The sequence below is a fragment of the Lathyrus oleraceus genome, chromosome 2 (assembly GCF_024323335.1).
Source record: "Lathyrus oleraceus cultivar Zhongwan6 chromosome 2, CAAS_Psat_ZW6_1.0, whole genome shotgun sequence".
Lineage (NCBI taxonomy): Eukaryota > Viridiplantae > Streptophyta > Magnoliopsida > Fabales > Fabaceae > Lathyrus > Lathyrus oleraceus.
Genome location: NC_066580.1, coordinates 136,202,335 through 136,274,423, shown reverse-complemented (window position 1 = coordinate 136,274,423; position 72,089 = coordinate 136,202,335). Strand labels below are relative to the sequence as shown.

The 72,089-nt window shown below is 35.6% G+C and overlaps 3 protein-coding genes and 1 long non-coding RNA gene across 4 annotated transcripts; 3 read left to right on the top strand and 1 right to left on the bottom strand.

Moving 5' to 3' along the window:
• The first annotated feature begins 4,506 nt into the window (after positions 1 to 4,506).
• Positions 4,507 to 7,518, top strand: LOC127122268 (uncharacterized). Its single transcript, XM_051052631.1, has 10 exons — positions 4,507 to 4,794; positions 4,889 to 5,206; positions 5,290 to 5,406; positions 5,508 to 5,825; positions 5,919 to 6,176; positions 6,269 to 6,340; positions 6,421 to 6,716; positions 6,809 to 6,991; positions 7,080 to 7,190; positions 7,265 to 7,518. Exons 1-10 carry the CDS (start codon positions 4,507 to 4,509, stop codon positions 7,353 to 7,355), a joined length of 2,052 nt encoding a protein of 683 aa, XP_050908588.1. The 3' UTR covers positions 7,356 to 7,518.
• Positions 7,519 to 28,919: 21,401 nt separating this feature from the next.
• Positions 28,920 to 30,230, top strand: LOC127118493 (zinc finger protein CONSTANS-LIKE 6). The gene is made up of 3 exons (XM_051048704.1): positions 28,920 to 29,492; positions 29,721 to 29,870; positions 29,985 to 30,230. The coding sequence occupies exons 1-3, from the start codon at positions 29,031 to 29,033 to the stop codon at positions 30,006 to 30,008; spliced, it is 636 nt and encodes a 211-aa protein (XP_050904661.1). The 5' UTR covers positions 28,920 to 29,030; the 3' UTR covers positions 30,009 to 30,230.
• Positions 30,231 to 47,387: 17,157 nt separating this feature from the next.
• Positions 47,388 to 56,471, top strand: LOC127118492 (UDP-glycosyltransferase 87A1). Its single transcript, XM_051048703.1, has 2 exons — positions 47,388 to 48,185; positions 55,265 to 56,471. The coding sequence occupies exons 1-2, from the start codon at positions 47,693 to 47,695 to the stop codon at positions 56,146 to 56,148; spliced, it is 1,377 nt and encodes a 458-aa protein (XP_050904660.1). The 5' UTR covers positions 47,388 to 47,692; the 3' UTR covers positions 56,149 to 56,471.
• Positions 56,472 to 63,511: 7,040 nt separating this feature from the next.
• LOC127118491 (uncharacterized) lies at positions 63,512 to 65,679 on the bottom strand. The gene is made up of 2 exons (XR_007802234.1): positions 65,024 to 65,679; positions 63,512 to 63,988 (listed from the first exon to the last, which is right to left on the bottom strand). It is a non-coding gene; the product is annotated as an uncharacterized LOC127118491 (long non-coding RNA).
• Positions 65,680 to 72,089: the final 6,410 nt, after the last annotated feature.

The following is a 72,089-nucleotide window of genomic DNA, read 5'->3' as shown; positions in this document are numbered from 1 at the left end:
TAATATTACAAAATCCCTGACTTTCAGAAATCCCTCTTTCACTCTCTCTCGTTCGAAGCTCTCGCTGCCCTGGAAAAAATTCCACAGAGTACCTGGAAATCTCAACGATAAACACTGCAAATTTGAAAGAGACTGCATTCGAAAGAGAAGGATTCAATACCTGGAAATCTCATTGCGTTTTAAGGTTAGGTTTTCGTGTCTTTCTGTTTTGCCCTAGAAGTCAAAGAATAGGTGGTCGATTTTGGTTTGAATGGACTTGCATTGCTACATTATGGGTTATTTATTTGTCAGTATCGATTATTAGAGTTTGTGACTATGTTTGCTTAATATTCTGTAACTTACCGAAAGTTTCATCTTGTTCTGATATAAATGATATTCTGTAACTTGCATCGCCATTGACTTAGAAATAATGTTGGGAGTTCTAATAGAGTCAGTGCCTTTTCAACATTTGTTTAAATTTGCTGAGAAAGTAGGAAGGAATGAACTGATATGTTTGCACCATTGTATCCTCATATTCTAACTATTACTGAAATTTCAGAAAGTGATTTTGATGTTAAATGTTGGATACTCAAATGGAATAACTTTGTCTGCTACAGTGATATATGTGATATGGTTTCAAGAACTTAGAGCAATGTCTCATATTTTGGCAATCCTATTACATGTTGGTTTGAATGAACAGTTAAACTTCAAAATGTACATTCATATTTTGGCATAACTTTGTCTGCTACAGTCATATTTTGGCAATCCTATTTAATGTTGTAAAATGATGTTTTAATATTATGTGAATTTTTAAGATGGTCACTGTAGTGTAAAATGAACCCTGATGGACTATATGTGAATTGTTCATGTGCATCATATAAGTTTCTTGAATTGTTTTATACGTTATGACTTATCCTTGATGTTGTTTTATATGTACAGCGCTCATTCCCTGTGTTTCCGTGAGTTTGACCTTCTCGACGTTGCTGTTCGGTAAATCCGAGGTAAATTTCTTCCTCAAATTACTGGTACACTGTGATGAATTTGTCTGAAATTGCGTGAATATGTTGTGTTTTCTTGCTCCGTATTCATTCCGTGTATACTTTGGGTTTTGACAGAAACGCGTTATACCATTTTGTACCCTAATTACTTTGCGTTAAAACCATGGATAAGACATGGATGTATTCCAATCGATTGTCGAAAGAGTACGAGAATGGGGTATCGAAATTTGTTAAGTTTGCTATTGCGCACGCCAAAGACCCCAATCGAATGACATGTCCTTGCTTGAGTTGCTGTTATGGGAGTCAGGTTGACGTGGTTCAGTTGGCATCGCATTTACTACGGTATGGAATTGATAGAAGTTATACATGTTGGAATTTGCATGGTGAGAAAAGTAACGAGAATGTTGAATCGGGGTATAATACGACCTATGCTTCAAACGACGATTGCACAGATACATATGATTATGATCGAGTCGAAGAGATTGCAGAAGCGCTTGAAGAAGATCTTAAGGACTGTCCCAAAATGTTCGAGAGGTTGGTAAGCGATGCAGAGAAACCGTTGTATAATGGTTGTACAAAATTCACAAGATTGTCTGCGTTATTAAAGTTGTACAACTTAAAGGCGGGCAATGGATGGTCGGATAAAAGTTTCACAGAGTTATTAGCTCTTATGAAAGATATACTACCAGAGGATAATGTTCTTCCCAATCGAACGTATGAGGCCAAAAAGATGTTGTGCTCTATTGGCATGAGCTATGATAAGATACATGCCTGTTCAAACGATTGCGTTTTGTTTCGAAACGAGTATGCATCGTTAAATGAGTGTCCTAAATGTGGTGCCCCTCGATATAAGAAAAAGTTGTCTCCAGCAAAAGTCTTATGGTATTTTCCTATAATTCCGAGATTTAGACGCATGTATCGTAGTGAAACCGATTCAAGACACTTGACTTGGCATGCAGATGAAAGAATTATTGATGGAAAGTTTCGACATCCGGCAGATTCACCCCAGTGGATGAAAATTGATAATGATTATCCTGAATTTGGAAAAGAAGCAAGAAACCTTCGCTTGGCATTGTCTACTGATGGAATGAACCCACATGGTATTCAAAGTATCTCGCATAGCACATGGCCTGTGATTCTTATGATTTATAACCTACCTCCATGGCTATGTATGAAGCGTAAGTACATGATGTTATCTATGTTAATTTCTGGGCCTAAACAACCAGGGAATGACATAGACGTATACTTGACACCCTTAATCGAAGATTTAAAGTTTTTGTGGGAGAACGGTGTGGAGGTTTATGATGGGTATAGGAAAGAAAGTTTCAACTTGAGGGCGATGTTGTTTGGAACAATTAATGATTTTCCAGCATACGGAAATCTATCAGGGTACAGCATTAAAGGTGAAAAAGCGTGTCCTGTTTGTGAAGACGGAACCGATACGATGCGATTGGACCTTTGTCATAAGAATGTCTTTCTCGGTCATCGTAGATTCTTAAATTCTAATCATCACTACCGTGGGTGGAGAAAAGCATTCAATGGAAATACAGAAGAAGGTAGAGCTCCAACAATGTTGACAGGTGATCAAATTTTTGAAAAGGTGAAGGACGTAAGTACTAAGTTTGGCAAGCCTTTTGCACATACACTTGTCAAGAGTGGGTGGAAGAAAAGGTCAATTTTTTTTGAACTGCCATATTGGAAGTCTTTGTATGTAAGACATTTCCTCGATGTTATGCATATTGAAAAAAATGTATTTGACAGTGTTATTGGTACGTTACTCAATATACAAGGAAAGTCTAAGGATGGCCTTAATGTAAGGAAGGACATGGTAAACATGGGAATGAGAACTGAATTGGGACCCGTGAAGAAAGGAAAACGAACATATCTACCACCTGCTGTTTACACTCTATCTAGAAAGGAGAAAAAAATATTGTGTAAGTTCCTAAGTGAAGTTAAAGTTCCAGAAGGCTACTCATCAGATATTAGAAGACTTGTGTCTATGAAAGACCTCAAGTTAAAGAGTTTAAAGACGCATGATTGCCATGTTATAATGGAACATTTTCTACCGATAAGTATACGTTCTATTCTGCCAGAAAAAGTAAGAAGCGCAATAACTAAATTGTGTTTTTTCTTCAAGTCAATTTGCAGTAAGATGATCGATCCTGCGATCTTACCAACATTGCAAAAAGAAATAGTTGTTACTTTGTGTGATCTTGAAATGTATTTTCCTCCCTCGTTTTTTGACATAATGGTCCATCTAGTCGTTCATCTTGTGAAAGAGACACAATTGTGCGGACCAGCTTATATGAGATGGATGTACCCTGCTGAACGTTATATGAAAATATTAAAAGGGTATGTGAAAAACCGAAGTCGACCAGAGGGTTGTATTGCCGAACGATACATTGTTGAAGAAGCGGTTGAGTTTTGTACAGAATATTTGTCAAATGTTCAATCAATTGGACTCCCCAAATCTCATATTGTTGAAAAAAAAGAAGGTAAACAGCTAATTGGAAATAAAGTTGTGACAGTATCAAGGGTCGAACGAGATCAAGTGCATTTGTATGTTCTGCACAATGAGATTGAGGTTGAGCCGTATGTTGAAATGCACAAGGGTGTTCTTCGAGGTTTAAATCCGAATAGAAATGAGAATTGGATAGTACGAGAGCACAATCGAAGTTTCATACCATGGTTTAAGGAACATATTTATTCAAAGTATCGTTCAGATCCCGCTTCAATAACAGAAAGGTTGAGATGTTTAGCATATGGTCCAAGTTTGGTTGTGTTTTCTTATAGCGCATACGCAATTAATGGATACACATTTTATACCAAAGAACAAGATGATAAAAGTACTATGCAAAATAGTGGTGTCACCTTGGTAGCTGAAGCAATGCACATATCAAGTGTGAAGGACTTAAACCCGAAATTTGCAAATCTGTCATATTTTGGGGTTATCGAGCGCATTTTGGTGTTTGATTATGAGAAGTTTCAGATTCCTATATTTGGTTGCAAGTGGGTTGAAAATAATAATGGCATACGAGTGGATAAGTCAGGATTTTTGCAAGTTGATCTTAATAGGGTGGGTTACACAGATGAGCCTTTCATTCTAGCCTCTCAAGCTAAACAAGTATTCTATGTCACTGATCCGACAAGTACGAAATGGTCTATAGTGCTTTTATCTAACAAAGTAATTGATGAAAGAATTGGAGATCAAGGTGATATTGATGTTGAGATTGAATCTTTTACCATAAATGATCAAAATGAGAATGAATCATGTATTAGAAATGATCATAATGAGGGTATTTGGATCAATCCAACCGTCCGCGTTGTTAAAAGAAAATAGAACATATTCCTACCAAGAAAAGAAAGAGACGTTACTGAAAAAGGTAATAGTATAATTATAGCCTATGTCATTCAAGAAAATTTAATTATAGCCTATGTCATTTTATATTATTCAATATATATATGGATTATTGATTATGGATTTTTATATTTTTCATTTCATTTTTATTTTTTCTTTATTACAGGTTAAATGGCTAGTGATCAAGAAAACTCACAAGATGCAAATGCTCCTGATGATACTTCAGAAAAAGAAATTACACGAGGCATCACTATTATGAAGAGTATCATTCGTGATAGAGATAAAGCAGTAACATATAATGTAAATTGGAATGCTGATAACCAACTAATTGGGTCTAATGCTGCAAAGTTGGCAAGCTACATTGGTACACTTGTTCGTATGCACATTCCAATCACTGCTACAAGATGGAGTAATAAAGAGTTGGGTAGCGCTAAAGATAAGATTTGGACTGAGATACTGGTACAATATATGATTGTTTATATTTTCTTTATATTGACGATAATGTGTTTAAATTACTTATACTAACACACTCTATTCCAATATTTTTTCGTAGAGGTCTTTTAACATTGAAGATACAACTATCCGAAAAAAGTATATACTTCAATTGGCCAGAAAAAGACACAGAGGGTGGAGAACGTTTTTAACAAACAAGTATCTTAAGGACAAAGAAAAAATTTTTGTTGAATATGATCCGGAATATCCAGTGAAGTATGCGATCTTCATTACAGAAGAAGAATGGGTTGCTTTTGTAGCCCAAAGAAGAGACGAAAATTTCAAGAAAGTGAGTGCCACAAATCGCGAGAGAGCGTCAAATCCCACGTATGCATACAAAAAAGGGCGTTTGGGATATGCACGCTTAGAGGAAAAAATTGTAAGTATACAAAAATGCTACGATCTTATTAATTGTCTCAATGTGTTATAATTGATTATCTTATTATTTGTGTCAATGCGTAGTTAGACGAGACGAAAAGTGACGCAACATCACTTCCGCCACATGTTTTGTGGAAAGAAGCTCGTGTGGGAAAGGATGGAACTGTTAGGGATGACGTTCAACATATTTATGATAAATGTGTAAGTAGAACATTGTGTCTTTAATTAAATCAAAAGTTTAATAATATATAATTAATTTTTTTATCTCCACTAATAATTTCCGATATGTAAATGAATTTCAGGAGACCCTATCTCAATCGATAAGCACAGCTGAGGACCAGGAGAACAGGAGCGTACTTAGTAGAGCACTAAATGTTCCTGAGTATCCCGGTCGGGTGAGGGGTAAAGGGCATGGTTGTACTCCAACTTCCTTGTATAAGAATCCAAGGAGAAGAAATCCTAGCAATCAAGAAGTGATGGAGACGTTGCAGGCATTACAAGCGCAAGTTCTTCAATTGCAAAAGGATAATGAGAGATATAGGTGTATGGAAAAGTGCAGTTCACAGTTGAAAGAAACTAGTGAGAAAGCCAGTATCAATTGTCAAAATAAATTTCCCGAGGTAATTATATATGTTATTTTGAAATTAAAATAGCACATTTATGTTAATTGAAATATATACACATTAAAAGTAACATATTTATTATTGGTTTAGGGCATTTCATCTTGTCAGCTATACTTATCGTCACCGACTTATCGCCTAGTTGGCAAGGGAAAAGTGCACAACACTTCGGGAGATTTACTTCACCATAGACCGCTCCCGGATGGACACCTTAAAGTATCGGTTGATGTTGTATTAGATAAGGATGCGTTGCTACCGATACCTGACATTGTTTCAGAGACAACATTGCTGCGAGATGCAATAGGATCATTTGTTGCATGGCCCTTGGATCTCATTTTCATTGATGATGAGGTATGTTGAATTCAAAAACCACTATGAATCTTTTAGTATTCAAATGTCAATTCTGAACCGTTAAGTTAATTTTTTTTACATGGTAATTTTAGACGCCTACAAAACCCGCATCTAAGGATAAAGGGATTTTGCGGCACAACGAGTCTGTTGCATCACAAAAAGAGGTATATTGAAAGTGTTAATTATATGATCCGAATCAAAAAATGCATGATTTTATAATTTACCTATGTTATATGATTTATAGGTATTTGCTCAAGGGTCACAACAACTGAGCCAGAAAATTGGTAGTCGACAGAAAAACAAAAGGGATCTTCCAGTGACTTATTTGCCAAAAAAAGGTGCTTTTGTGCCTCGATACCAGATATCTCTTGAAACACTTGTTGACTCATCAGATATGGCAACAGCTGGTGCTATTCGCTTACTGGATATGGAGGAAGATATCTTTGGTTATTCATGCACTGAAACAATCGGAAAAGAAGATCTGGAACATATTTTTCGGCATCAAGAATTAGGCGTCGGTGTTATACACACATACATCCGGTAATCCGATCTATATATTATTTAATTACTTGAACAATTTATTTACACATTTCAATAAAAATAGTCTAATGTTTATTATGTTTTTATTGAAGGTTCTTGTATGACAATTTCATGCGCGGGAATGATCAATTGTCAAACAGATTCCGTTTCGTGTCTTCCTCCCTGGTCAACAAAGCATTAATTTGTAGGGAACCGGATTCATGTAGAGAGTACTTAGTCAAGAGATTCATGGCCAGCAGTACAAACAACTTGTATCTTTGGCCGTATAATTCAGGGTTAGATTTTAATTCTAAGTTTATTCTAATCTTTAATTGTTTCTTTTACGTAAAAAATTTCCATATAAACTTTTGTTTTAATTTATAGGTGTCACTGGTTGTTGCTTGCTATTGATCCTTTAAAAGAAGTGGTATATTTTCTGAATTCGATAGATGGTGAATGGACAAATTATCCGGATATGAAGCAATTAGTTGATACGTAAGTGAGACTGTTCTAAATATTCGTGTATATTTATGTGAGATTGTTCTAAATATATGTTTTTATTTTGTTAGATCAATAAAAGTGTTCCGATCTCAAAGACAAGCTCGAGTACCACGTACTAAATCCAGCAACATTACGTGGATAAAAGTGCAGGTACTTTAATTTTCACAATTTTGCTTATAATAGTGATGCTACTTGATAAGAAAAGATAACTATACATTCTTATTTTTTTTTCTATGTAGTGTCCTCTACAGCGCAACGGTATCGATTGCGGATACTTTGTAATGAGGTTTATGAGGGAAATCATTAATATGAATCAAATAGAGATTCCAATCACGGTATGGATTTATAACTTAGGATTTGTTTTAATATTTATCGAATATTTCATATTATTTATTACTTTTAACTAAATCATGCATATTATGTTTTGTTATGTAGTACTTTGATGAATACAAGTGTGCTCATTACACGAGACTGCAGTTGGAACAAATCAAGGAGGAATTGTGTCAATATTTTATTGAGAAAAGATTAATTAGTATATAATGGTTTCAAAATAACATGAATACTTTGATGAAGAATGGTTTCTGGTTGGCAAGTGTATAGTTCTTTATATTTTTAACAGATTAGTTATGACTCCAAATAGGCCGTATAACATATTAGTTTTGACTTGTGTATAGTTCTTTATAATTTTAGTGATATCTTTAATTTCATGGATAGATTAATGTGTTCATTCTTGTGTTGGTTTGCTTTAAAAAATTACAAATGCTTGAATTATGACTCCAAATGTGTTCAGTGCCTATCTATCCTTGTGTTGGTTTGCTTGAATTATGACTCCAAATGTGTTCATTCTTGTGTTGGTTTGCTTGTGTTGGTTTAAAAAATTACAAATGCTTGAATTATGACTCCAAATGCTTGAATTAGAGAGGCTTGATTTACAGGTTTATGGGATTATTCCCAAAAAATATTACAGGTTGAAATGGTAGGCTTAAACTGAAGGCAGCGTTTTGTTATTTTACTAGAGGAAAAGACAGCGCTTTTTAGTAAAAAGCGCTGCTAAAGGTTGTCAATAGAGAGCGCTTTTTACTAAAAAGCGCTGCTAAAGGTTGTCAATAGAGAGCGCTTTTTAGTAAAAAGCGCTGCTATAGGTTGTCAATAGAGAGCGCTTTTTACTAAAAAGCGCTGCTATAGGTTGTCAATAGAGAGCGCTTTTTAGTAAAAAGCGCTGCTATAGGTGGTATATAGACAACCTTTAAGAGCGCTTTTTACTCAAAAGCGCTGCTAAAGGTTGTCAATAGAGAGCGCTTTTTAGTAAAAAGCGCTCTTAAAGGTTGTCTATATACCACCTTTAGCAGCGCTTTTTACTAAAAAGCGCTCTCTATTGACAACCTTTAGCAGCGCTTTTTAGTAAACAAAAAGCGCTGCTAAAACCTATAGCAGCGCCACCTACGGCAGCGCTTTTAAGCGCTTTTAAAGGCCAAAAAAAGCGCTCTCATAGGTCTTTTTTGGCGTAGTGATTACGCAGAAAAAATCAATCATGCATCATATTGCAAGCACAAGCTAGTCTCGAGCCGTGGTTACCGTTTGAGAGGTGGTTTTACCAGAAGTAGAGGTGTTACTCCGAGGAGTTTGGCCTCATGATTTGATCAAGAGATATTCCCCAGTAGTGCGATACTGAAGGAGATTTGCTTTTCCGTCGGACAGAGATGGGGAGTGTTTTGCGACCAGCGCGACTCAAGCCGTGGTTACCGCTTGAAGGTTTGGTTTCACCAGATAGTGAAGACGATACTCCGAGGAGTTCAGCATTATGAGCAACAGTATTTCCCAGTCATCAGTAAGTGTCTGGTCGAGCTTTCTTTGGTGTCAAGTAAACATCATCATTCGATGTCCAGTAAACGTCGAGTTATTTCCCAGTCATTGTTTAATGTCTGGTCGGTCATTGTTTGGTGTCCTGTCAACATCATTGTTCGATGTCCTGTCAACATCATTGTTCGATGTCCTGTCAACATCCTTGTTCGATGTCCTGTCAACATCATTATTCGACGTCCAGTAAACGTCGAGTTATTTCCCAGTCATTGTTTAATGTCTGGTCGATCATTGTTTGATGTCCTGTCAACATCATTGTTTGATGTCCTGTCAACATCCTTGTTTGATGTCCTGTCAACATCATTGTTTGATGTCCTGTCAACATCCTTGTTTGATGTCCTGTCAACATCCTTGTTTGATGTCCTGTCAACATCCTTGTTTGATGTCCTGTCAACATCATTGTTTGATGTCCTGTCAACATCATTATTTGATGTCCTGTCAACATCATTGTTTGATGTCCTGTCAACATCATTGTTTGATGTCCTGCCAACATCCTTGTTTGATGTCCTGTCAACATCCTTGTTTGATGTCCTGTCAACATCATTGTTCGATGTCCTGTCAACATCATTGTTTGATGCCTGTAAACATCATTGTTTGATGCCTGTAAACATCATTGTTTGGTGTCTGTCAACATCATCGTTCGATGTCCAGTAAACGTCGAGTTTCTTCCCAATCATCAGTCAGTGCCTGGTTGGGGATGTTACTCTGAGGAGTCTAGCATCATGACGTCAGATCAGCAATGTTCCCCAGTAGTGCGATATTGGAGGAAATGTTTCCGTCGGACAGAGATGGAGATAATATCAGAAGACGTTACGCGATCAGCGCGATTCCGGGGTTCAATCAGAGAAGAGTATATGCTGAGGCATTTTCTGGGGTTCAAATAGAGATTGGAGTTGAAGATTATATCCAGGATGAGGTCCGCAGGATTATCTTCTGTTCATGTGTCACCTTAGACTCTGGCTGAGGCCAATGGAGGTCGTTATAGGTGTCTTCTGAGGAAGAGATACACATGCTACCTTCTTTTGTGAAGGTATACCCTCTGACATGTCGCCCTCAGAGTGGTGTTTTGTGTTATTTCCGACGTTGCCAGCGGAATTATCACGAGAGATTGGAGAACGGGGTCCAAATGGAGAAAAGAAGATGTTGAGGCATTTTCTGGAGATGGGGTTCAAACGGAGAAAAGGAGATGTTGCGGCATTTTCTGGAGAATGGGGTTCATATTGGCGATCGCGAGTTATCGTCAGGCGACTGGGGTTCAAATCGGAGAATGGGGTTCATTATTTTGGCAAACAGAAGACTGGGGTTCAAATGCAGAGATCTGATGATCATTTGCTCAAGAGAAAATTTCGGGGTTCAAGAAAATGAAAAAAAGCAAAGAAAGAGAAAATTTCGGGGTTCAAGAAACATAAAAAAAAAAAGAAATAATAATAATCCCGAGCGGATGCGGTGATCAGGCCGACTTTCTCCGTACCAGACGGATTTTTCCTTCAAGAGGTGCTTCTTCGTCGATTCTGACAGGCGTTGTTAATTATTTTCCCATCAGAGTGCAAATTGTTCGTCTGTTCTTGGTATTCAATCACTCTTCATCCTGATCATCTGAAAGCCGAGGCTATTCATATCGACAGGTTCATAGTGGATTGAATAGGGGCAGCTGTAACACCTCAAAATTTGCCCTCCTCTCTTGGGACTAGCATAACATATTACATATCATTTTTAGGTCATTAGGCATTACATATTGCATATCATGTGGTTACATTGTGCAAGCCATCCTCCCAAGTCTGGTTCAGAAGATGAGGAAGTCAAAGTGCAAGCTAGGGTTTTATTGATTGATCATTGGCCATCTGAGGATTGGGCTATGAATTAGGGTTTCATGATTCTCAAAGGATATTGGTCTTCATCTTGATTGAAGTGATACATCATCATCATCATGGTTTGTTATCATCAGCAGAATCAAGTGTTGGATCAGGATTCCTTGAGATTAGGGTTTTGACCACTGGTCAACCCTAATCAGTTGCATTGGGCCAGTCAGGGCATGATCAGGAGATGGGGTCTATGATGTGTGTGGAGATCATCCCATGGTTTTATTGAGATTATTGAGGTTAGGGTTTCACCCTTGAGCCATTTCATCACAAGATTGGAGCTCAGTTGGATCTATGCAGGGCCAAATTCATCTGGCAGTTGAAAAAGTCAACTGTGGTCAACTGTGCATGATTTTATGGATTTGGAGGTGGAAATGAGTTGGATACACTTCATTCATGTTTGAACAAGTGCTATTTGACATTGCAAAGCTTAAGAATGGAGAAAATCAAGTCAGAACAAAAACTGCCAAAATAGGAAGTGACTTGTAATGGAAGTTTCCAAAAATGGAAAGTTTTTGACCTCAAAATTACATGTCCAAGTAAGCTTCAAATGAAAATTTGTTCAACATGAAAGTTGTAGATCTTGTTCTCACCTTTCCAAAAAGTCCAAGAACTTGAAAATCCCATGTATGGTTGGCAAGATATGGTCCAGGGAATTTCAAAAATGACCCATAATCAGGAGGGCATAACTTCCACATGGAGTGTCCAAATTGAGTGATCTTTTTATGCACAAACTCCATTTGACATGTACTTTCATGGTGCATAATTGGATTTCTTCAAAAATGGTCAATGCAAAAAGTCAAATTTCAACTGTACAGTTAAAAGTCCAGGGGCAAAATTGTCCAACTTGAGAAATAATGAGAATTTTGGAATGGGGATTTTTGCAACACTTCACAAATGACATTTGAAAATTGTTGGAATTCTCATAACATGCCAAGGCCTTGTGGTTTGAGAATTGACTTTTGAAATGGACTTGAAAATGCATAACATAGCCATCACATGTGGAAAATGCAAAATACTCATCCAATCAACATGAAACAAGTGGCAACAGCTCACACATGTCATTTTGAGAGTGTGTGAGCTGTCAATGAGCTGTCATTGGCTGGCATATGAAAGTACTATTTTGCCCTTGGTTTGGAAAATGACACTTTGGCTAAACACTTTGCATTATGCTAATTAAGGTGATTAGAGCTTGATTAAGAGGAGATATATAATCCTAATTCTAACTAACTTGTAACAGATTTCACAATTCACCAAAATCACAAACAAATTCTCCAAATTCTCAAAAACCTCATAGAACTTCAATTGATCAAAACTCTCTCAATTCTTGATCAATTTGTGAAATTCTTCTTGCTGCAACTTCCACTCATCATCATCTGCAACTGTTTTTGGAAATCAAGATCAAAGGAGCACCACACGCGACTGTTCACATATGATGCATCAATGGTGAATTGAGGAATTCGTGCAATAGGAGCAGATTCAATCGAACCTGAGCACTTCACTCACCTCACACATCATCATTCTCAATCTGTTTTGGATCAGGAGGCTCAAACATCTTCAAATTCATCGCTGCCTTCGAAGTAAGGTGAATTTTCGAATCTCACCATTGCCTTAATGCTTATGTGCGTTTTGTTGTGTGTTTCATGTGGATTTCAATGATGCTTTTGGTTTGTGAAATGGATTAGTGTAGAGGAAGTAATGTTGATTAGAAGTTATGTTGCAAAACCCTAAGCTCTTCGATCTGTAGAATATATGAACAATTAGGTGAAATCATGATGATATTTGGACTCCACGTGTTTGGACCTTTCCAACGCCTATCTGATTGTGAGTTTTGGTGAAAGTTGGATGTTCTTCGTGTTCTTGGATTTCTGGGGAAGAGGATGCGATTTCTGGGCGCAGAGAGGCGTTTGATCCGTTCTTGCGTTTGAATTTTTGATTTCGCTGTTTACCGCGCCTTGCCTTTGGTAATTACGAAATTGCCATTCGTTACTTTAATTAATTAATATTAATTCCAAATAATTATTTAAAAATCACCAACACCTTAAAAATTCATAAAAAATATTTTAATGATCAGAAAAATATGAGGATTTTTTCTACAGCTTCCATTTTGTCTCTAGTTTTTTATGAGTATGATTTTGCAAATTGTGCTTGGTGAAAAATTGGTTTGACCTAGGGTTGTTTGACTTGTGGTATATTTGTGCACATTTTGCCATTTTTGATGTGAAATTCTCATGCCTTAAAAGAAATGTCTGAAATTTTTTGTGGTGATTGTAGACATGTTAATGGTGATTTACATATAAAGTTTGTGAGTTTTTGATACCTGTGGAGTGAGATATGAATTTTTGAACTTAGGTGTGACAATTTGTGTCACACCTAGATAGGTCAATTTCATGAAATTGTTTGACTGGCCTATGATTGTTGAAATGGAGTGAAATTTTGTATGTATGATCATTGATATGTTGAGATCCTATGTGAATTTTTCTGGATTTTTATGTGGCATTTTCAATTTGATTGGTATTTTTCATCTCTGTTGGTCAATTGTGCAAGCTCATGTGACACATGTTTGTGTTATCTTTGTGAAATGCTCAAATGGTTTTAGATGAACATGAAATTTGGTATGATGGTTGTAGACACATTGTAGGACATCCCTGTTTTGGTCCCATTCATTTCTTAATTGTTTCCATTGACTTGTGAATTTTTGAAGTGAATGCATGTGTTGATGTTATGGTTTGGCTTATATATTTGTGTCTGTTTTTCTTGATTTTCATTGACATAGTTTCTTTTGTCCAATTGAGCTGAAAATTGACATGCTGTACCTTGAATATGTCCTATTTAGGTGTAAATTATTTGAGGATTTTTGGAATTGTTTTGATATGGATTTGATTGAAGTCATTCTGTTGGGACTTTTGATGTTGTGTTTGACCTAGTTTGACTTGTTTTGGTCATGAAATGAATATGATGAATGGTATGAGTATGGGATCAATTGCATTTGCTTTTGTTTGGCATTAATTTGATTTTGGTTAAAGATTGCTTGCTGTTTAGATCTTTTTCTCACTTTTGGACCCTAGGCTTGGCCTAGCGGTCTTGTCTCTCACATTTGCTTGATTTTTCAGGATGAAAAGCACCATGATTAAGGAGATTGAACCAAGTGGATTAAATTGAGATTGTTGGATGTTTTGAACTAACATGAATTTGTTTTGTAGGTTGTGAAGCTTGAGCTTGAGCTTGTAGCTTGCATTTATGTGCATTAATCTGTATAGTCTGACTGATTAACATTTGCTGTTTATTATTGTCTGTCTGAGTACTGATGATGCTTGATTGATTTCAGGTACATTTAGTTGCTTACAGTTCTTTAAGAACTTGCTTGCTGTTGCTTGGTTTTTGAACCACTTGAGGTAGGACTTCTATTCTTCATGTAGTCTGGAGACCCGGTCTGTTATTTGGCCGGGCAAAATGTCTGAAGTCCTCCTTAAGAGGCGATGTTTGTGATTGTTTACATTTGTGCCAAGCAGGTGAAGTCCTCTATGAGGCAATTGGTGGAAGCCAAGGGATATGCAATCTATCCCCCACTATTCTGTGAGTCGTCCCTCTGCTCACACGGCTGTGTGTTGATGCATTGGGACACAAACCCAAGATCCTGTGCTGTTGCACAATCGAGTCAGAGTCTTTGAGCGTAGAAGGGTCCCTCCATTCTGGACCCACGCTCCTTTGTCAGAAGCTCTCCCTGGTCAGGGATAAGAGCTGTGAGGTCTCATCCTCACTTCACCTTTTCATCTGCTTCACCTTAGCCTCGTAATGGCAAGGTTAAGAGCGAATAATACCCATGTACAGATGACTTGCTTCGGCAGTCAAACCCATTGTTTGAGCCCACTTGACTGGTTATAGTGTGTGCTATGTGGATACTTGCTTGAAATGCTTGAATTGCTTGTATGCTTGTATGCTTGCTTCTTTCCTGGATAGGATTAGTTTGCAATTGTGCAAGTAGGTAGAAACCTGAACGTAGGGTAATGATGCATGACAACACTAGGCTCGAGTATAGCTCCCTGGTAGTGTGTCTTCCCTTGGTTTCTGGCTAGATTTTCTTTCCCTTGAGGGGGAACTACATCGCCCTGATCCTTGTTCCAGACGAGGTATGTAGGCAGGTGGTCGTGCGAGACCAGTCCGGGCAACCTTTTTCTTTTTTGTGTGTGTTTACTTGTTATCTGATTGTGTGTTTGGTTCGGATGCCGACGTAAGTCCAGTGATTGGCGGTCGGGCTCCACGTTTGCCGTTTTGTGCGTGTTTTGGTTCGGATGCTGACGTAATTCCATCGAGTGGTTGTTGGGCTCCATGTTTGCCATCTGTTTGTGTGTTTTGTGTTGTTTGGCGTGCGTAAGCCGAACTACAGTGGCTCTGATTCTCGTTCCAGACGAGATATGTAGGCATAGGATACGATGTCCTATCGAGCTCCCTTCTCTTAACCCCACCTGTGTTGTCTTAGCGTGTGTGTATGATGTTTGTCTGTTTATTTTAGCAACCTATTCTTTCTTTTAGAACGTGGATCCCGTCGAGTACGACGGACGTGAGGGGTGCTAATACCTTCCCCTTGCGTAACCGACTCCCTTACCCTTTCTCTTTGGTCGCGAGACCATGTCTTTCCAGGTTTCTCTGAGCGTTTCCTTTCCCTATCTTGGGATAAATAACGCACAGTGGCGGCTCTGTGTTGTTTTTTTTGTTTCAGCCCGCCGGTTGTTTTTCGCGGATGCGACAATAACGCCTAAGTATGTGTTTGGATCGTTGGTGAGATCTAGGCTCCTTGGCTTGTGCGATAGCACCATTGTTATCATAATAGAGACCAATGGGATCCACAATGCTAGGGACTATGCCAAGTTCACTAATGAACTTTTTGATCCAAACAACTCCCTTTTCTGCATTTGAGGCAGCAATATACTCGGCCTCGGTTGTAGAATCAGCAACCGTATCTTGCTTTGAAATTTTCAAACCCACAGTGCCACCATTTCAGCAAAACACATAACCATTGGAATCATTCATATTAAAGCGTCTCAGCACCTTGTCTATGTACTCTGACTTAGGCCAAGCATTTTATGATCTATCTCTATAGATTCTGATTCCTAATATATAGGCTGCTTCACCTAGGTCCTTCATAGATAAGCATTTCCCCACCCAAGACTTTGTTTGTTGCAGGGTAGGGATATCGTTTCCAATAAGTAATATGTCATCTATATATAATACCAGGAATACGATCATGCTCCCACTAACCTTCTTGTAGACACAAGGCTCATCTTCGTTCTTGATGAATCCATATTGTTTTACTGTTTCATCAAAACGAAGATTCCATGAGTAGGTCACAAGCTCATCTTGATCCATGAGTAATACATCACCTTGATCAGATATCCATATATCTCAGGTAGGTGACGTATCCTGCCTGACCTACGCTGGTCTTGTTCTACTTGAGCAGGTTGCTCTTACACAACCACTTGTGTTTCCTGCTCTAATTCCTCCATAGGTGTATCGATAATTTGTGATTCTTGAATTTCTTCAAGTTCTACTTTCCTCCCACTGATTCCTTTGGAAATAAAATCCCTCTCTAGGAAAACTCAGGTTCGAGCGACAAACATTTTTCCCTCAGAAGGATTGTAGAAATAATATCCTCTTGTTTCTTTAGGATACCCCACAAATAAGCATTTGTCAGATTTGGGCTCAAGCTTAGTTGAAACTTGTCATTTCACATAAACCTCGCAACCCCAAATCTTTATGTAAGACATATGTGGTTTCTTACCACTCCATATCTCATATGGTGTCTTCTCAACCCTTTTGGATGGAACACGGTTAAGTGTGTAAGCTGCTGTCAATAGTGCATGTCCCCAAATGGAGTTTGGAAGATCGGCGTGACTCATCATGGATCGGACCATGTCTAACAGGGTTCGATTTCTTCTCTCAGATACACCATTCCATTGTGGTGTTCCAGGAGGAGTAAGTTGGGATAGGATCCCACACTCTTTCAGATGGTCATCAAACTTTAGGCTTAAATACTCACCACCTCGATCTGATCGAAGAGTTTTAATATTCTTACCTAGTTGGTTTTGTACTTCATTCTTGAATTCCTTGAACTTTTCAAAGGACTTTGATTTGTGTTTCATTAAATACACACAACCGTATCTACTGAAATCATCGATAAATGAAGTACTGAAAACCTCCTCTGGCTGGAATGTTCAGTGGTCCACATACATCAGTATGTATGAGGGCCAAAAGATCATTAGCTCTTTCACCTTTTCCTGTGAATGGAGATTTTGTCATCTTCCAAGTACTTTGGGCAGTTTCTCTTCCAGTGTCTGGTCTTACCGCAATGGAAGCAGGTGCCTGCCTTTGTTATGCCTCCACTAGGCCTCAAAACAGTAACAGTGGGTCTGGGTTTGGCAACTTCCTTGCCCTTCCCTTTATCACCCTGCCTGGTGGGCCTTTTGTTCTGTCTCTTTCCATTTCCGATCATCAGAATGGACTTCCCTTTTGTCTTCAGATTCTGCTCGGCAGTTCTTAACATGGCGAGCAGTTCAGGAAGAGATTTGTCCATATCAATCATATTGAAATTTAGGACAAATTGACTGAAACTATCTGGCAACGATTGCAAGACCAAATCAGTCGCAAGTTCCTTTTCGAGGGGAAAACCCAATCTCTCAAGGTTTTCCACATACCCAATCATCTTGAGTACATGGGGACCTACGGGGGCTCCCTCAGCTAACTTGCTTTGGAAAAGGGCTTTTGAAACTTCAAACCTCTCATGCCTTGCTTGCTCTTGATAGAGCATCTTCATGTGTTCGATCATATCGAACGCTGTCATGTTCTCATGTTGCTTTTGCAACTCTGAGTTCATGACATCCAGCATGAGACAAGCAGTTTCATTGGCATCATCGACATGCTTCTTATAAGCATCTCTTTCTGCCTTAGGTGCAGAACTAGGAGGTTCCTCTTCAGGAACAGGTGTCTCCAAGACATACAGCTTTCTATTATGTTTGAGGACAATCCTCAGGTTTCGGTGTCAATCCAGAAAATTTGTCCCAGACAATTTTTCCTTATCAAGGATTGATCTCAAGATGTTGTTAGAGGTGTTTGCTGTCATGGTTATCTACATAAGGATTAAGAAAATATAAGTATCATTGACATATTTAATTAGGCCTTTAATCAAATATGCTCCCACTATTTTACTCAAAACAAATGACCCTCATCATTTGATTCGGAAAATCCCGTTGGAAGATTTTCTAGTGGGTCGAGATCCATATTTCACTTCGTTCTAAGTCCGCGTAGGCGGATTACACAAAACTAGGTTATTTAGGTAGGAACTCCTTCCAATTGTATCTCATACAACTCTCGAAAATTTCAATTGGGTGAATAACTCCTTATTCCAATCCATCATATGGATTATTCCCAACTCTTGCTTCTAAACATATATAAGAAAATTATAATCAAGTTTGACTCATCGTTTTAGCAGTTGGATATTACAATTATCCCATCGCACCTTAACTAATACAAAACATGCACCTCGCGTAGGCGAAACCTACATATCCGATACCAGTCTTGATGAGTGCTAAAACTTGGAAAGCAAACACATATAATCTTATTATAATTTGTTTAGTTAAGTTTGACCCATTGTTTTAACAGTTGGATATTACAATTATCCCATCGCACCTTACTAATATATAGATCATGCACCTCGCGTAGGCGAAACCTACATTATCCATTACTAGTCTTGATGAGTGTTAAAACTTGGAAAGCATAAACTTAATATTTAATTTTGAGGGAATTGCAATTGTACTGATCTCACCGGCTTGTTTATCATATAAATCGTCTCTCACATGCATCAACATACATTCACATACATTCACATGCATCAACATACATACACAATGAAACAGTTATGGCCCCTAGCGCAATTGTTCTCCCAAGCCAATGAGAGAACCTAAGCTAACCTAATAACGATCTAAGCTTCTCCAAGCAAGATCTTCAAGGTTGTCCTCCTTTAATATTGAATTCTTCTCTAAGCTTCTCCAAGCAAGATCTTCAAGATTGTCCTCTTTTGATATTGAAATCTTCTCTTTCTTCATAACATTGTCTTCTTCTCTTTATTCATAACATTACATTCCAGAAGAAACTCGTTTTACATACGAGGGTTTGAGATGAGAAAAGAAGTTACATTAAGAGATCAAAAGGAGAGGCACGACACACAGGTCGTATTTAAAAACCCAAAACAAAATAAAGGACAACTAAGGCCATAACTGATCACCACAAGGCAATAATAATAAACACATTGTTATTATTAAATTTTAATTCCTTTAATTAATTAAAACCAAATTAAATTTCGGCGACCGATCACACTACGCAGAGTAAGCGGGGGGTTCCGCTGCCCGGTCAGCGGACGGTGGTTCCGCTGACCGATCAGCGGACGGGGTCAAGGGGCAGCGCCCCTGTCCAAAATTTTAATGAACAATTCATTTGGAATGGACATTGTTTTGCATGAACACAACCCTTGCGTAGTCACAAAACAGGAACCCCGAGAATTCTGACCTTGTGAGTGTGACGACCGTCACAGGCATGTTACGCCCGTCACAGGGCCAAAACAGAAATGCCTAGTTTTCTGGACTTGTGAATGTGACGACCGTCACAAAGCACGTGACGACCGTCACGCCCTTGTTACGACCGTCATGGGTCTGTTACGAACGTCACGCGTCTTGTTTGTTACGCCTGTTGCGCTCGTCACACGAGCTTTACGCGGCCAAACTAATAGGGCTTTGAAACAGTCTACGGACCTCTTCCAAAAAGCCCTAAATTCACAACTCCTTGACGGCACAACCCTTGCGCCGTCACCAACCCTAATGCGCCAATTTCAGACCGTCAAACACACCTCGATTGTTGATTCAGTATGATTGATCAACAGGTCATTGCTTCACCATACTAATGTCGGATTCCGAAGCAAATGACCATTGATCGCTCAAAGGAAAACAATCATTTAGTGTTCGAATGAACGAAACAGAAACAGTATATCACATATACCGTATTTTGCATTAGGATTACTTATATCATATATAAGTTGATCGGTCTCAATTGCGTAACCTATGGACGATCGATGTATCGCTGCTTCACCATACTAATGTCGGATTCCGAAGCATAGTCAACATCAATCATCCAACTTGTACACTCATGATGCCAAATTTAATTACCCGTTTAATTAATTGATTCATTCTGTCTTTTAATCATATTAATACAGAAATTAAACACCTATCCGATTCATGGTTTCGTAAGTTGCTCTGATACCACTGAAGGAGAATTGCGACCCAAAGCGCAGCGGAAATTAAAATTTCTCCTTTAGAGATCCTTACGAATGGTCATGATCAGTGATAGAATATTTACCTCTTTTGACGGTTGAAACCTTTGGTGCAGATCTCTTGTGACAATCAAAACCTTTGATGCAGATCCACGAAGCGATCACGAACGTTGAACGATGACAACGTCTCTACTCAGTCCACACGAACGGATTCCTTCAATCTCAGTGCTAGCTGGTACGAATGAAGGCTTTGAGTGAGAGAGAGAGAGAGAGAGAGAGAGTGAAAACGAAAAGAATGCAACCGCAAATTTTTGCTTCTGCACAAGGGTTCTATTTATAGAACCACTTGTGTGGGCTTCAAGCTAAAAGCCCACTTAAGTGTATTTTGGCCCATATCTTATAATATGCCCAAAATCACTTAAGCCCATGGTACCTTACCTTATTTCGTATTCTACTCAAGTACACCATACCTTACGATGTTCTATAATTCACTTAAGGGCACCGTACCTTACGGTATTCCTTAATTACTCTATCTCTCATCAATCCGTCCTTTGTGTGTGACCCTGTAGGTTTTCGTGACGTTGACAATTATATTAAATCACGCATTTAACATAATAAACAGTGAGCGGTATCTAGCAACACATCACTGCTACCCAAGACACGAAAATGTCAAGTGATCTGACAAAACCTTCTGTGATAATAATTATGTGTATAATTACCCTTTTGCCCTTATGTCTATATTGAACACAAGGCATAGACCGTGACATCCTTGTCCAGTTCAATATTGGGCCCATAGACATTTATCCTGTTATGCAGGATGGGCAAATTCCATCTAGGTCACTCATGTCCCTCAGCATGCTTTGTGGAGTACCCATCAACTGCCTTTATGGTTATCCAGTTACGGATAACTTTCTATATAGTATTCTCATAGCGGGTCAATCCGGTATAAATATTACTCCTAATATTCATACATATGTTTAAGACTTGATAACTCTTTATCCATGATCCATGAGATGTGATCATCAGTCTACAAACATAATAGTCTTAATGCTTTAATGTTATCCCACTTCACACTAAAGCTCGACTACGGATACTTTAAGAATAGTGTCCTTATGTTTAATGTGACCTCATGATTAAGTCATACTTGATACATTAAACAGACTAACTATTCTAGGGACTTTATTAAACAAACGTAATAAAGAAAAAGCCTTTTATTATTCGATACAAGTACCAAAATGTATTGGCCTCTAGGGCTTACACCAACACAAATCACATAATCTTTTGCTTCAGACCATACCTTGATCATAATTCTTTCATCTCCCACCACTATTTCTATGAACTACGGAGCTCTGAATTCCTCATTGCACTATGAGGATGCGTAGGCATGAGGGCCTTAATCCTCACCTAGCATTTTATCTATTTCTCTTCTTTTTCCTTATTCTTTTGCGTGTAACCTTAGATATCACACCTGTTCGAGCGAGAACAATCAAAACGATTCCCATGGAGTACCATGGATGTAAGGGGTGCTAATACATGTCCCTTGCATAACTGACTTCCTTATCCAACATATCTCTTTCCCCCGGGTTTTATCGATGTTTTCCCTTTCCTTCGGGAATAAATAAAGTCTGATGGCGACTCTATTGTATGTTTGAGCGTGCGATATGTCCGGGTATATTTCCGCTAGCTTCAGTTAAGAATATATTCTTATAGTAATTCCTACACTAAATACTTATAATAAATATTGTTCACTGGTTTATTTTTTTATAAAAAAATAAAAATAAATAAGATTTATAAAAAAAATTTAAAATTACTTTTATAACAAAAATATAAAGTTTATTATTAATCAATTTTATTATTACATTAACCACACAAATATATAGGTTATTAACCACATATTTTACTTATAATTCATTAACGAAATTTACTAGTTCATTAATCAATAAATTAAATAAGATTAACCTAATGAAATGTAATAATCAATTTTTACACTTTATTAACTAATCATATTTGCTTTATTTCGTAATTTAATATTTAAAATTGATTAATAGAATGTAAAAATAGATTATTATATTTCATATTTTAATATTAAAATTTAGATATTTGATTGATTAATAAAATAATAAATTATTATAAATAAAATATTTAATTAATAACCTATTTTTATTAATTTAATAATAAAATTGATTAATCCTGTGAATTTTTTTTTAAATAACCAGATTTTTAAAAAAAAATTCAAAAATACCCATTTTTTCCAAAAAATTACCAAAATGGGCAATTTTTGCCCTAGTTCTCTACATGGGCGCCACCCTAGTTGGCGCCTACCCTTAAAGGGTAGGGCAAGTCGCCACTAGGAGTGGCGCCTACCCTTAAATCTTTTTTTTTTTTTTTTTTTTTAAAATATGTTTTTTTTTTTTTAATTTTTTTTAATTTATGAATTTATATTTTTTATAAATTATATTAATTTATATTAACACATATATATAAATAAAATTATTTACAAGATATATATATATATATATATATATATATATATATATATATATATATATATATATATATATATATATATATATATATATATATATATATATATATATATATTAATTTATATATATATTAATTTAATTTATAAGTAATTATTATTATTTAAATTTTTTTGGAAGAATTAGGGTTAATCATGTTAAGGTTAATTTATCAATTATAATTAGGGTTTATTGATCGGTTATAATTAGAGTTTGGTAGTTATGACCTAATTGAAACCCTAATTCCCCATAAGATTAATTAGGGTTAAGTAGACTGGTGTACAACCCAGATCTTTTCCTATAAATAAAGTGTTATTTCCTTGCATTTTCTTCACCACTATTTCCTATCACCTTCTCTATCAAGTTGAGTTCATGGCATCCCCAAGACCGTCGTCATGGCAGCGAACATCATCAAGGCGCCCGGATCCTGAACCAGTAATCTTAAAGAGGGATGGGCATGTTATTTTCTCGCCTTTGAAACCTCCAATGGAGATGAAATTTTGGAACATCCGTTCGTTGGACCAACTAAAAAGGTCCTTGATGTCTTGGTTAGAGGGAGATTACCAACCTGGTGAAGTCATCAGAAGGATTCAGAGGCTTAGAACAAGGTTCTCATTTGAAACTGGAGAAACGATACGTTGGTGGGTTGAAGTTGAAAGCGACATTGATTGCATCCAAATGATGCATGGATCAGACGACATAGTGTTAACTGTTGTAATTTCTTAGATTTTAATGGTTGTTTGTCATGTTGTTGTTGTATTTGTTATTGTTCTAGTACTTGTTCTTGTTTTAGTACTTGTTTTTGTTCCAGTATTTGTTTTTGTTTTAGTAATTGGTGTTGTAATGTTAGATGTTTGTGTTTGTTGTTCAAGTGTCATCTTCTATTTGGAATAAAAAGTAAACTTTAATTTAAAATGATTTTGGTACACAGATTTATGAATATGAAAACTAAGTAGTGGAACTAGATCCACGATATGGACATTTGTTCTTATTATGCCCTAGTTGTCTACATATGCTACACTTCCTCTGCATTTTCTCTGCGACGTCCATTTCAGTTCTAATGCGCCTGCTATTTGGGCGACCACTTTTATTCCGCCGCATCGATTCGTTGTGCCAAACAATTTCCCCGTCATACTCTGGCCAATACGCCTCCAATGCTACCACCGGAAAGGGATTGTCGTATACATTGAGCAATGTTGCAACTTTGTAGATTGGAGACACTAGCGATAATGCATCGAAGTGGCTGTGTGAACACGCTGCAATGACATGGGAACAAGGCATACGATAGGCCTGAAATTGACCACAGTCGCACCAACGGTCTGGTATTAGGACCCTATACTCTTGTCTGGGCAGCCCTTGGTTGTGGTCAATTGTTTCCTTGACACTAAAAGTGTGGCCATGGCGGTCGAATTCCGTAACCCGATGGCTGCTGGCTTTGGCAGATTCCTGCCTCATAAACTTCATGCAGGCATCACTATATACTTGACTCGTCTGCAACACTTCATTCCAGCGCCTGCCTCTTGTTACGAACAACGTTGCCATCCGAAAATAGGTCGCACTCACCAATGCGGTTACCGGGAGGTTACGTATGCCCTTAAAGACGCCGTTCATTGATTCCACAAGATTTGTTGTCATGTGGCCCCACCTCACCCCATCGTCGTATGATCTAGTCCACCTCGCTCTGTCAATATTATCGATCCACCTCCCTGCATCAGAATTTGCCAATACTATTTCCCGGCGGTAGTATTGGAATCCAGGTTGGTTTAATGCATACCCCGCGTTTATCAAATGTTGCTTCAAGAAGTTATCCTTGAACTCCCGCATAAAATTTTGAGCAATATGCCTGATGCAGTAGACATGCATAGACGGGGGGTCATGCCAACCATTTGCTGGATTATTGTATGCACTGTCTATTGAAGCGTGCCTGTCAGAAATCACACAGATGCCAGCTTGTGGAGTCACGTGCATTCGGAGATTCTTAAGGAAGAAACTCCAAGCAGCAGCCGTTTCTCCTTCTACCAATGCAAAGGCTATTGGGAAAATATTAGAATTGCCATCTTGTGCGACCGCCATCAGTAACGATCCTTTGTATTTCCCATACAGCCAAGTTCCATCGACTTGAACAAGTGGTTTGCAGAATGTGAACCCGATGATGCAGGGACGGAATGCCCAGAAAAGTCTATGGAAAATTCCATTACCTTCTAGACGAGTTCCGTCAGGGGATTGTGCCGGCAAGGTCTCCATTATAGAAACCGTCCCAGGTGAATACAATCGTAGTGCAGCCAGGTAGCGTGGTAGTTGTTTGTATGATTCCTCCCAGTTACCGTATACAAGTTCAATTGCCTTGGTTTTCGCTAACCAAGCCTTTCTGTATGACGGTGTATATTTGAAAACAGCCACACAATGGGAGATAATTGTTTTGACCTTCAGTGACGGGTCAACCTCAACTAGAGGTAATATGGAATGGCAGATCATATCATGGCTAAGTTTGCGATGATCCTGTGCCATGTTGGTGTTGACGCAAATGTGAGCTTGAGATATGGACCCTATCACCCACGCATTATGTTTCTTCTTGTACGATGCCATCAACCTATACCCACACTCCGGATTTTTGCATACAATAACGTATCTTTCCGGATTTGATTTGATAACATCATAGTCAACACAATTTTTCAAGTGCCAGTTCTTTATTGCTAACAGACACTCTTCCTTGGTCCGAAATTGGTCACCCTTCTTTAAGTCCTCATCAGACCTCATATATGGGTTGTAGAACATATCTGATGAGGGCTCATCCTCGCCCAAGTTAAGTGTTGTGAAGTGCGCAGGCGGTGAGTAGCGTTGCGCTATAGGTATTTGAGCTTGGTCTTCGTCTTCAGAATGACGGTTCACCAAGTCATCAACCACGTCTTCAGCATCATCAACCACATCGTCTTCAATGTGGTGCTCAACATCTTGTTCGTCATCAATCACAGGATCAATAACCTGTGATTGAATATTCTGAGTTGGTTGAGGTTGTTCCAACACAATGTACAACACTATGTATTCGTAACCAGAGTACTCATGGTTACGAAGCATGTATTGTGTCTCCATGTCATTTTGTATCAATGACTTATAAAACTTGACAGAGTTATTTTCTAAAAAAAAAGGTTGTTGATAAAAAATTTGGGACACGGGTTGTCTTAGTTTGGACTCAATCTTCCTTTTCAGATAAGAGAAGTCAGCTCCTCTATTTAGACAAAACCGAGTGCATTCGGTGTTTCTAAATAGGAAGCCAGACATATCACATTCATAAGTCTCACCATTGACGTGAGCTTTGATTTTGTATTGTGAAGAAGATGACATGTTTTGTGAAGGTTTTGTGAAGATTGCTGTGAAGATATTGTGAATGTTTTGTGAAGATTGTTGTGAATATATTGTGAATGTTTTGTGAGGATTGCTGTGAAGATATTGTGAATGTTTTGTGAGGATTGTTGTGAAGATATTGTGAAAATGTGTGTGAATATTTATACTGCAAGATTCCCACACATCTTTGCATGCATGTCTTTAACCAAGTCTTCCCCAAGAGCAACGCATGCAAAACTTGGACACGTGTAAAGCATGCAAGAATCTTGCAGGCTAGGTGCAGCTGCATGCATGTAATAATTTTGACACGTCTACTGCCTATCCATGAAATGTATTCTCCACCTAGTCTGAACTTAGTCTGCAAGATTCCCACGCATGCCAACACTACCACCTAGCCTGCACCTATTCTGCAAGATTCCCACCTAGTCTGCACCAATGCATGCCAACACTACCACCTAGCCTGCACCTATTCTGCAAGATTCCCACGCATGCCTTCCACGTGTCACATTTTTGCATCAACCCAACCCAACCCAACCCCGAAGATGCATCATATTTGGGATTGGAACATCAACCCAACCCAACCCAACCCAACCCCGAAGATGCATCATATTTGCCTTCCACCATATTTGGGATTGGAACATCAACCCAACCCCGAAGATGCAGCTGTTTGGACAGCAAAAACGGCCATAATGCGGTTCACCACTGTGGAGATGCACCAAAGTGACCGTGTCAAGCTGCAATTCGGAATGCATCAAGAAATCCCAGGCCCCCCAATGTCTATGGAACCTTGGCATCTAAAAAAAGTCAGCCACCAGTGGTATACCAACAACAACCACCACAACACATGTCCACCCCCCAACCAAATCAACAATACATACCACAAACTCAACCCCAATACCATGAAGACTACCAACAACAAACTCAACATTCCCACCACCATCAACAGTCCCAACACCTACCACAATATCAATCCCCCCACTTCCACCAATCCCAACACTTCCATCACGACAATGTCCCGAGCTCTTCCAGTCCTCCACCTAGCCCCGACACGGGTATACAAGAGGACTACCAACAGGACTACTACACACCACAACAAACATTGTACTTTGGCCAACCCGATTCAACCCTAAACTACCAAAGACCACAATTCGAGGGCGCACCCAGCAGTAGTCAGTTTGTCCCACCGAGACAAAGCTTTGAGGGCACAGAGGGGACCCGTCTTTCCTACAGCACTGAAGGGACTTCAACCCAACCACAACGGCAAACGGCAAGGGGACGCGTTAGGGCAAGGGGTGGTAATAGGGAAGCACCACCACCACGTGAACCGTCTAGGCGAGCAATTAGACCTCCCCCGTGCGGATCGTACAAGGGACCGCATCATATGTGATTAATCATATCTTTGTAATATTTGTCTTGTCAATTATTATAATAAAAATATTTTCTGTTTATTATCTTTATATCTTTATCTTTATCTTTAAAGATATTGTCTATCATATCTTTTTATATATATATATATATATATATATATATATATATATATATATATATATATATATATATATATATATATATATATATATATATATATATATATATATATATATATTAATTTACATGTGTATAAATATTTATTTACACGTATATAAATTAATTTTTTTTCCAAAAATTTACAAATAATATTAATTACTTATAAATTAAATTAATATATACATATATAAATTAATATATATATATATATATATATATATATATATATAAATTAATATATATATTACTTGAAATGGCATGCTGTCAATGAACATGATTTTGAAAAGGAAAGGATCGAACATGATTTGAAAATTGAATTTTTTTTTTTAATAACCAGATTTTTAAAAAAAATTTCAATGTCTAAAAATGAAACAGACTCTAATTATATTTTATTAAAATTATAAAAGAAAATTAGACTTTTTCTAGATTCTAAATAGAAATAAAACTTCTTGATATTTGTTACATTTATTTAATTATTAGTATTTATTTTTAAATTAATAAATGCATAATAATTGAATAGAATAAGAATTAATTAATGATTAATAGGATTTAATTAATAATTTATTAGATTATTTTTTTACTCTTATTCATGATGAATAAGAATTAATTCATAATTGATTAGATAATTTTGTTAATGCCATAATTTTGTATGAATTCAATGTGTTATAAACTACTATTATTATTTCCAATAAAATTATAGACAATATAACTCCTATCAATTATGGTGGCATGTTGTTGCATTTGATAATCTCTTACTAATTTTTTTAAATATATTTTTAGTTCTGATTTGATTAGTTTCAAAATTTTATATTTATTTTATTTTTAAGATAAAAACAAGATTTTAATCATATTATATAGATGTGAATAATCTTTATCACTCTATTATATAGTTCTAAATATTTTTTAACACTCTAAATAAGGGTAACATGGTACAAATGTTTGAAATTCTAAAAAAAAAAAAAAAAAAAAAAAGATTTAAGGGTAGGCGCCACTCCTAGTGGCGACTTGTCCTACCCTTTAAGGGTAGGCGCCAACTAGGGTGGCGCCTAGGTGTATATTAGGGGAAAAATTGTCCATTTTGGTAATTTTTTGGAAAAAATGAGTATTTTTGAAATTTTTTTAAAAAATCTGGATATTAAAAAAAAAAATTCTAATCCTGTTATAAAAATAATTTTAAAAATATGTTATACGGATGTTATATGGTGTAAGAATAGCGTTAAACATATGTACACACAAAACTTGTCCTTTTAAGAAAAATATTTTCTTTAATAATGTACATGTACCTACAAACATAGTTACATATATAACATCCATATATGATTGTAGTAGCATTATGCAAAATACAAAAAAAAAAAAAAAGTAGAGAAAAATTCAGAGACAGAGAGAGAAACAAATTTGAAAAGATAAGATGAGATACATTTCATCCCTTAGAAGTCCAAAGAAAGAAGAACATGAAGTACCAGAAGCTATCACTCCAATACTACCTCCAAACTTCAACAAACCTTACATCAATGAAGATTTCTATCTCTTCGATGAGCTCGAAGAGTACTTGAACATCGAAGAAGAAGAACAAAATTCATCACCACAAAACACATGTAACAGTAGTAATGAGCTTCATTGGGATTTCATGGAATGGAATGAGTTTCCATTTAATGAAAGGAAAGATGATAACATAAGCAAATGCAATTTTGAGTTGAAGAGAGAAATTTACAATGATGGATTTTGGGAAGTGGATGATGAAAATTGTGTTGCTTTGAAATTGAATTTGAATTTGAATTATCAAGATGTTTTGGATGCATGGTCTGACCGGGGCTCTCCTTGGGCTGATGATTGTTCTCTTTCATTGTCTTCCTCCAATAATTGCTCCTATGTAAGTTCTCATTATCCAATCTTCATTTTCATCCTTCTGAAAACTGGAGAGATTAATCTTTCATCTGCAGACATGCAGAAAACTGCAGAGATTAATCTCTCGTATTAGATATGACGATTTTATTTTCATAACTTTTAATATATTTTTATTTATGAATATACTACTTTGAATCTGATTAACATTAGATATGAATTATGATATAAACATTGTAAATTATATTTTATTTAGATGGGAGAAGTGCCAATATTGGAAGAAGAGAGAACAAGAAGAGAAGCAAGTGTTCTTAGGTACAAAGAGAAACGTCAGAACAGATTGTTCTCTAAGAAGATAAGATATCAAGTTCGGAAATTAAACGCTGATAAAAGACCAAGAATCAAGGTCACACTTTTTGAATAATAATAATAATAATATATTTTTTCTATTGAGCTTTTGCAACACTTTGGTTATTTTGTTTTGTAACGAAAACAACTTTTTGTGATATTTTGGATGTAGGGTCGCTTTGTGAAGAGACACTGAGGTCACCCAAGAAAAATATCTCAATCTCAAAATATCTTCTAAAATATCTAAGGCCACACTTCTCTACATGTATTTTTAATTGATTTTAATTCTAATATTGTTGTATTTATCCATTCATATTATGTTTCTCTTCCTAAAGAATTGGAAGAGAATGAATTATACTAACGACATTTATGGCTACTCCAAATTTATGAATTGATTTACTTCTGATTTTTGAATGAATATGTTCTTAATTTGTGTCACCAATTTTTGAGATATATCCACTTGTTGTTGAGATTTTTCTGTCAAAAAAGTGAGGTCTATAATTGCTGTGTAGTGAGAGTGAGGGATTTAGTCACAAAGTTCATTGAGTGGATGTAATATATCATGCCTTTTTATTTTGCTTCACTAACAAAGTGTGATTTTTGTATAGGGAGAAGGATACGAAAAATTATCAAAGTGGCTTGACGGGTCTAGATTTAATTCAAACATCACATAATCCAAAATTATTAAATACTACTTAAGTTTTTTTTTTATAAGTAACTTCATTGATTTATAGCACAATGATACTATTGCCCTTACAATAGAAAACATCACTTCTTAAACTCAAAAACATAACAATAATGATCTTCACCTTTAAATTCAACTTCTCTTAAGACATTCTATTTGTTGTAGAAATCATGATACACACACTTCCATACATATATGACTTAACAGTCATGTCCATAATGCAACATCCGCTACTAATATCATCCACTTCCCTTTGCATGTTAAATCCATGTTGAATCTTTCTACATCCTTTACCCCTAGCCCTCCACATTCTCTTGGTCTGCATGTCTTTTCCCAGTTGAGCTAGTGCACTTATTTCATTAATTATGACTGTTTCCATAATTGTTTTTGTTGTATCCTAGTCATTTCCTTCCAAACATGTGCATGAGCTTTATAGAAGGACAATGATAAATGGATAAGTTGTTAAGGACTGAACTCAAAAGTGTAACCCTCTCATCTCACCCATTGACAGGTGTCCCCCTTTACAAGTGGACAATCTTCTTTTCATATTATCAACCATTGGTCTCCTCATTGCTACTCTTCTTGAATTGGATACTACAGGCATTCTAAAAGGTTGAATGGAAACTTTCCTCTACAGGATGCTAAGAAAGTTGAAGTCGTCTGCATGAATTGTTCCTTCAAGTTTAGGTAGAGGAAGAGGCGATGGAAGAAAACCTGATAAAAGTCATATTCAATGTAACAATTGTCAAAAGTTTGACCATTATGCAAGTCAATGTCAAAGAGGCAAGAAAGATTAAGAAAGTGATACAAAGCTTGTACAAAAAGACGAAGTGATGCTAATGATAACAACAAAAGAAGAAGAAAGATTCAAAGATCAATGGTATCTCAACTCAGGTTGTTCGTCACACATGACTGGAAGAAAAGATTGGTTTATAAACATCAGTTCCTCGTTGAAGAACAAGGTAAAATTTGCAAGCAACAATATTGTATCTACTTAAGGTATTGTGATGTTCTGATCAAGAGAAAGGATGGTAAACAATCATTAATTTCCAATGTGTTGTACATACCTCGCATAAAGAGTAATGTGTTAAGTATAGGTCAGCTGATCGAAAGGAATTATAAAGTATTGATCGAAGATAGAATGATGAGAGTGATTTACTCGCATAACAGGTTAATCTTGAAGGCTCATATGTCTCATAATAGAACCTTCAGGATTGATGTGTTAGAACACAAGTGTCTGGCGACTGTAGCTAGCAGAGATGAGTGCTTATGGCTTAACAGACTTGGCTTGAATTTTAATGGTTTGGGCCAACCGAAAATCCATATTCTATAAGAAGTATGTGAAAAATGTGTTCAAGTAAAGCAACACAAGAATATCTTCAACAAAGATATAAGAAGCAAGTTAAAATACACTCTTAAGATAATCTACTCATACGTTTGTGGTCCTCTCTAGGTAGATTCACTTGGAGGTAATAAGTATTTTGTTACATTTATTGATGATTACATCAGAAAGTTGTGGACCTACTTAATCAAGAAGAAAAATGATGTGATTGATGTCTTCACCAAGTTCAAAACAATGGTAGAAAGACATATCAGTCACAAGATTAAGATTCTGAGGATAGATGGAGGTGGAGAGTATGTGTCGAAATATTTTGACATATTATGTACAAAAGAAGGAATTGTGCATGAGGTGATGCCACCATATACTCCTCAGCAAAATGGTACTGCTGAAAGAAAGAACATAACCATTACGAATATGGTGAGAAGTATGTTAAAAAGAAAAGATCTCCCAAATGAGCTATGGGGTGAGGTTGTGTGTCGACGATAACATACATATTAAATAGATGTTCGACGAAGAGGCTTGAATGTATCACACCATAAGAATGTTGATTTGATGTCAAACCTAGCTTAAGCCACTTGAAGGTGTTTAGATCCATAGCACATAGGCATCTGTCAGATCAGTTGATGAGGTTTGTTGTTATTTGGTAATGTATGAATGACTAAACACAAATTTGTATTGTTCTTTATACGTGTATGTATGGCTCAATAAAAATCTTGTAAAAAAATGAATCAACCCAAACCGCATTTATTTGGTTTGTTTTGGTTCGGTTTTATTTCTAAAAGTCAATTGAACCAAACCAAACCGCATGCATTTTTTTCTTGCAGTTTGAATGATTTTTAGCATCAAAACTGCACAAACCGCACCGCGAACACCCCTAGATTAAACGATAACTATGTCCCTAAAAAAAATTCCTCTAAAGAAGATATGGGTTGACTGATGACTCTAAAGAAGATAAATTGGTTGAACACATCTATGTCCCTCAAAATAAACCTCGTTGTGTAGTTTTTACTCCCAAATCTGAGTTCATCCAGAAACACTACTCCACTGGCCATGACAGAGGTCTCAAAATCAGATCCTATTTTCATAAAAGTGGTCATACAATTGATGTACGCTTCAAAAAGAATGACTTACCCCCACACCTCAAGAGGATCAATTTGGCAGACAACTCCAATACTTAAAAGGCTTTTACTAAAGATGGTCAACAATAAAATACTAATATAACCTCTACATACATGCCAACAATCACCTTCAGAGTTGATAAAACATATCTTCAAAATCCTTAACATGTTTCTCTTTATGACCTACACACATATACCACTCCAACTTCAGGTACTTCTCCGACAACCCTCGTGTCTAACTTCTTTAATCAAACTTGGATTTTGGATATTGGGGCCACAGACCATATGGTCCATTCCAATCATCTTTTAATCCGCATTGTCCAAATCAAATAAGTTTTAATATGGATTTTAATGATAACTTTTTCTTACTAGTGTTTTATACATACTCAGTTTTCACACAAACCTTATTTTTATCCCCAAGTTAACTGATTCTCTCAATTTACATGTTTATGTCAGTTTGTCTTCTTGTCTTTTACATAGGAAGCATACCTTAAATATGTTTAGTACAATAAATTTGAATAATGTCCTTTTACATCCTCATTTCCCCCCATCACACATAAAACTCACATTGCGGACAATAATCAATCTTCTACCCCTTGTACTTATATTCCCAATCACAAAATTAATAATTATACTTTGTGAGATGGTTTATTAGGCTACCCTCTAATGAAACTCTTGCCCATATAAATAAACATCTGAATTTGCACCTTACTACTAAATATAATGTTGCTTATAATACTTGTTTGTATGCTAAACAAAACCGTTTTCTTTTAATCATAGTATTATATCTTCCATAGATTGCTTTGATATTGTTCACATGGACATTTAGGGTCATGTTGCCACCCCATCCATGTTCATCCATAGATATTTTTCTCACCATTGTTGATGATCACAACAAATTCTGATTGATCTATCTCATGAAGCTCGAATTTGAGACATCGTTTTTAATTATCATTTATTTAATTTTTTAAAACCCAATTTAATAAAACCATCAATTTGTAGCAACTTCTAATATCAAATCTTCGTCCAAGAGAGAAACAACTAGAAACGCTTACTTGGGATGACAAACATCTCTTGTTATTCCTTACCAAGAACATCAGAGTTAATGTTCCTCTTGCCATTTGTAACTTCTTAAAGGAAATTATAATCATCTCTAGAGAGGAAATGACTTTCCTCATACCATATGGAAGAGTTCTTTCTGAACTTTTCTCTAAGTTAGAGATAGTTAATAGTGATACTATTGAAGTTGAGTGGAATCAGAACTTTGAATATGCGGAATAGTTATTTGTTGTCTTGTTTTTAATTAATGAAATATTTCCTTTCATATTATTGCATATTCTTTTTAATTGATAATTTTTTTAGAATTACTAATTAACAAGAAAAAAAATTAACTAAGAAAAAAGAGAATATTGGAAGGCATCAAGTGAGAAATCATTGAAAAAAAATCTTAAAGGCAGTTACAGGGATTCAAAGTGTGTTCCATTATAGCTATATTTCCTCAATTTTCAAAAACACCTAGGTAATAGGTTTATTTTTTTATGGAGAAAATATGACGCTCACTTATAGCTATATTACCTTGATTTTTTATAAAACCGAGGGAAATATTGTTTTTTAAATAAAAAAATTCAAACTTGTCGCTCCCATGACCTATACGCTCGGTTTTTGGCATGTTCGAGGTGAAAGTTTCGTCATAAAAAGTGTTATTTGTCATAGTCTTAGGTTGAAGACTAGGTTTTATGTTAGCAGCTTCAGGTATTTAAATTTAGGTTATGTAATGTGGGGCTTGTCTCAGGTGGGGAGAATTTGTGAGTGAAACTATTTTCGTGAACCTATGTACAATTGCAAAGTTGAATTGATCCGAAAGATTATATGTCTTAAGTGCGCCACAAACATCGTGAGCATAAGTTCTTAATTTATTGTACTAATAAAGACATTGAGTCAATCACAATACGAGATTATAGACAATAAAATCATAATGATTTGATATTTTAGTCATTTATCTTTGGCACTTATATTTTACATGTATGTTGTGTTATTACAGAACATAAATGACAATATGAATAACTAAACTAATATATGGATGTACTATGACTCGACGAGCTAACCAACATACAAACTATGCAAGTTAATATAGAGGATAAGGTTGACCACATGTCAAGTTTATAAAAAGTCGAGGCAGGATCATTAGCATAAAGGATCGACCTAGCTATTATGAAAAAGGTTAAAAGACAGCAAGTCACTCACAAAGAAGGATAAATATGTCAAACTACAATCGGCGTATTAAAGTGCGAGCTAACAGAACTAAGCTTGAAAGCACACATTTATCAAGCAAGGTCGTCGACAAGACCAAAAGGCTGGATATACGTGAGTTCATACTTTAAGCAATTATTTCTATTTTATTATATAAGATGAGCTATTGTCTCTGCCGCTTTTAATATCTTTAAAGAACTCTTTAACTTTGGCCGTGAATAATGGGTGTCGCTCATTTCCCATGTGTGAGTAGTGATTTTGTATGAGGCGTCCCCTCTTTTAAGTTTCTGTAGGATATACGTGAAACGTGGGAAGAACCCATATGCTACTAAAATTGTTGGACTTCCACGGGAAGATCCTTGTCGCCCCACGAGACGAATACATGAACGCGCTGGATTTTCACCAGAAGACCTTGTCGTCTCTCAAGGAAATATAAATATGTTGGACTTCCACGAGAAGATCCTTGTCGCCCCTCAAGGCAATACAAACATGTTGAACTTCCACAAAAATATCATTGTCGCCTCTTAAGGGAATACATGAACACGACGGACTTCCACGAGAAACTCTTTGTCTCCACTTAAGGAAATATTTAATACGCTATACTTCATGAAAAAGATCATTATTGTCCCTAGGGAAATACAAATAAACTATCTAACTCATCACTTGGGGGACTCAGATTCTCCTCGTGCAGGAACAAAAAATGAAAATCTCACCTAAGAGGCATGACCAAAGTCTTGCTTGAGAGACTTGGTCTTAAGTCTTGTTTGAGGGCTCGATGGAAGTCCCACCCGAGAAGGTCAATGCCTCATCTGGGAACCTTAGCCTAGGAGACTAAGATTCCCAGGTTATCCAACTCCCCACTAGAGGGACTTGGAGTTTCCTCGGATGGGACCCAACATGCAAATCTCTCCCAAGAGGCACGACCAAAGTCTAGCGTTATAAGAAAACTTCTCTCCATCCACGTGATATAGTGACGTGAAAATCACGTGGCAAAAAAAAGGAGTTGCAACGTGATAATCGCGTCGCTACATGTTTTTATTATTAAAAAATTGAGAGTCATACTTGCACATGGGAAAGGCTGAAAAAATTTTAAAAAAAATGTTGTGACGTGGTAATCATGTCGCATCTTGAAAAGTAAAATAAAAAAAATAAAAGATTCAGGCGTACACATGTTGGCAAATGGGGGGAATTTGAAAGTTTCAAAATTTTAAGTTGTGACGTTAAAATCACTTTGCAACGTTAAATTCAAAAAAAAATGTTTATGAGGGAAAATTGTGAAGTGAAAATCACGTGGAAAAGTTGTGAAGTGGAAATCACACGCAAAGTTGTGAAGGAAATTTGAGAAAGAAGCTGAATATGTGTTGCGTGAGAGAGAAAATATAAAAATATATATAGCAATCAGCAACATGATTTTCACTTCACGATTATTCCACGTGAAATAAAAAAAGTCAGACGTGCACAAGTTGGCAGATGAGGGGAAATTTGAAATTTTCAAATTTTAAGTTGTGACGTGAAAATTACTTCGCAAGATTAAATTCAAAAAAAAAATAGGAGGGAAAGTTGTGAAGTGAAAATCACGTAGCAAAATTGTGAAGTGAAAATCATGTGACTGATTGCTCTATATATTTCCAGATTTTCTCTCTGTCCAGATTCAGCTTCTTTCTCAAATTTCCTCTTTCAATTATTCCATCTTTCTCAAATCTCTCTGCCCATATTTTCTCTCTGCCCAGATTCAACATTTTTCCTCTCTTTCGCAAATTCCAGCTTTCAATTTTCATCTTCAAATTAAAAGGTATTTCAAGACAACCCAACTTTTCATTTTTTATTTGTTAAACATTGTGTTGATTTTTTTTTTATAATTAACATTGTTAAATTTTTTCTTTAAGATTTAAGCTTCTAGCTACAAGATTCAATTTTTTTTAATCTTCATTGAGGCATTTAAGCAATTTATTATTACTTTTTTTCAAATTTAAATAAATATATATATATATATATATATATATATATATATATATATATATATATATATATATATATATATAGATATATATATATTGGATTGTTGGTTGTTGTTATTGTAGGATAATCTTTTTTAAAATAGAATTTTATTAAAATAAATATATAGTTAATATAAAATTAATTTACTAATATATTTGAACATGATTTTTTTAAAATATAATATTATTTTTTATAATATATTATTCTGTTTATATATTATTTTTTAAAATAGAATATTATTTTTCATAATATATCATTAAAATATATTATTTTTCATAATATATTATTTTTCGTAATATATTTAATCAGAATTTTATTTTTTAAACATAATGGTGTGAAATAGTTTTTTTTAACATAACAATATTATTATTAATTTTAGTATATATTAAAACGTAAAATAATAATTATAGTTTTTTTATTTTAAAAAACAACCATTTTGTGACGTGATTTTCACTTCACAACTTTGCCACGTGAAAATCACGTCGCAACTCACTGTAACCTTTTATGACATCACTGCTACTACTGAATTACAGCAGATAAAGTGGGAAAGTCTATGCAGAATGTTGTGTCATAAATATCACGTGGCAAACTGTTGCGACGTGATTTTCACGTGGCAAAGTTGCGACGTGATTTTCATGACGCAACAGAGTTACCACACGTGCTCCTACTGCGTGAAAGTTCACGTCGCTAAAAATGTGTTATGAAATGATTTTTCACGTTGTGGCGTGAAAATCACGTGGCTACATACAAATTTTTTGTAGTCCATCATAGAGAACTTTTTCAAGCTTCTAATTACAACAACAACAACATCAACACCATTTTGTGAGATGGATCTCAAAAGAACGAAGCGTTAGAGTTTTGAGCAGCTACATATAAGTTAGGCTTAATGTAAAATATTTTTAACGAGTGCTTTTATAGTAAAATCTGATTATCTTATCCCTCGGTTATTAATGAAACCGACGGGATATATCATTTAGTTTACAAAAAAATTATAATAATAAAAAAAGGTTCCTGAATTATTTTTCCCCTCATTTTTTTTGAATAACCGAGATAATAAGTTGATTGTCCCCTCGGTTTTGTTGAAACCCGAGGTAATATGTGGTTTCTATTTCTAAAAAAAAAGAATCATGGCGCGCATTGGAATCACATCACTAGATGAAAATCATGGTTTCTATTTTCAACTCTTGTGTCTTCAAACATGATTTCAAAGTCTTTTCTTTCCTTCAAAAATGTCTTGAACAACCTTAGATGAAAATCTTTTGTTCGTTATCAATGAAAAGTTTGTTATTTTTGATGATTTGTGTTGGAGTTGCAGTGGAAATTTGACTTCTAATAATGATATGAAATACAACTCTCTTAAAGTTAAACAAGAAAATAGTATAACATGAACAATGAATTTGTATGAAGAGATATAAGTGTATAAAGAAGAAAGATTGAATTTGTATGTATGTTGTTGATTTTAATACAAACTAATGATTCATCTTATATAGTAATCCACATACTATAAAATGACTGAAGCATATTACAAAACACATATAAGCCATGTTATTCCTATTATTGCTCCTTACTAATGTTGCATCTTGCCATAATTAGTTTTGACTAATTATTCCCACAATTCTCCACCTCGTTCATAATTTGAAATATTCAAATTTTGGACGAATATGGAATAATGTTTAGCAAGTTCAAGCAGTGTTGAAATTTGCTACCTGATACAACCTTGGTTAACATGTCAGCTGTGTTATCATCAGTATGTATCTTCGTAAGAGAAATATGTCCTTCCTCTATGACATCCCGTACAAAATGATACCTTACATCAATATGCTTGGTCCGAGCATGATGAACCTGATTCTTAGCCAAATGGAGCGCACTTTGACTATCACAACTCAGTTTTACACATTCTTGTTTCATACCCAAATCATCTAGAAGACACATTAGCCACAATGCTTCCTTAACTCCTTCTGCTACTGCCATATATTCGACTTCTGTAGTAGAGAGTGCCACTGTAGACTGTAACATCGATCTCCAACTAACTGGTGCACCGTGTATTTGAAACACATAACCAGTAGTAGATCGCCGTTTATCTAGATCACCAGCATAATCTGAATCAACGAAGCCACTTATTTGACATGTATCTCCACCAAAACACAATCCGGTGTTAATGGTACCTTTCAAGTACCTCAAAATCCACTTCACCGCTTCCCAATGTGCCTTTCCCGGATTCACCATGAACCTGCTAACAACACTTACCGCTTGTGAAATATCTGGACATGTACACACCATAGCGTACATCAAACTGCCAACTGCACTAGCATAAGGTACATTTTCCATGTTTGCCTTATCTTCTGCTGTAGTGGGAGACTAATTTCTAGAAAGCCTAAAATGTGGAGCTAATGGAGTAACCACCGACTTAGCACCTTTCATTCAGAACCTTTCAACAACCCTCTCTAGATAGCCTTTTTGACTCAAGAACAGTTTTTGGTTTGTCCGCTCTCTTCTAATCTCCATACCTAGTATTTTCTTCGCAGCGCCCAAGTTTTTTGTCTCAAACTCTTTACCAAGTTTAGACTTCAACTTATCTATCTCCACCTTGCTTTTGGAAGCAATAAGCATGTCATCGACATACAATAATAGATAGATATAATCACCTCCACGAAGCTTCTGAATATAGACACAACTGTCATAACTACTTCTATGGAAGCCTTGTTTTATCATAAAAGAATCAAATCTCTTATACCACTGTCTAGGAGATTGTTTCAACCCATAAAGTGATTTCCTAAAGCGACATACATGACTCTCTTTACCTTCAACCTTGTATCCCTTAGGTTGATCCATATAGATTTCCTCATCTAAGTCTCCATGCAAGAAAGTTGTCTTCACGTCTAGTTGTTCCAGCTCAAGATCACCATGAGCTACTAAACTTAATAGCACCCGGATAGAAGTATGTTTCACCACCGGAGAAAATATCTCATTGTAATCAACTCCTTCCTTTTGTGAAAACCCCTTGGCCACTAGTCTAGCCTTATATCTTGTGTCGCACGACTTAGTATGATCTTCTTTTCTTTTATACACCCACTTACAACCGATAACAGTCTTTCCCACGGGCAATGGGACTACCTCCCATGTCTTATTCTTATGAAGAGATTGCATCTCTTCCTCCACAGCAACCAACCAACTCTCTCTATCTTTTTCTTTAATAGCTTGCTTGAAGATGATCGGCTCATCATCTTCAACTGAGAGTGCATATTCCACCAAGTTTACCTACCCATAATGCCTCAGAGGTTTATCTGACCCAAACTTCTGAACTATTTTATAATTTCTCTTTTGCCTAGTGGTTTCCAAAGATTCCTGTTGTTGTTGTTGTAACATATGTGTATTTTCTTGCTGAACCTCCTCATGATCATGTTCATCCTCTTCCTCATCTTCACTGGCGATAGGATTCTCCACCTGACCACGACTAGAATCTGGTTGGTCTTCAGATTCTATCTTAATAACTTGATTCGATATTTTAACATCACCATCATTAGGCACCATAGAATTTTCATCAAATATAACATCCCTGCTTATCACAAACTTAGAATCTTCTACACTCCAAAGGCGATAGCCTTTGACCCCTTTTGCATATCCTAGAAAGATAGCTTTCTTGGCTCTATTATCAAGTTTGTTATCCTTGACGTGATAATAGGTTGTGCATCCGAAAATTTCCAGTCTTTCATAATCAGCATGTTCACCTGACCATACCCTATAGGGCGTGTCTCCACCTAAACTGGAATGTGGGGATCTGTTTACTACATAACAAGCTGTAGCAACCGATTCCGCCTACCATTCTCGACCTAACCCAGAATTAGAGCGCATACACCTTGCTTTCTCAAGAAGTGTACGGTTCAGTCTTTCTGCGACTCCATTCTGTTGTGGTGTGCCTCTGACCGTCCAGTTTCTAACAATGCCTTCCTGATCACAAAACCTCTTGAAAGCTCCATCCGTATACTCTGTACCATTATCCGATCGCAGAGCTTTCAGCTTTCTACCTGTTCTGTTCTCAACCATTGCTTTCCAACACTTAAAAATATCAAATACCTCATTCTTATGCTTAAGAAAATAAATCCAAGCATACCTTGAATGATCATCAACATATGTAACAAAGTACCTGGAACCACCCTTAGAAGTAACTGGAGTCGGACCCCAAACATCAGTATGCACGTAGTCTAGTATTCCCCTGCTTTTATGCTTGCTTGTAGAAAACTGCAACCTATGTGCTTTTCCATACACACAATGTTCACAAAATTCCATGCATGGCTTTTCCATGTTCTTCAGCAAACCTTTCTCACCAAGCAGTGATAGACTCTTTTCAGACATATTCCCAAGGCGCATGTGCCACATCCTCGTACATTAAGTCTGGTCTTTACTTCTATTGATTCCAACTGCCAAATCACTCGTGAAAGTTTCCGCCATAAGAGGATAAAGATTCCTGTGACGAACACCCTTCATCACAACCAACGAACCACGAACAACCTTTAAGACTCCATTTTCCAAGGTTATTTTGCAACCATTTTCCTCTAGTACACCAAGAGAAATAAGGTTTTTTCGTAAATTAGGGACATGTCTCACGTTCCTCAAAGTCCTTACCGCTCCATCATGCATCTTGATTCGTATTGTACCATACCCCATAATTCTACAGGCATGATTATTCCCCATTAAAACTGTACCACTATTTGTATTTTGGTAGGTAGTAAACCACTTTCTATTTGGGCACATATGGTGTGAAGCTCCTGAATCAAGCATCCATCTTCTGGAGATATCATGGTCTTGCTCTGAAACCGAGAAGCAATCATCCTCGCCATTTGAGACATAACTCGCCTCCTGCAAATCTTGTTGTTTACCTCTTGAGTTGTTTTCGTTGTTGGTATAATTTTTAAATAATACCCTCTTATTTGGACAATTTGCTTTAAAGTGCCAAAGCTCACCACATTTAAAGCATGTTCTTTCCGCATGAGCTCTAGATTTTGATCTAGACTTGCCGCCCCTGCCCTTAGATCTTTCATTGTTCCTTCCCCTACTAGCAAGCAACCCTTGTGCATGTTCGTTATTTTCTCCACCATTGCCAGACATCCCACTAGTAGCAATCTTTCGAAGATCATCCGCTAATAACGATGTTCTAGTCTCATCCATAGTTAGAGTATCACCCACAAGCATCAATGTTTGAACTAGATTTTCATACTTCTTGGTCAATGAAAGAAGCAACATAAGTGCTTGGTCTTCATCATCAATCTTCACTCCTATATCTTTCATTTCTGATATAATCCTATCAAACTTGTTAACATAATCCCGGATTGAGGTGCCTTCCTCCATCTTGCATGTATACAATTTAGATTTTAAGTATATCCTATTTGTTAGAGTTTTCGTCATAAAATTATTCTCTAACTTTGACCACACGGCGGCAGCCGTTGCTTCTTCATTAACCAAGAAAGCAACATCCCTCTCAAGGCATAAGATTATCGCTTCCCGTGCTTCAAGATCTAGCTCTTCCCAATCCTCATCCTTCATACTCACAGGTTTTTGTTCTTTCCCTGCTAACGCCTTATGCAACTTTTGTGATATAAGCATATTTTTCATCTGCATCCTCCAATAAGAAAAATCATTTTTTCCATTGAACTTGTCTATTTCATATTTCCCAACCTTGACGGTTCCACTAGTAGAATCCATTATAGGCTCTGATGCCAATTGTTGGAGTTGCAGTGGAAATTTGACTTCTAATAATGATATGAAATACAACTCTCTTAAAGTTAAACAAGAAAATAGTATAACATGAACAATGAATTTGTATGAAGAGATATAAGTGTATAAAGAAGAAAGATTGAATTTGTATGTATGTTGTTGATTTTAATACAAACTAATGATTCATCTTATATAGTAATCCACATACTATAAAATGACTGAAGCATATTACAAAACACATATAAGCCATGTTATTCCTATTATTGCTCCTTACTAATGTTGCATCTTGCCATAATTAGTTTTGACTAATTATTCCCACAATTTGAAAGACAAAAGTTTTGATCTAAGGAAAACTATTCGCAAACAAAAGTTGAATGGTTACTTTGACATTCTTCATGGATCCATCAACATTAATCTCGTTAAAGAGTTCTGGTTAAATGCCTTAGTTAGGCCATCTGGTCATGATGTTGACTCAATTCAGTCCTATGTCAACGACTCTCATATCATAATTACTCAGTCACTTACTGCTAAGACAATAAATTGTGAAGAGGAAGGTTGTTGTGTTGAACATTATAGATTCAAAAAAGTCTACTTAGATCACTTTCGCCTAATTTATGCCAACTACGATAATCTCATCAATCCTGCTACTCTACTACTAATTGGAAAAGTTTTGTATCAACTTATAGTGTCAAATCTCCATCCAAGAGAGAAACAATTGGAAATGCTTACTTGGGATGATAATCATCTCTTGTTATTCCTTACCAAGAACATCAAAGTTAATCTTCCTCTTACCATTTTTAACTTCTTAAAGGAAATTATAATCATCTCTAAAGAGGAAATGACTTTCCTCATACCATATGGAAGAGTTCTTTTCTGAACATTTCTTTAAGTTAGAGATAGTTAATAATAATACCATTGAAGTTGAGTGGAGTCAAAATTTTGAAACATTTCCTTTCATATTATTGCATATTTGTTATCTTGTTTTTAATGATACCATATGTAGAATAGTTATTTGTTGTCTTGTTTTTAATTAATGAAATATTTCCTTTCATATTATTGCATATTTGTTTTTATTGATAAGAAAATCTTTTAGAATTACTAATTAACAAGAAAAAAAATTAACTAATAAAAAAAGGGAATATTGAAAGGCGCCAAGTGAGAAATCATCGAAAAAAACCTTAAATGCAGTTACAGGGATTCAAATAGTGTTCCCTTATAGCTATATTCCCTCGATTTTCAAAAACACTGAGGTAATAGGTTTATTTTTTTTATGGAGAAAATATGGCGCTCAATTATAGTTATATTATCTTGATTTTTTATAAAATCGAGGGAAAATATTGTTTTAAAAAAATCAAATTTTTCGCTCCCATGACCTATACGCTCGGTTTTTGGCATGTTCGAGATGAAAGTTTCGTCATAAAAAGTGTTATTTATCATAGTGTTATGCTGAAGACTAGGTTTTATGTTAGTAGCTTTAGGTTTTTAAATTTAGGTTAAATAATGTGAGGCTTGGCTCAGGTGGGGAGAATTTATGGATAAAACTATTTTCGTGAACCTATATATAATTGTGAAGTTTAATTGATTTGAGAGATTATGTGTTCGAAGTGCGCCACAAACATCGTGAGCATAAATGCTTAATTTATTGTACTAATAAATACATTTAGTCAATGACAATATGAGATTATAGACAATAAAATCATAACAATTTGATATTTTAGTAATTTATCTTTGACACTTCTCTTTTACATGTATGTTATGTTATTACAGAACATAAATGACAATATGAATAACTAAACTAATATCTGGATGTATTATGACTCAACGAGCTAACCAACATACAAACTCTGCGAGTTAATATGGAGGACAAGGTTGACCACATGGCAAGTTTATAAAAAGTCGAGGCGGGGTCATTACCTTAAAGGATCGACCAAGCTATTATGCAAAAGGTTAAAAGACAGTAAGTCGCTCACAAAGAAGGAGAAATATGTCAAACTACAATAGGCGTATTAAAGTGCAAGCTAACAAAACTAAGCTTGAAAGAACACCTTTATCAAGCTAGATCGCTGACCAGACCAAAAGGCTGGATATACACGAGTTCATACTTTAAGAAATTATTTCTATTATTATATAAGGCAAGCTATTGCCTCAGCCACTTTTAATATCTTTAAATAACTCTTTAACTTTGGCCGTGAATAATGGGTGTCGCTCATTTTCCATGTGTGAGCAATGACTTTGAGTGAGGCGCCCCCTATTTTAAGTTTTTGTAGGATATACGTGAAACACGAGAAGAACCCATATGCTACTAAAAATGTTAGACTTCCACGGGATGATCTTTGTCGCCCTACAAGGCGAATACATGAACGCATTGGATTTTCACGAGAAGATCCTTGTCGTCTCTCAAGGCAATTCAAATATTTTGGACTTTCACGAAAAGATCTTTTCCGCCCCTCAAGGAAATAAAAATATGTTGAACTTCCACAAAAAGATCATTGTCGTCTCTTAAGGTAATACATGAACACGACGGACTTCAACAGGAAGCTCTTTGTTGCTACTTAAGGAAATATCTAATACGCTAGACCTCATGAAAAATATCATTGTTGTCCCTAGGGAAATACAAATAAACTATCTAACTCATCGCCTGAAGGACTCGGAGTCTCCTTGTGCGGGAACAAAAAATGTAAATCTTACCTAAGAGGCATGACCAAAGTCTTTCTTGAGAGACTTGGTCTTAAGCCTTGTTTGAGGGCTCGATAGAAGTCCCACCAGATAAGGTCAATGCCTCGTCTGAGGGACTTAATGTCAATTAACCCGACTCCATATGACTTAGCCTAGAGGACTAAGATTCCCAAGCTATCTAACTCCCCGCTAGAGGGACTTGGAGTTTCCTCGGATGTGACCCAACGTACAAATCTCTCCCAAGAGGCGCGACCAAGGTCTAGCCTTAGGGACTTAACTTAAAAGTCTTATATAAGGGTTTGATAGAAGTCTCGCCTGAGAGGTCCAACGCCCCGCCTAAGGGGCTTATAGTCTCATCAACCTGTTTACCGCGAAAATTGGTAAACAACCGCTGATCTTCCAAATTACTATATTTGGTTACTTACAGGATCGATCAGATTGATTCTAAGACATGTGCTAACTGTTTTTAAAGGTGAATTCTAATGAACATAAATACTTCGACGGTGTTCATACCAACAGTAATTCGTTAAAGGATTTAATAAAAATATAAAATGAAAGAGGGCAAAAGGAATGTTGTAAATCGAAAGTAAATGGCAGTAAAGATAAACTTCTGGGTAAAAGTATAATTCTGGAAATAAAGAATTGATTAAATTACTTCAAGTAAAAAACAATGGTGTGACATCAAACGTACATTTCTCAATTTACTCTTTCTCTACACACAGATACTTTGGTAAAACTGACAGATTTTTACACACTTGAACACACACACAGATCTTAACACTAAGACCTCTTATTTATACTAGTCGAAGTAACTGTTTCTAACGGTCTCTCCGCCAAATCGAGACAAGTGGCGCTTTGCATGCATGTAACTATCCATTATGCTCCACATGTATTTTCAACAGTTTAGATAAGAACAAAAGTTTTCTCCTTTATTTGAATTTGAATCCCTCGTCGAACCACAATTGGTGACGTCTCTGTCGAAAAACACCTTAAACTACTAAAAAATATTTCAAAGTCCACACAACATCCTTATCCTTGTACCAATGCATCTTCGACTAGAACTTCAAACACATTGTTTTGTCGAAACATCTTCACAAGAAACTTTATTCTCTTAATTTATATGGTCGTCGAAATTGGGAGCTAAAACAGACGGACTACATATAATTTTGCCTAAAAGACTTAGATTTCCCAGATTAACGACCTAAGGAACTTAGTGTTTCCTCAAGTGAGATCAGACTCAGGAATCACGTCTAAGAGGCACGACAAATATTCAGCTTTTGTCGTACCGACCTCAACTGATCACCTCTGTTACCGTTGATATGAGGCACATCATCGACGCGAGCCACTGTCTTGATCACCAAAGTTATGCCAATTCGTGGCTCTGCCGCTATGCTCTGGTCACCTCCATCAATCCTCTGCTAAGCATAGTTGGTCGCCGCCTCCGCAAAGCTCTGACACCCTCACCTTTGATTTTTGCATAATTTCTAATGGATGGCTCCCACCACTACCGGTTACCTTGACTTAAAACTTTTAATGTGAACATAAAATATATATTTTTTTTCTCTTCATTAATTAAGATTTTAAAAGATACTTCAACCGTGGGCATTCTATCTCCTTTTTAGTTTATCTCTTCTTCTTATGCTCATTGAATAGGGGTGTTTTCCTTGTTACTTCTTAGTTTTTCGTTGTATTTTTTAATTAAAAAAAAGACTTTCATAATGTGAGCTTCGATGAAAAATCACCATTAAATATTGGACTATCTTTTTGCAAGATAGTATTAATTAATATACACACACAAATAGTTCAAAGGTGACGAACACAATGATGGTGAGTCGAATTTTAAATAATACGCACTAATGCATGTAGTGAAATTAGTTTACAATAAGTCATGTCAATCCAAAACAAAACAACTTTTAAATACTGCCTCCATCTCAAACTATAGGATATTTTCCATTTTTATTTATTGAGTGAGAGTTTTACACGGAGTTTCTATGTTATTTTATCTCTAGAGTGCTAGTATTAGCATTAGATACAAAAATTGATTAATCATTACAAGAATCCACCAACCACTCAACTCTCACCAACAAATTTCTCCGGCAATGAGTTTCACCGGCGACAGCGGCGAAGTTTGCCACGTTTTAGCCATGCCGTTTCCAGGAAGAGGACACATCAACCCGATGCTAAGCTTCTGTAAGATCCTAGCATCACGAAGACCAAGCGAGATTCTCATAACCTTCGTAATCACCGAAGAGTGGCTCGGTTATATCGGCGCCGATCCAAAGCCGGAAGCCATCCGCTTCGCTACTATTCCTAACGTGATTCCATCGGAGCGCGAGAAAGCAGGTGATTTTCCAGGTTTCTATGAAGCCGTCATGACGAAGATGGAAGAGCCGTTTGAGCGGCTTCTTGATCAGCTTGTACCGCCGGTGGATGTGATTGTTGGCGACGTTGAGCTGCGGTGGCCTGTTGCTGTTGCTAATCGGAGGAATATTCCGGTGGCTGCGTTTTGGACGATGTCGGCGTCGTTTTACTCTATGTTACATCACCTTGATGTCTTCTCACGTGACCGACACTTAACAATTGGTACACTTGGTAATTACTCATTTTTTACATTTCTTGTTAACTTTAGTTCCAAATTTATTTAGTTATATTGAGTATTGCTTCGTATAAATTTCTAGGAAGTAAACTTTTTTAGGAAAAGAAATGAAACATTACTCGATATAAAAAGTCAGGAGAAACTTCAAATATGTTACTTACTAGTATAAGTTACGATAATAAAAGAAAGTGATTTATTTTGTGTGATTAGATAAGATGATTTTAAGAAATTTTTTTCAACATAACCATTTTTTAAATTTTTTAAATTTTTTAAATTTTTTAGTTTTTTTAATTGTTTTAATTATTAATATTTAATTTTTATTATTTAATAAATAAGAAATAGTAATGAAAAAAATAAATTCATTGATGATGTAATAATTTGTTACATTGGACTGACAATAAACTAATGACCGACCCGATTATAACGCCCCCTGTTCCACATCCCGCCCACGATTTTCTTGAGGTGTTTGGGGTCTTTGTGTGCTGACCTGATCGTGCGATGGCTGGTTGGAAGGTCCGGCGGAAGTTCCAGCAGTATTTGACAGATGTGTCATCATTTGCTCCCAATATCCGGAGGGACTCTGGCCAACGACGCTTCCATAATGGAGTTCGGTGCCCATATCATCGTAGTTAGGGCGTTGGGGTTGAGTGAATTGGGGATGATATAGTTGCCAAAATTGGGTCATTGAGTCGTTTGGAAACGAAGCAATGGTTCCTGGGGCGTACTATAGTTAAACAATGGTTGTGTGTTATGTTGATGGGATGTTTGGGTGGTCATTGGTGGGGGCTACGATGAAGTGACCCATATGAATCATCTGGGCTATAGACGGTTGTGGTTGCGGGGTTTGATTCTTTGTTTTGTGTTTGGATGGGTGGTATGAATGGATTGCGACGTTGGATGGTTGGTTGTTGGGTGGTTGGCATAAACGGGTTGCGATGTTGGGTGTTTGATTGTTGTGTGTATGTGGTTGGTTGATGTTGTGTGGTTGGTTGTTGGGTTTGGGTGGGTTCACATTGTTCTTGGGTGATGAATTGTTATGGGGCGTACGATGACGAAGCAAGTTGGCATGGATCCATCGAATACCGCGGCTCATATACAAATTGCTGGGTTGTTACCGACATAAACCATGTCATATATTGTTGAGTCGGTCTTGCACCATGGATGACTAGTTCGTTCAAGATGTGTTGTCGTCGATTCCTCCATTGACGACACATCTCTTTTGCAAAGTCTCTCCAGTCAGAATAATCCCATTGTGCATCAACCTTTTTTTGATGCCAATTCCCCAAACACGTGGGAGATTCTGGAATTTGTTGTAGCATTCCGAACTGCTGTTTGACCCGGTCACTCTGGTGCATTTCCACCGTAGTGAATCGGATAATCGGTGTCTTCGCTGTCCAAACTGCAGCATCGTCATGGTTCACATCATGATCCAGACCCAGATATGGCCTCCAAACAAACTGTAAAACAATACGAAACGATTAGATGGAAAATAATTTGAGAAGTATTTTTAAATTAAAATATAGTTGGGTAGGATTATTACATCGTCATGTCCAATGTGGCCCAATAGATTGCGATAGACTACAATAGCGTGTTTCAGACACCTGTTGTAGTTCATTCCCTTTACTGACCACTTAAGATAAAAAAGAAGTGAAAAATATTATTTACCGGTAATTATAATATAAAATATAATTAATTAAATGGTGAATGGTAAAGTGTTAGACTTACTTGGTTGCAAATGGGAACACGAATGGGCGCTCATTTATCGGGACGAGCGACGACATTCTTGACCAACCCCAAGCTTGAAGCAAATACGCACATGAAAAAAAGTACAGGTATTCTTTTTTGCAGTTCTACACATTGCACTATATAGATGGGCCAACACAACTGAACCCAACTATAAGTGTTTACCTTATTAATGTTGCGTAATAAAAGTAAATACATTATATTTACAGAATTACCTATACTTTCTAGAAACAAAAAATTACCAAATAAAATCATAATATAACACCGAGCTTTTATTATTTTCTCATACTCGATTGAATCGTCGGACAATACTATACTGGCATAATATTGTTTAAGGTATTTTAAATTTATACCTTGCCCCCTTGCTTGACCGGATGTGTCTCCCTCAGTTTCGTCGTCTAACAAAGGAACACCCAATAATTCATTGCAGATATTGTTGTCTTGGTTAACTCGACCATTCACTGTCTTTCCGTCTATATGGAGACCCAACAACATGTACACGTCCTCTAGTGTGACGGTACACTCACCAATCGGAAGGTGAAATGTGTGGCTCTCGGGTTTCCACCTCTCCAACAAAGCCAGAATGAACTTGTAGTCCACCGAGTACGAAACAATGTTGAGTAGATTTCCAAATCCACATCCTCTAATATATGGTTCTATTAAAGGATCGTGGGGTACATATTCATGTACACGGCATCTAAACCGCTTCAGATCCTAATAACAAAAAAGTAAGAAAATACAATTAGAAGAAGAAATACATAATCAACAAACACAACTCTATAAGAAGTAAGAAAAACATAGATAACAAAGGTATAAGACTAAAAACAGAAAAACTAAAAAGAGAGAGATAACATACAAATGCCGAGATATTCTCGAGTGTGCCTCTGTGTTCATCGCCCATAGTCAACAAAGACATGATTTGATTTTGCAAAGCTTGAGTGTGGTAGAGGAAACAAGTGTGGTAGAATAATATAATTGAGTATTGATGAAGATGATTTGATATTGTTGATATGAGAGGCTATTTATAGATGAATGAGTGAGTAGGTTTGCAACCTAAGATGAATGTGATTGGTTGCATGGAATGGCAAGAGAAGACAAGGGAATGACAAACTTCAGAAAGAATGTGAGGAATATCTCTTCTAGGCGCATGTGAAGAATCCACATGCAAGGGAAGAGGCGCCCTTCCTCTTGGCGCCTGCATGTGATTCTTGACATGCAAGGAAGAGGCGCCCTTCCTCTTGGTGCCTTAGTGTAGGGCAATGGGAAGGGGTGCCCTTCCTAGTGGCGCCTAAGTACAATTTTTGTGAAGAGGCGCCCATCCTTTTGGCGCCCCAGTTACTTTATGGCACCTAGGGAATGGGCGCCTAGGTGGGAATATTAGGGCTCAGGGTTCAGAGATTCCTTGATTCCCTGGCGCATGTGTGTTCTTGTCACTCTTTTCTCTGCATGTTTGATTCTTTCTACTGCATGCATGGTCAAGTTTGTACAGACAATGACCAAGTTATCAATGCAACGACCAAGTTAGCAATGCAACGCTATTTATGCTGTGCAGATGAACAACTTAGAAATGCATTCAATTCCATTAAAGCTGTCTACATATTTAATATTTGAACAAAATGTCTTCCCCGCAACATTACATGACCAGTGCCCATGTCGAAGGTGAAATATTTGATCATCAGTTGTTCGGTTTTTGTTTTCGAAACACAGAGGTAACTCGGTTTACAATCAATCGACGATCAAATTTTTCACATCTGAAACAAAGAATAGAAAAGAAATTGTAGTGCAGTAATGTGGGCCAAATCATCTATAAAAATCCGGTTTGGTTTGCAGAAAACCAGGTAAAATTTTATCAGAAGAAGATTTGAGATGATGAAGATGTTCAATATATGTTTGTCAATCACGAACAATCCGGTTACAACGATATAGATTTGTATATATTACCACATTAACAACAGGTGTCTCAGTACATTGATCAGTCACAAGTGTTTTGTGAGACTGATGACGAACAAGCTGAGGTGAATGTTCCAGATGACAAAGAAGAAGAAGTTGAGATCGTGGTTGATTCGATGGTGAACGCTGAAGAGGAAGAGGAGCCAATACCAGCAAGTCATGTATACTGCCCACCCCAACACATGACAAGGTTAAATTTGGGTTCAGATGAACCTTCAGCAGATGTATGGTACAATCCTTACGTGCAGATGCAAGGATCTTTGAAACAAGGAGACACATTTCGCACAAAAGAGGAATGTGTAAAAGCCATTAAGAAATTCCACATGCAACTATCAGCTGATTTCAGAGTTGACAGAACTGACGCATCGAGGTATAAAGTTTATTGTCCGAATGAGCACTGCCTTTTTAGGTTGTCAGCTTCGTACCGGAAGAGGAGTGAGTCTTGGGAGATTGGATCAATGGGTCCAGATCACACATGCATGCTGACAAATCCAATGCAGGATCATCGTAAATTAAGCTTTCAGCTAATATGCGATGAAATATTGTCTGTCATTGGCGACAATCCGTCGTTAAAGGTGAGTACAATAATCTCGCATATTAGGGCAGAGTACGAGTACAGTCCATCATATAGGAAGGCATGGATAGCTAGGACAAAAGCTGTTGAAAAAGTGTTTGGCAATTGGGAGGAATCTTACAAACAACTTCCAAAATACCTGTTGGTTCTAAAACAATATGCTCCCGGGACAATTGTCAAGATGGAAACATTACCCGCCTATACACCAGATGGTACGTGTGCTATTGGAAATAGAATATTTCACCGTCTATTCTAGGCGTATCAACCATGTATCATAGGTTTTTCTTTCTGTAAATCAATTATACAAATTGATGGTACATGGTTGCACAGAAAATACAAAGGAACGTTACTGATGGTAGTGGCACAAGATGGGAACAATAATATTTTTCCAATTGCCTTTGCCCTGGTTGAAGGGGAGACTGCTGAGGGATGGAATTTTTTCCTAAGAAATCTCCGATTGCACGTTGCACCTCAGCCTAACTTATGTTTGATCTCCGGCAGACACCCTTCAATCATCAGTGCATATAATAACATTGACAACGGCTGGCAAAATCCTCCTTCGACGCATGTGTTCTGTATTAGACATATTGCTCAGAATTTCATGCGGGAAATCAAAGATAAGACGTTGCGGAAGAAGGCTGTCAATGCAGGTTACGCATTATCAGAACCTTCTTTCAAACACTATCGCGAGGAAAAAAGATTGTCAAACGAAGATGCGGTACGGTGGATCGATAGTATTCATTGGAGAAATGGACTAGGGCATACGACAACGGTCAGCGTTGGGGCCACATGACAACAAATCTTGTGGAATCAATGAACTCTGTCTTCAAAGGCATTCGTAACCTACCAATAACCGCTTTGGTGTAGGCTACATATTTCAGGCTAGGGGCGTTGTTTGAAACCAGACGCTCAAAATGGAGTTTAGTGTTGCAATCTGGACAATTGTTCAGTGATGCTTCAATGAAATTCATCAGACATGAAGCTGCCAAAGCAAACACACACGTGGTTACGGTCTTTGACCGAAGTAAAGGTTGGTTTAGTGTTTCCGAGTCCATGGATCACAATGAGGGCATGCCGATGAGACAGTACAGAGTCGAACTAGATAGAGGTTGGTGCGACTACGGAATGTTCCAAGCCTTTCATACCCCCTGCTCCTATGTCATTGCGGCATGCTCAAAGGTTCGAAGAGATCCATCCTACTTGCTATCCGAAGTTTACAAAGTCGTCGGCCTTTCAAATGTTTATAAAATTAGTTTTTCCGTAGTGGCAAAAGAGGATTATTGGTCAGAATATCAAGGGGACATCGTCTAGCACAACAAAGTTATGCGAAGGAAGAAAAAGGGTTGCCCAAACAGCACCCGGATTCGAACCGAAATGGATACGACGAACAAAATGGTTAGACTATGTAGTTCATGCCGTCAACCAGGTCACAATCGTAATAAATGTCCTAGTGTTGGAACGAGCACAACCAGATAAATTTACATGTACCTCTATTGCAATATATGAAAAACTAAATTTATTTCATATTAGAGTCTGTGACGAAAGTACCATTAGATAAACAGTAACAGAAATAATTATAACAAATACAATACAAGAACTATGCAATTGCAACCATCAAAATAATTTTGAACATGTAATGCATCATCCTACGAGCGTCTTGGTCGGTCTTAATATCCACCCTTTCGCGCACTTCTCCGTGTTGGTTGAACGTGGACACAAGCCATTGTATTCTTCTAATCCGTTCACCCTCTCCAATTTCTCCCTATAACCAACTGTACAACGTCCGATTAAGACGTTCAAACGTATTTGTGTTCCAAAGTCGAACCTGTATCGGAGCCGCAACGGCAAAAAATATTACATCAGCATTTCGTTTCCGAATGTATGCAGACATTGTTGAAACAGAGAAAATTGAAATTGATGGTGGTTGAACTAGACAAGTTATGGTATTAGGAGATGAATTTGAGTGAAAAATATTGCATCCTAGGTGTGGTATTTATAGAGACGAAACATCAATTGTACAAAACACGTGGGCGCCTGAGGAATTGGCGCCCACATGACCATGACATGCAGGCGCCAGATGAATGGGCGTCCACACAACCAAATGCACCTAGGCGCCAGGAGCATTGGCGCCTCCTCATGAAGCCCAATGCAGGTGCCACTAGCATTGGCGCCTCCTCATGAGGAGTCCAATGCATGCGCCAATGCTATTGGCGTCTCCTCTTCATGCATTGGGGATGCGCCAATTCATTTGACGCATCCTCTACAAAACCGGGATATTTTGATAATTTTGGATTTTCTTTTGAAATAAATGATTATTTTGAAAAAAAAAATCTGATTTTAAAGAAAAAGTAAGTTTTATTTATTTATTTATTAAAATATCGGTTGGTTTGGTGTTCCGAGTTAATGTCATAAGGCCGGATGTCATTTTCAATAAAAACTATAATCAATCACTTTATTTATTTTAATGTTCCGTTTTAGTGTTTTATTATTCCGTTTTAATTTTAACCCTTCTATGATCTGATCTGATATATTCCCACACTAAGTGAGACCAATATTAATGTTAAATTATATTTAAGTTATATAAAAATTTTAAAGACTCATTCATATTCTTTCTCTTCTAAATTTTCAAAACAATATGTTAAATAAACTACTTATATTATTTATGAAGGACTACTAACAACCTAACATATGTAGTGCATCTTCAATCTCCCATATGCAGTGCATCTTCAATCTCCCATTTTGGTGAGAAAATTGATAATACAATTATTAATGAATCATATCTAATCATTATTGTTTTATACAATGAAGGTGAAAAAACAGAGAACATTCCAGGAATTTCTTCACTTTATGTGAAAGATCTTCTAGCTGTTCTTCACAAAACTGATGATCGAGCAATGCAGCTTGCATTAGATTGCATATCTATGGCATCCAAAGCAAATTATCTTCTGTTAACCACGGTTCAAGAATTAGAGGCTGAAACAATTGATACTCTTAAACATATATTCTCCTTTCCCATATACCCTATTGGTCCTGCAATACCCTATTTAGAACTCGAAGAAAATACTTTGAAAAACACAGATCATAGCCACGACTATATAAAATGGCTAGATTCTCAACCAGATGAATCAGTATTATACATTTCTTTAGGTAGTTTCCTTTCGGTATCCAATGCTCAAATGGACGAAATTGTTGAAGCGCTAAATAATACTGGAATTCCATACTTATATGTTGCTCGCGGCGAAGCTTCGCGATTAAAAGACAAGTGTGGAGATAAAGGCATGGTGATACCATGGTGTGATCAACTAAGGGTATTGTCACATTCTTCTATAGGTGGATTTTGGAGCCATTGTGGATGGAATTCAATTTTGGAAACTCTTTTTGTTGGGGTACCAATTTTGACATTTCCACTTTTCTTGGATCAAGTTCCTAATAGTAGTCAAATTGTTGATGAATGGAAAAATGGGTGGAAGATAGAGGTATCACCATTGTTAGAGAATGAAGTAGTTCTTGCAAAAGAAGATATAGAAGTGCTTGTTAAGAGGTTTATGGATCTTGAAAGCCAAGAGGGAAAGAAAATTAGAGATAGAGCAAAAGAACTTAAGGTTATGTGTCATAAAGCTATCGGCAAAGGTGGATCTTCAGATAAGAACCTCCAAGCATTTTTTAGTGACATTTCATTTCAAAGGGACTAATACTATTTTAGTCTAATGCAAGTGGTTGATGTACAAATTTGAAAAATCCATATTACCGAGCTTGATTTCTTACTACTATATATATATATAATGAATTCAAAGTTGCTTATGTGTTAAGTAGGTTTGGTTGAGTTATAGAAATAAGCAAATGAGTTAATAGAGTAATGGATATTGTAATTGAATGGAAGGATCGATGATCATGGGCTACATTATGTATGTTTATTGAATAATATTGAATATCTGAACACTTTTTTTCTTTTAGAAGTATGGAATTACACCATTGATAATGTCATTCAATATATTCAAGATTGTTGATGTGTTAAGTATGTTTGGTTGAATTATACAAATAATCAATGAATCTATGGAGTAATGAGTTTGTAATTGAATGGAAAGATGTATTTAGGTTAATAACATTGTAAAATGTCATAGAAGCCTAACTGGAATATTTTTTGATATTTGATAGATAAATTTATACATATTCATCAAAAAAATTTGATGATATAATATGCTACATTATATATATTTATCCATTAATATTGAATATCAACGTACTTTTTTCTTCTAGAAAGTATGAAGTGAGTTAGTTAGTTGATATCGGCTAGTATATTAGTTTTTTTAATATATAAAGTTGGTTATGGGTTAAATTAATTACTACTTCCATTTCTTTAAAATGTTATCTTTTAAAAAAATTCTTATCTATATGCCAGTTGAAACTTCAAAGTAATATTCATTATAATTTTGTTAAAATTATTTCTAGTTATTTATTACATTGAAATAAAAATAGTTAAATAAATTATTAAAAAGTTAAAAATATTTTTAACAAAAATAATAATTATTGATTAAAAAGTAACAATAATTATTAATTATCTTAAAAAATAAAAATAAAAATATTTAAAAAAATAGAGAGGATTGAATCCTTTTATAAATATGAATCAACATATTATAAAATAATGTTTATAATTCAATCCAATCAACAAGAGTATATATTATTCAATAAACTCTATTTATCCTAGTTATGAGAACTTCATCTTCATCGATCATGACAAGAAACAATACTTTAAAAATGACAAAAGTTAGATACATTGCACCTCCCATCACAAGCATTGTTATTATGAATCAACTTCCTTCCTTCATAAAAAAAAATCATGTGTATTCTTACTTGATAACAAACTCTTTACCATCTAAATTTTCGTATTGTTGTATTGGATAGTTGAGTCAACAAATTTAACATCATATATTATTAACCTAAGTTGTCATCTAAATACTATTGTTGCATTGTATAGTTGAGTCATCCACTTGATTCATCACATACAACAAATTTAATATCTATATTATTAATTTGTATTGTATAATTGAGTCATCCACTTGACTAATCAAGTACAACAAATTTAACATCATATATTATTAATTTAAGTTGTCATCTAAATACTATTGTTGTATTTGATAGTTGACTCATCCATTTGATCCATCACGACAATAAATTTAATATCATATTATTAATTTAAGATATCATATAAATATCATTGTTGTATTAGATAATTGAGTCCTTATTTGACCCATACAACAAATTTAATCTCATATATTATTTAATTTAAATTGTTATCTAAATACTATGGTTGTATTGGAGAAGTTTTTTTTAAATATATAATTTTTTTAAAAAAAAATCCAAAAATACCACCTTTTTAAAAAAAATTACAAAAATGAGCATTTTTTGCCCTATTTTTGCCTTGGGCGCCACCCTAGTTGGCGCCTACCCTTAAGGGTAGGCAAATCGCCACTAGGAGTGGCGCCTACCTTAAATTTTTTTTTTCTTAATGTTTTTTTTAATTTATTAATTTATATTTATTATAAATGATATTAATTTATATTAACACATATATATAAATAATATTATTTACAAGTAATTTATAAGTAATTTATATATTAATTTAATTTAATTTATAAGTAATTAATATTATTTACAAGTAATTTAAAGTAATTTATATATTAATTTAATTTAATTTATAAGTAATTAATATTATTTATAAATTTTTGGAAAAAAATTAATTTATATACATGTAAATTAATATATATATATATATATATATATATATATATATATATATATATATATATATATATATATATATATATATATATATATATATATATATATATATATAAAGATATGATACACAATATCTTTAAAGATAAAGATATAAAGATAATAAACACAAAATATTTTTATTAAAATAATACACAAGACAAATATTATAAAGATATGATACAACATTGCATTATTAATTTGGGATTTATCACATATGATGCGGTCCTGGTACGATCCGCACGGGGGAGGTCTAACTACTCGCCTAGACGGTTCACGTGGTGGTGGTGCTTCCCTATTACCACCCCTAGTCCTAACGCGTCCCCTTGCCGTTTGCCGTTGTGGTTGGGTCGAAGTCCCTTCAATGCTGTAGGAAAGACGGGTGCCCTCTGCGCCCTCAAAGCTTTGTCTCGGTGGGACAAACTGACTACTGTTGGGTGCGCCCTCGAAATGTGGTCTTTGGTAGTTTAGGGTTGAATCGGGTTGGCCAAAGAACAATGTTTGTTGTGGTGTGTAGTAGTCTTGTTGGTAATCCTCTTGTATACCCATGTCGGGGCTAGGTGGAGGACTGGAAGAGCTCGGGACATTGTCGTGATGGAAGTGTTGGGATTGGTGGATGTGGGGGGATTGATATTGTGGTAGGTGTTGGGACTGTTGATGGTGGTGGGAATGTTGAGGTTGGTGTTGGTAATCTTCATGGTATTGGGGTTGAGTTTGTGGTATGTAGTGTTGATTTGGTTGGGGGTGGATATGTGTTGTGGTGGTTTTTGTTGGTAATACGGTGGTGGTGGTTGTTGTTGGTAATAAGGTGGTGGTGGTTGTTGTTGGTAAAATGGTGGTGGTGGTTGTTGTTGGTAATACTGTGGTGGTTGTTGTTGTTGGGAATATTGTGGTGGTTGTTGTTGTTGGAAATATGGTTGTTGCATTCGGGGATCGTCCAAATAGAACGGGTCAGACACAATCATTTCTGGATTTGTATTTGCTCTATACCAATCCACATATTCCCTTGTCGGCTTCATTTCGTTGGGCGCCACCGGAAATTGTAGAACATAATGGACACGGTCTTTCCACATTTTACGGAACTCCTTTGCAAATTCCTTCCAATTTTGGGCATACCACTGGTGGCTGACTTTTTTTAGATGCCAAGGTTCTAAAGACATTGGGGGGCCTGGGATTTCTTGATGCATTCCGAATTGCAGTTTGACACGGTCACTTTGGTGCATCTCCACAGTGGTGAACCGCATTATAGTCGTTTTTGTTGTCCAAACAGCTGCATCTTCGGGGTTGGGTTGATGTTCCAATCCCAAATATGGCCTCCAAATAAACTGCAAAGAAAAAAGTAAATATGTTATTTATTGAGAATGCTTGATATTAATAAATCAGTTAGAAAATGAGTGATTTAGTGGTAATACATCTTGTGCTCGGAGACGATCCAAGAGTTGACGATAAAATATTATTTTATTTTTGGGGGTAAGACTGTAATCTAGTCCGGTTGTAATGAACCTAAACAAAAAAAGATAAATAATATTATTTACAAATATTTATAGAATAAATATACAAAATGAAATAACATCATAAATTTACCTAGTTGCGTAGGGGAAGGAGTAGACGTTAGGATTTTCTGGGGCTAGCCTCGGCAATCTCCACCACCCCCATGTTTGGAGCAAAAAAGCACATCCGGAAAATATACAGTGGTCATTTTGTGCATTTTTACACAAAGAGCTATATAGGAAAGCCAATACAGCAGAACCCCAACTATACGTGCTTATTCTATCAATGTCCTCGAGCAAACTCAAGTACATAAAGTTTATGCTATTTCCCGTGCCTTCGGGAAATAGCAAGTTCCCAAACAATAACATAATGTAAACCCTGGTTTTAATGATTTTTTCTTGTTCGGACGAGTCAAGTATATAGTGATGCCTGCATGAAGTTTATGAGGCAGAAATCTGCCAAAGCCAGCAGCCATCGGGTTACGGAATTCGACCGCCATGGCCACACTTTTAGTGTCAAGGAAACAATTGACCACAACCAGGGGCTTCCCAGACAAGAGTATAGGGTCCTAATACCAGACTGTTGGTGCGACTGTGGTCAATTTCAGGCCTATCGTATGCCTTGTTCCCATGTCATTGCAGCGTGTTCACACAGCCACTTCGATGCATTATCGCTAGTGTCTCCCATCTACAAAGTTGCAACATTGCTAAATGTATACGACAATCCCTTTTCGGTGGTAACATTGGAGGCATATTGGCCAGAGTATGACGGGGAAATTGTTTGGCACAACGAATCGATGCGGCGGAATAAAAGTGGTCGCCCAAATAGCAGGCGCATTAGAACTGAAATGGACGTCGCAGAGAAAATGCAGAGGAAGTGTAGCATATGTAGACAACTAGGGCATAATAAGAACAAATGTCCATATCGTGGATCTAGTTCCACAACATAGTTTTCATACTCATAACTATTTGTACCAATGCTATTTATCAATAAAGTTTCCTTTTCATTCCAAATAGAAGATGACACTGGAACAACAAACACAAACATCTAACATTACAACACCAATTACTAAAACAGGTACTAAAACAAGAACAAGTACTAGAACAATAACAAATACAACAACAACAACACAAACAACCATTAATATCTAGGAAATTACAACAGTCAACACTATGTCGTCTGATCCATGCATCATTTGGATGCAATCAATGTCGCTTTCAACTTCAACCCACGAATATACCGTTTCTCCAGTTTCAAATGAGATACTTCTTCTAAGCCTCTGAATCCTTCTGATGACTTCACCAGGTTCGTAATCTCCCTTTAACCAAGACATCAAGGACCTTTTTAGTTGGTCCAACGAACGGATGTTCCAAAATTTCATCTCCATTGGGGGTTTCACATGCGAGAAAATAACATGCCCATCCCTTTTTAAGATTACTGGTTCAGGATCCGGACGCCTTGATGATGTTCGCTGCCATGACGCCGGTCTGGGGGATGCCATGAACTCAACTTGATAGAGAAAGTGATAGGAAATAGTGGTGAAGAAAATGCAAGGAAATAACACTTTATTTATAGGAAAAGATCTAGGTTGTACACCAATGTACTTAACCCTAATTAGATCTAGGTTGTACACCAATGTACTTAACCCTAAAAAGATCTAGGAAAATAATATTAATTACTTATAAATTAAATCAATATATATATATATATATATATATATATATATATATATATATATATATATATATATATATATTGTGTATTTTACAAATATATACAAAATATTATTTATTTACATGTATATAAATTAATTTTTTTTCCAAAAATTTATAAATAATATTAATTACTTATAAATTAAATTAATATATATATAGATTAATATATATATATATATATATATATATATATATATATATATATATATATATATATATATATATATCTTGTAAATAATATTATTTATATATATGTATTAATATAAATTAATATAATTTATAATAAATATAAATTAATAAATTAAAAAAATATATATACATATTAAAAAAAAAATTTAAAGGTAGGCGCCACTCCTAGTGGCGACTTGCCCTACCCTTAAGGGTAGGCGCCAACTAGGGTGGCGCCCAAGGCAAAAAATGCCCATTTTTGTAAAATTTTTTAAAAAGGGGGTATTTTTGGAATTTTTTTTTTAAAATTATATATTTAAAAAAAAACTTCTCAAACTTAAATATTTCTATTTATTAATAAAAACTCCAAAATTTTATATACTCATTTGAATACAAAATCCACCAAACTATTTACGTGCGATTTATTAAAAGAAAAATTTATATATCTCAATTCATTTTTTTAATTTTATCATCCGACAATATCTCTTATATAAAAATCATACTAAAAAGTATTAATAAAAAATGATTTTTGATATCAAATTAGTGAAAAACGCTATCCTATTGCCTGTTACTTTTAATTTTTAAAATAACTTGGATAAAAATTGAGAGATTTCAAGGATAAAAAAATGTATTTATGTATTTTTTGGATAATTATTTTTCTATTTTATAATTTTTTCAATCACTTCATAAAATATTCTCTCTTTGAAAGAATCAAAATGAATTTTTCAGCAGTTGTGGTGATCTGAAGTTCTCTCCTTCACTATAAATTCTTTGGTCCAACTATCTCATGTCGGAGAATCAAAGTTCACCAACATACCAAAAAAAAACAAACCAAAGTCTCATGCTTGTAGATCTCGGTCATTTTCTTCACAAAAATAGCCTACATTGCTACATAAAATGCATAATCTCATGCATCATATATTCAAACATAAGCACTGCATGCATAAAGCATAACATAAGTCAAAATATGACCACATGCATTTCTTTCGCGACTGATTTATTCCCCAACAAAGTATTTAAGTCAATCCTCAGAAAATAATCCCCACAAAGTCTACCTTCCATTCCATATCCCCGACAAATAAATTCTTAATAAATACATCTAGTCTCATTGCATATCATTTACAAAGGGCAAATTTTTGGGTCTTTATATTTAATTATCTTATATCTTGAATGTCTAAAAGTCGGTGTTATTCATACGTTCAGGTTTAAGATGATTAAATAGGGGCAATTGTCATACCACAAAATTTGCCCTACCATTTACATTCAACTTCATTTGGCTCATGCTTTCAAATTCATCTGCATAATTTTACCCTAATCACTCATTTTTAGTCAAGATCATTCATCCATATGCACACAACCATTCATTTTTATTCATTTTGCATAAGGTAACATCATTAGTTCAAAAGGTTCATGATTTCAATTGGACTGTCTCAACATTTGGGATATTGAGGATTTAATCAGATGACTATGATTGGTGCTCTTATTATTACTTATAGGACAAGATGTTGTGAAATTCAAGTGGATGTTATCGGTCTCATGTACTAGGGTTTTATTGTGCTTACTTTTATATTAAGTCATTTTGGACTATTGCTTGGAAAAGAAGAAAGAGTGTGCTTCAGTTGATTTTTGGTCAGAGTCAACTATGGAAGTTGATTTTTGTTGACTTATTTATTAGAACTTTATTATTATGTTTTGGATGCATTTTTGGAAAAGGAAGAGATTGAAGACATTCACACAAGAGTTGAATTTTAATCAACAAAGTCAACCATGGAGGTTGACTTTTGTTGACCAAGTCACGTCGATTTGTTCATTGACAATTGATCATTACGTTTTGGTTCTTACATGGTTAAAGCATTGAAAGAGGATTCAAAATTCAAATTGTATAGATGGAAGAAAGTCTTATCCATTACTTGAAAAACAAGTTATCATTACAAATCAATGCCAAGTTACAATACAAGTTAAAATTCCAAGTCAAATACAAGTACAATTATATGAAAAATGGAAGAATACATGAAAAAAAACCAAGTTTGACCTACAATTGACTTTTGGTTAAATGTCGACTTTTGGTCAAATAGTTGACCAAAGTTTGACCCTAAGTTGACCCTAAACCTATTCTTCTTAATCGTGATCCTCCATTTCACCAATCTTCATCATGATCATTGCACAATGTACCTTCTAATGTTCAAGGCCATGCATCCAATGCTCATGTCAAAGAATCATGCCCAACCTACAAAAAGGGACTTGCACCAGCCTACTATGCCTCAATACTTGCAACATCAAGACCAAACAATGTCAACATCACCTTGACTTCACATTACTCATCATAAGCTCATAGTCTCACCATGCCATCATCTTTGCATCATTTTTGACCCACCATAGTACCCTTTGCATCATTTTTGACCCACCATAGTACCCTGCATATGCCAAAAGGAATTTAAAAAATAAGTGAAGCATAACAACACTAATAGCATCAAACACCCAGGATCACATTAACACAGATACATGCACATATCATACAATCAAGTCAAACAAAAATCAAACAAGTTCATCATGTTTCCAGACCCACAACCAAAAAATAATACAACATAACTAAACTGCAGCAGTGTCAGAACAGATCCATAACATCTCAAATGCATCATGGTACAACAAACTATAAGTATACATCCATGGACATTCCAAAACACACTAAACCGCATCACAATTTATTCTAAACACGCACAGTCCATACCAAGCATTCATCTCATCCAAACATACATATAAGCTCAATCCAAATACATTGAAAATTCTCATATCCAAGCTCCATTCTATCATTCACACCATACATGCATAATCTAAACATGGCATATTTTTTCAACTCATAGTAAACATAGTTCAGCATACATGACACCCATACAAATATATAATGCTAACACAATCATACAATCTTCATAACCAATTTTAAAACCTCGATTAAACCCTAACTTCACTTCTAACTAACTTGTCCACTAAGATTAAATCTTGTAACTGACTTACACCTTAATTTAAGTAACTCCCATCTCAACTAACTTTTAAACAAACTCAAACTAATTGTTAACCAACAGCCATATTTCCTTAACCATTTGCCCTAGTCTGTTATGTATTTTTCCCTCCAAATAAGTTCAAACCCTAAAAACCTCCAAACTTCAAGCCAAACTAACACAAACTTTTCAATGTACATGGCATAGAAAACATAAACTCTAACTGGTTGAGAATTGAATCTCCATCCTTCATAACTAACCTCACGAGGATTTCTATCTAGGGGTCCTAAATCCATGATTCATAACTGAGTTTCCCTCCATTTTACCATCTCTCCATCTATATAAACATGCATTCATTGCTTCACTCACAAGTTTTCACTGACACTAAAAAAATCTCTGCCAAAATTCAAACTCACACTCACCTTAAGCTCTCCACAAAACTCATCAAAACTTCACCTTGAAGCTCTGAGAGAATCGAGCTAGACCTCATCATCATCGCCCTGCACACCCTTCAATCTATTTTCACTCACACCTACTACAACATCCTAAACTCAACAATAACAACAAGAGAAGCAAAATATGATAAATAAAAAAGAATAAAGAAGAAGAAGAGGACAATTTGAAATTGGAACAAACTAAGGGAATAACGATTTCCTCTGGTTTTCTTATCTCCATGATTTTACTTCGCTTTGCAACAACGGCCGAGACAAATCTGTCTCATTAGTAGGTGTCCAATCCCTCAGTTTCTCTTCAATTTATTTTCACCACCTTGTTATGTGCATCAATCAGGTTGTAACCTTTACCCTTGTTGATTGAATCATGAAGTAGTTAGGGTTTACTTTCAGTTCTAAGAAAGTTAGCGTTTATGTTTTCCCTTATGATTTGAGGCCCTGGGGTGAGTTATAGATTAATCAAGTTACAGAAATGAAGAGAGTGTGAATAAAGGAGTTAATTGATGGTGGTTTGGGTTTGTTCTGGGCCGCGCCGCAGCCAGAGGCGATTTCCGGTGTGGTGGCAACAATTTTAGGAAGGCATAGAATACGAGAGTGAAAAGAGAGAGAGGTCTAAGAGTATGGTGATGAATGAGGGAGTTCTTCTCCCTTTCCCCTATCTAATCTCTCTCATAGGCCAAAGGCCAAGGCCTAATGGCCTTTACTTCATGGTCACCCTCATTTTACTTATCACACCCCCTCTAAACAATAAGACAAAAATGAAATAACATGGGCCTCACTCACATGGGCTCAGTGTCCTAATTACTATCCTCACCCCCCTTTTCAGATTTACACCCCCTGGTAGAGTTACTCTTATTTATCTATTTATTTTAGAAAATTCATTTTAATATTTCTTAATACACCAAATTGACTTTTAATGATAATTAGGGACTTAGTCTTATTGAATTTTAGGATTTAATTCCTAAATTAGGATTTAAATTCTAAATTAGGATTAAATTTCCTAATTAAGTTTAGATTATAATTAATTAAAAAATCAGAGTTTCATAATATTAACCTTGTTTTTTTCTTTTACTTTGTCTCTAATTTATAATTCACTGTTGATTGCTTGATGTTTGTTGATGAATATAGATTGATCTATAATATTGCATGCTCCCTTAGGTTTTTATTCAATTAATTGGTTAAGGTCACTTGATTAATTAATTGAATTAGAGAGACTTTAGGACTTGTACTATGCATGATTCCTTAGGTCAAATTCACATTCTAAAACCCTAGAGAAATAGGTTAATCAATGCATAACAACATTAGGCTTCATCCCTCATTTTTGGTACCTTATTTCTTTTAACCATTTCTTTAATCATGTTAAACAAGGAACTCTTTTTCTTAATAAACCATAAAAAACTTATGAAATACGATGTGAATTGTGCGCCAGGAGCCTTAAGAAATGGAGAAGAATGAGAGATTGTATTCCTATCCTCATTCTGAATATCTTTGGATACGAGACGCATGACCCAATTGTTCAAAGTATTCACCTTCATTCATAGACTTTAATGCAATTCAAGTCTAGGAAAATTTTAATAATAAAAGGAAGAAAAAGAAGGAGGATGTAGTCTCTCTCTCCCAGAATGATTCATAGACTGTTGTAGAGCTCCCTGACCGAATATTCGTCTTCATACTAAAACCAATCATAACCAATATCAAAAACATTCCATGATCATTCTCTCTTGGTTCCAATACAACTCCTCTTAGTTTTGACACCCATACCATCCCTTTATCCCGTTTGTCTTATAAATTCTATGGTTTAGGCAAGCTCTTATTCTTCTTCCTGTTTGCCTTGTTAATCCCTTGGTTTAGGCAAACTTTTACAATTTTCTGTTCTTAGTCCAGACACCACCTTTACAATTCTTTGTCCTTGATTAAGAAACCACCTTTACAATTCTTTGTCCTCGATTCAGACTAAGCACCAATTTATTTTTATAAAAGAATTATTATAATCCATTCCTTAGCAGTCAGACTCTTAGAACATCCGAATCAGGACCAAATAGATAACATCAAAATACTTCTAGGATACGATTATAACACTGTTTCCTAAAATCAACAAACAAAAAAACATTTTCTACTCCATGAACTACAGAGCTTTGATTTTCTCATTGCACCATGAGAATACTTAGGCACGAGGTTTCGAAATCTTGGCGAGCACATTAATAAAAACATATTTTCCCTTAATTAAAATTAATCGCAAGTAACCTTTAGATAATGACACTGATATACGTAAGCAATAATCAAATTAGTTCCTGTTGAGTACAACAGATGTGAGGGATGCTAATATCTTCCCCTTGCATAACCGACTTCCTTACCCTTTTCTCTTCCCTTTGGATTTTATTGATACTTTCCCTTTCTCTTAGAATAAATAAAATTAAGTGGTGACTCAGTTGAATTTTGAGCGTGCAATGCGCTAGAGTATTTTTGTGGCGCGACACATTCCTAAAGAGGGAAAAGTTCAAAGGAAATAAGGGAAATTCAATCTAATAGGTTGCAAAAATTCCCCCGAATTTCTTCTAGCCTTATATAGGCAAAGGCAATCAGACATATCATATTGAAAGTAAGAAACAAGCGTCATCCAACAGTTAGATTTCACCTTGAGAATGCAACCGATCTCAAGTGCACTCGAGTTCATAGCAAGCAACGCCACTCTCTGCCTTTTCAGGTCATACGTCAAGAGAAAAATGGTGAAATATTTCCATGATGAGACTGCATTTGATGCTCATGCTCTCCATTACTCTTTGGCAAAACCAAAACGATGCATGCCCGCTAACGCATGGGCATCCATTCCTGAAGGCCGACCACGACTTCTAAAATACTTCCCCGACATCTAAAGTGTTCGACGAGTCTTAGGGACAACTGTTTTGTGCCGACCAAAGACCCAATCAGGCAAAACCCATTTATCCCGCTCCATTGAGCCCTAGGTATAGTAGAAATTATGGAAGAATTTGGTTAACTTGATATTGAAATTTAATAACTTGATCATTTAAATAATTTTTTCCCTAAATAATATATATAATAGTTAAAGTATAAGATTGGTACTCCCTCTGTTCCTTTATAAGTGTCGTTTTTTTTTTGAAAAAAATGTCTTTCTTTTTAATTATCACTTACAAAATTCAAGGTAGTATTAATTGCATTTTTGTCAAAGTTACTCCTAGATTATTATTACAGGGAGAGAAAAAATAAGATGAATGTAATAAATAGTTAAGGTTATTATAGGTAAAAGAAGAATTATTGTTTGAAAAGTAACAATAATCATTAACTTTCTTGGTATGTGTAAAAAGTAAAAAAATAACACTTAAAAAGGAACAGAGGAAGTACAAAACAAAAATATGACTTGCGAATAAAAATATAATTAACGGTAGTGATAATAGAGTAAAATGGGGTAAATTTTTATGGATAAAACTGTCTATTCTACATGTGTGCAGTAAACCAGTGATACTGAAAATGAAAACACTAGTGTTTCCGTTTTTAATGTATAAATAATTGTTATTTTATCAATTGTGTCCTTTAATTATTATTTTATAGACTATTTTCAATATATTAATAAGTTAATTTAGTAAAAATGTTGTCATATCTAAAATTTTGACCGACTTGTCTTGTATAGTTTTAAATGAATATTTTTATTTTATTACCTTTTATTTCTAGCAAAAATTAATAATTAAATATTTTGATTTCAATCTTATTAAATGTTTAATTTTTTCCTCTTATGTTTAACCTCGTTTTGTTATTATAAAAGACTCATTCACACACATTGTGGAGACATACACAATAACCTCAAGTTAACCCTTATTTTTCTAATAAAAAAAGCCAAATATCCTTCTCCCCTCTCTTGTCACATTTTGTTGCAATTTTTTATAGTAAAATCTCCACACACCAATACACGTATCACACTACACCAAATAACCCAAGGTTCTCATTCACACTTACACTTATACACAAATATATAGTAGAGAAAACATTCAACAAAACACTTCATACCACTTGTTACACTAGAGTAAAACACCCACTTTTTACAACGATTTCTTTACACTACCACTCAATCCTTCCATACACAGTTAACACACAAGACCATTACCTTCATCAACCTCTCATACCTCATCTCTACACAATAAACATTTCCACCATATAAACTACTTGCTGCAAGCTGTTCTTCATCTATCCACATTCAAACCAACTTCAACCTGTCCTTCCATAAATATAATATCATTGACCAAATCAATACTACCATATACACACAAAAACCAATAACACAAAAACCTCATTGATGTAAACACAACACAACATTCTAAAAAAAACTAACAAAAGAAGAAGGAAAAACTTGATCGAGAACTTTTATCGAACACTTTGCGAGCACGTAAGTAACAACACAAATACACCAACCACATCATAACCATCGCAAATCTAGAGAACAACATGTTGGAACATTATGTCAATATTCAAATATAGGGAGATGAATTTGAAAAAGTTCCTTATGTCAAGTCCCACATTGTGTGTTAGTTGAAAATTTTCCTTGGTCCTACATTGCTTAGGTGAGATATATTTCATTCCTCACTTCATTATATAAGGAAATTCCTTGTTTAATTTCAAAACACACCAAAAAAACTTATTTTGAGTTTTTCCTTCCTCAGTCTCATAACTCTATATCTTTCGAATTGTCGAAGCGCCGACTTTTCCCCCTTTCTTTCTACTCGTTGAATTTTTCGAGTATTTTTTTTATTCTCTTTAGAGAATTATGTTAATTTCTCCTCATTTGAGTTGAGAAATTACAAGTATTAATTTTTTAATTCTGTTTGGAGAATTATTTGAATTTCTCTTGGTTTGAGAAATTATTATGATTGGTTGTTATACTAGATACTACGAGTGGTATTTATACCATATTCAAATGATCTTTGTATCATTAGGGGGTATATTCCTAGACCGATTATCTACCGTACAAGTAGTAATTGTACAATATAGAACTGGGTTGTTTTCTCCTGGAGGCGGCGCGGTAGTTCGACTGTTTTGTATAACTTTGGGCAGTGTCGCGAAGCGTCTTAAAGAGAGCGACCTAGTACGCGACTCGACTCGGTAATTTCTTCTTTAGCTAATTTTCAAAACCGTGAAACAACAATTTTAAGACGTTTCAAACTGCCATGGTTACGGAAGAAATAAACGGTAAAAATGTGGATTTAGATGGAACACTTATTAGTATTGAAGTTAAATATGTTGCACATATGAAAATGAACATTTACAGCTCAGAAAAGAAATCACCTTATGAAAAGAGAACGATTACAAAATCATATTTTGAATGGACTCGTAGATGATCTGTGATTATTACAGTAGTTTCGATACTGCAAAATAGGTTTGGGATGCTTTGAAAAAAAAGTGTGACACGAAGAAGCTAGAGCAAAGGAGTATGCAGGTAGTCGTTGTCACAAGTATCAGATGGTATAGATGAAAGATCCATGGAGACTCAATGAGACGAACTTCAAAAGATTTCTTATGAGATCATCCCAAAAGGTATTTGTTTAAATGAACCATTTTAAATTTCCTTTAATATTGACAAACTGCCCCATAGTTTGAAAGTTTTTAAAATTATACTTTGCTGCAAAATAAATGAATTTTTAATTGAGAGACTGATTATGCGTCTGAAGAATAATCTTAGAAACATGATCAAAGAGAAAAAGTCTTGGTTGTTTCAAACAACAAAAGTAAATTCGGTGTAGTTCTTAAGCCATTTGACAAATAATTAAAGAATCAGAGCTGCAATGTTGTGAACCGAATTATGAATAAGAACCCTTCAAAGGCCCTAATTACTCCAATTGAATGGCAATAACCACCACCATAACAATATGACAATGATGTTTTCTATTAATTTAATTGTGGAAAACTAGGTCATATGATTAAAAAATATAAGATCAGGCTTGAACCTCGTGTTGCCCCTAATGCACATGTTAACCCGACTGATGAGCAATTTATTGCTTTGATCACTGAAATCAACATGATTGGTGATTCTGATGGTTGGTGGTTAGACATTGACTCCTCTCGCCATGTCTGTTATGATCGTGTAATGTTTAAAACATACACGAATAAGAAAGTGTTGTTGGAAGTTGCCCACACCACTAATGTTGTCGGTATTGGAGAAGTGGAACAAAGTCCACCTCTGAAAAAACTGTAATCTTGAAGGATGTCATGTATACTTTAGAGATTATAAAGAATCTTGTTTCGGGTTTTCTTCTGAATAAGGCATGGTTTAGTCAGTCTATTGGGGTATATTTGTACATAATCACTAAAAATAATATATTTGTGAAACTGCTATGTTTAAGACTTTTGTGAATGAAATTGAAATTCTATTTAGTAACAAGATTAAGAGAATTCGTAGTGATAAGGGAATTGAATATTATTTTAGTTTATTTAATGAATTTTATAAACAACATTGAATTGTACATGAAATGACTGCACCATATTCTCCTGAAATGAATGGTAAAGCAGATAGAAAGAATAAGACTCTTACTGAAATAGTTGTTGCTATTACGTTGAATTTTGGTGTTGCATCTCACTAGTGGGGGAATTTTTTTTTATTGTTTGATATGTCCTGAATATAGTTCCCAATTCAAAAAGTAAGATATTTCCTTATGTCATACGGTGAACTGGACTTTTTTGTGGTTTTAATCGCAATGTCGCGGTTAGCAAGAGTCGCCACCGACTTTTCTTTTATCCAATAAGGAAAGGTGGAAAAGAACAGGAAAAACCTTAATTTAGATTTTGGGTTCGGGAGGTACATTATACAAAGGGAAGGTGTTAGCACCCTTTGTATCCATGGTTATCCATGGGCTCTTAATTGCTCGATCACTTATATTATTTTTGTCTAAAAAAAAGTGTTTGTGAATTGTTTAGAAAAATTGTTTTGAAAAGAGAATTTAACTTTGTAATGATTCTTGTATGAATGTATACAAAGTGATTATCTCGTTTAGTTTTGAAAATTGTTTAGAAAAATATAACTCGGTAATGATTC

Excerpts from the sequence above, each read along its gene's own strand:
- LOC127118493 (XM_051048704.1), top strand. The coding sequence starts at position 29,031 with ATGAGATACATTTCATCCCTTAGAAGTCCAAAGAAAGAAGAACATGAA. Across the intron at positions 29,493-29,720 it reads CCTCCAATAATTGCTCCTAT|ATGGGAGAAGTGCCAATATT; the intron begins GTAAGTTCTCAT and ends TATTTTATTTAG. Across the intron at positions 29,871-29,984 it reads ATAAAAGACCAAGAATCAAG|GGTCGCTTTGTGAAGAGACA; the intron begins GTCACACTTTTT and ends TTTTGGATGTAG.
- LOC127118492 (XM_051048703.1), top strand. The coding sequence starts at position 47,693 with ATGAGTTTCACCGGCGACAGCGGCGAAGTTTGCCACGTTTTAGCCATG. Across the intron at positions 48,186-55,264 it reads CTTAACAATTGGTACACTTG|GTGAAAAAACAGAGAACATT; the intron begins GTAATTACTCAT and ends TATACAATGAAG.
- LOC127122268 (XM_051052631.1), top strand. The coding sequence starts at position 4,507 with ATGGCTAGTGATCAAGAAAACTCACAAGATGCAAATGCTCCTGATGAT. Across the intron at positions 6,177-6,268 it reads TCATTTTCATTGATGATGAG|ACGCCTACAAAACCCGCATC; the intron begins GTATGTTGAATT and ends TGGTAATTTTAG. Across the intron at positions 6,341-6,420 it reads CTGTTGCATCACAAAAAGAG|GTATTTGCTCAAGGGTCACA; the intron begins GTATATTGAAAG and ends TATGATTTATAG.